At 33.1% G+C, this 72089-nt stretch overlaps 1 protein-coding gene and 2 long non-coding RNA genes across 3 annotated transcripts; all 3 read right to left on the bottom strand.

Annotated features, from left to right (window-relative positions):
- Window positions 1–7146: 7146 nt before the first annotated feature.
- On the bottom strand, window positions 7147–10458 carry LOC105798490 (uncharacterized). Its single transcript, XR_001135148.2, has 3 exons — window positions 10294–10458; window positions 8374–10193; window positions 7147–7492 (listed from the first exon to the last, which is right to left on the bottom strand). It is a non-coding gene; the product is annotated as an uncharacterized LOC105798490 (long non-coding RNA).
- A 36051-nt stretch (window positions 10459–46509) lies between these two features.
- On the bottom strand, window positions 46510–47359 carry LOC105797486 (uncharacterized). Its single transcript, XR_008188986.1, has 3 exons — window positions 47192–47359; window positions 47003–47095; window positions 46510–46844 (listed from the first exon to the last, which is right to left on the bottom strand). It is a non-coding gene; the product is annotated as an uncharacterized LOC105797486 (long non-coding RNA).
- A 37-nt stretch (window positions 47360–47396) lies between these two features.
- On the bottom strand, window positions 47397–55238 carry LOC128031868 (60S ribosomal protein L38-like). The gene is made up of 2 exons (XM_052621171.1): window positions 55167–55238; window positions 47397–47665 (listed from the first exon to the last, which is right to left on the bottom strand). Exons 1-2 carry the CDS (start codon window positions 55236–55238, stop codon window positions 47468–47470), a joined length of 270 nt encoding a protein of 89 aa, XP_052477131.1. The 3' UTR covers window positions 47397–47467.
- Between the last annotated feature and the right edge of the window lie 16851 nt (window positions 55239–72089).

Genomic DNA, 72089 nt, shown 5'->3' with positions numbered 1-72089 from the left:
TTACCCAAGCTATATTTTTTTATGGGAGCTCCCATCTTTTGAATGTGATTGTCGGCTTGGGTTACGAATTACAAGTCCTTTTTGTGTCGAATATTGTGATTGGATTGCCGCTTCATATTCATCCTCCGTCTCAGGATACTCCTGGGCAGCACATTCCTCCTTAAAATCAGCTCCCACGCCTTCTCCCATACGTTGAGTCAGTTTTGGCCCAAACATATCTGGAGGATAATTAGGTTCTGAAAGCCCATTTATTATCACAAATTCCTGAAGCACAGGTCCCGTTTCTTGCATCCATATGATCATACCATCAAGTTTCACTTTCGTGCTTCCACGGGCTCCTTTTCTTGTTCTCAACTGTTCTTTCTTTTTTAACGAAGCCGGAACATCCGCCTTTTCTTTCCTTCGTTGGTTCCATTCAGTAATCTGCTTGTGGTAAAGCTCAACGTACTGTGTATATAATGTATCTCTGATTATGCTCCGTGTTGGCTTCATGAATTGTTTGTTTTCATTTATGGGCACTTTTGCCCTTCGGCATAACACTGTCACTAAATGAGGAAAGAAAAGTCCAACTTTCTAGCTTTGCACACATCGTTTCATTTCGCGAACAATCCAACACCTTGCACAAATTTGTTTTCACTACAAAAGGTCATATAACAAAATAGCTCGAAAAATATTAATATTACAAATGTTTAATGCAGATGCAATCCTGGTGCCAATGAATTGCATTCACATTTTGGCAACCTGAAACATAGTTGCCTGATTAAAATTCGTTGGCATCTCCATATTTGGTATAGTTCCAAACTCTCCTACCTTGAGTCAAATACTTTATGACCTCTTCCATATTAATATTATTCAATCTATCATAGTTAATTTCATTAATAAATTTTTTTTCATAAAACGAGACTTCATAAAATTCACAAATATCAATAGGGTACAATGGTACTTCTTTTCCTCAAACCGTGATAGAAGTCACATATACCCTTATCCCGTCTCTCACTATCCGATGCTTAAGTGAAGCATAAAATTCATGGACTATATGGACCACCGCATTTTCATTAGGGGTGACACAGAATCGCTCCCAATGATGATATCAACCAACATCCAGATTTCCTTGCAAAGATCCATAGAGGATTCGAACCCTTGTTCCTAAATCAACAGTCGTCCTTGTGACTTAAGAAAATATTTATCAACATTCAAATGGTGGACCTGTACAAGGCTGGAAACACCGGGTGTTTCTAGAACATGAGTTCTCTTGTTCTTTCTAAGAGGCATATGATAGGCAATATTTCAACAATTATATGAATAGTAATCAATAAAATAGTAGGAAACGTTGAGAATACTTGAACCTCAACTTTTGTTGAACTTCTTTGCACCTCCTCTTTATTTTTTTGATGACAACTCCTTCCAATATACCTTTTTTTGGAATTTGGAATGAATGATTGGGATTTAGGGTTTAAAGAGAAAAGAGGTTTTAAGATTTAAGGGTTTTAAAGGGGTTTTAGAAGAGGTTTGGTGTTAGAATGAGGTTAGATTATATTAAACGAATGTTTTTATGTTTTAAAAGAGTGTTTTTAGAGTTAAAAGCTAGGTATAATAAGGGTTATTTTGTCGGGTTGCGTGAATGGGTTGGGTCGACCCTGCAAAAATTGGCAGCGATGTCGCGACACTGGAGTTCGGTGTCGCGACACACCCTGTAATTTTGAAATTCTAAGAAATTGTCTTCTATGTTGCGGCACAGGTTAGTGATGTCGTGACATTAGGCTGATTTTTGAATATGCTGATTTTTGAACTTCATCGTTATTGCCCATAATTTTACGACATAGAATTTTTTGTGTCATGACGTTGACTTTGTTTCCTCGATTTTTGTTTTCAGAATGCTTCAAATGCTTGTTAGACCTATCTTTGACCTACTTGTAATGTGTTAATGAATTGGTTAGTGAAATATACAATATGTACAATTAGTAAGAGTCTTATATAAGGATGTTAGGTCTTGCTATCAGACTCGTCCATCAGCTTAGTCAATATACACCGATGGGTTTCCTGTAATTTGTTTCTATTTGTATTATTCCAACATCGATCATGCCATTCTCTTCATTTGTAGTTGTCTCTCTCTTAATCTACCTTTTCGGCCTACTTTAATAACCGATAACTCTTTCCACGTGTCATAACTATTAACTATTTACAAAGCCACATAACGATGCAACCACTTTATACTTTGCTTATCATGCTTGCTTCGTAAGAAAGTCGAAAAGTATGGTTCATACTTGTCTCTTATTATGTCTCTACTCATTTCATCACTCCATAATAGTTTTTCAGGTGTACTTGAGGTGGTGATTGGCACAAAGGGGGCAAAGGATTTAGTAAGGGATTTTGCACTGAGTCTCTTAGATTCAAGCTCTGTAGACTTTTAAATTCATCCATTTGAGATCTTTTAATTTCCTCAATTTGTCTCTACAGAAATATTTCTTTCATGGCTTTTGCAATGACTAAACTTTCCAAAATGCCTACAGCTCAAGGCCTATGCTCATTAGTTTTCTAGCTTGACCAAATCTTGCTATATTATCATAGGTCCTATCTATGTATATTTTTTTCAATTCTATTCAGCATCCAGAAAATTCCTAGGCCGTCAAATCACTGAAGTGCTTGGTTTAGGACTAAGGTTAAGTAAAGGTTAGACAATTCAGGTTCAATAGCTAAAACTACTAAAACCTCTTTATTTTGCTCTAGGGATTCCAGAATTGACAGGCACTCCTCCACTAGATCAACCATTACCATTATTTCTGTTGATTGGTTTGTCTTATACTAATCTCGTATTTCGGCCTTATGGCCAAAACCCAAAATTTATGGGACAGAGTTCCATCTTAATCTGATTCTGCGGTTCGTTGACCATTTCCCCTACTAGTTCTATGTTTCCTCTTTCGGCAGTTGCGTTCAATTTGTCTGAATGTTCTTTTGCCTACTGAGATAGATAATAGCTTGGGATTTCTCTTTTTTCACAAGCGTAAAAAACGACATTCTTTTCTTTGCTCAATTCTGGACTTTGCACCTCTTAGTACCTTTCTGATGGCATATTATTGTGGTCATTATCATCTTGGGGAAGAACTAGGCTTTTTCCTCAGAGTTGACTTAATTCAAGCATTAGTAATCATTGATTCTTCTAGATCTCTCAATCTTCACAGATTTCTTTTTCGTAAATATCTTCGTCATAATCGAAGTCTTCGTCAGACCACATATAAAAAAGTCATCCATGACTTTGTGCTAATTGATTATTCGATTGACGATGTCTAGCATTCCAAGAAACAAATGTTAGAAGTGTTAATTGACAAAATAAATTTAAAGTCGTAACTATAACCTACAAATTCCCTAATTATTCTTTTAAAATGAAAAAATTAAAATCAATATAAATATGTTGCCTCCCTAGCATCGGAGCCAACAACTTGACTACCTTCGTACATACTAGCTTCCATAGTGTGAATACTGCAAAAAAATATAAAATGACAAGGCTGTATCCGTAAGCATACGGGTCAAGTTGTAATATAGTTTTACAATAAAGTAGGTGAGTACTTTGAGGATCATACTCAAGGGAGGCGAGCGCTAGATCAATTTTAACCTGAACACTAAATGATCTAATTAGTACTTTAAATAAATTATAGTACGAGAGCATAAAAGAAAGCATTTAGAATAAGAAAATAAATTAACATAAAGTAAATAAAATTCAGGAGATAGAAGAGTAAAGTAAATCAAATCTTGATTATGGGTGATTAAATTCAAGAGATAGAAGGGTAGAGTAAATCAAATCTTTTTATGGGTGATTAGATTGCTTCGGTAATCCCCATCAACTATTGGCTCGAGTTCTTCGTCAATCAACTAGTCACTACCCTAGCAGGATCTTCTGATCTTTCACTAACATAACGAGTCAGCAAGAACTACTTATCTTTCGACCTCACAGTCTAGACTAGTTTGGGGTGAATGTTTCACAAATGGGCAATACCAATTTTGGGTTAATTTCCACCTTGATGTATTTTTTGGGGTTGTCACGCGTAGGGTTTGTTTCACGTTCTTCTTTTCCTAAATAGCTGGCTCATTGAGTGACCCTATAAAATAATTAATAGATCATACCTCCACTCACTAATCCCCCACAAAGGGATTAGTTCCTCATGACTTTCATAGACAATATGAAATTGAAATAAAAAGAAGCCATGCTAATTAAATCAACAAGATAAAGTAAATAAAAGAGCCTGGTTGTATTGAAATTAAGCGCAAATCCACAGAGTTTAAATGCTTCCACAATTTAGATCTCTTGAAATCAACAAGAACAGATAAAAATATATCTAAAACCTAAGAATGAAAGAAAATTTAATTTAATTTTACAAAGAGAATCTAAGCTAAAGGAATGATGTCTATAACATATGTCAAAGGAGCCTGTTACTACATTTTAGCTGGTCATTGTCCTTAACCCTAGGTTAGTTGATGTCCTCGAGCTTTAGGTTTGATTGTGCAGACCAAAACGCCATTGCTTCATGTTTAATTTTTGTCCCAAAATCGATGTCGCGACACAACAGAACATGTTTCGCGACAGAGGTGGCAATATACCCTCATTGAGAAGTCTTCAGGGGTATGTTGCGACACCCTCAGGCTGTGTCGCAACATTGAAGACAGTTTCATACTTTCTCCATTCTACTCTCTGTATTGCGACATCGGGCCTCTCGTGTTACAACATAGCATCCAGTATTGGTCTAAAATGCCTTCTAATGGTCTTCTACACACTCACAAGGTACGTTAGCTCTCCCTTAGGCCTCATTTGTCCCTTACGATCAATAAAAGACTCAATTTACACATTTTATTGAATGTAAGAAAAACTAAAGAAACTTAACTAAAATATAGCAAAAATGCTTGTATTCAGGCTCCTTAAGTGCGAAAACTAGTTTAATCTGCTACACCAAATTATGCCAGATCAGTTACACAGCCTGGTGACATGGCCATGTGACCTAACTTTGAATGCACACAGTCTAGCACACGGGCTAGGGCACGACCGTGTGTCCCATACTTTGAATTGTACACGATTGACCACATGGCCATGTCTTCAAACCACACGACCTAGGCTATGTCAGTCGGCCATGTGACCTTTGGTTCTAAAATTTATTAATTTTTTTTAAAAAAATTATTTCAAAATGGTCCTTGAACGTTCTCAAACTATTTTTAAGGCCCCGTAGGCTCGGTTTAAATCCCATAAGTGCTTTTTTACTTTAAATAAAATGTTTATATGAATGTTAGTATTTAATTTGAATAATTTTTTCTCTTTGAAGTTAAATGTTTCAAATTATATAGTAATACTCCGTAACCCAAATTTGACAAAAGAGATGGGTTAGGGATGTTACACTAAGGGCTAGTTTAGCATTGCTTTTGAAAAGTGCTTTTAAAAAGTGCAGTGGAAAAGTGCTTTTGAGAAATACTTTTGAAAAGTTTGATTTAAGATTTGAGTGTTTAGCATTGTTGTCAAAAAGTACTTTTGAGAAATAAAATGTCCATTTTAGACATGGTATTATAAAGTAACAAATATGCATTTAAATAATGTTCAAATTAGTTAATATTATGATATTTTAGCAAAAGTATAAACAAATAATTTATTATAACTAATTGTTAATGTTTTAATATATGAAATATTAATTTTAAATATTTCTAAGTAATGAATATTAATTAATGAATATTAATTATTTATAAAATTTAATTAGAATATATAAACTATATTTTAAATATTTAAATATAATCATTAAATATTTGTATTTAGATATTAACACGTTGTATTATTTTTAAAAATATTTTATTTAATTTTTAATTAATGATTTTAGCACATTTGTATTATTTTATTTTAAAATGTAATTTGAATATATAACCCATAGTAGATATTAACATAACATAGAAAACATAAACCTAACAAATTAAAATATTGTATGCATTTGGATTAAAGTTTCAAAAGGAGTAATATTTATATACCAAATACATCATCAAAATTTTACATTAGCATTTACAATTTAAAGTGAATTCATTAAACTAGAAGCTATAGCATCTCTTGTTAATTCTATTTCAAAACCACTTCAATTGTTTGATTCACCACCACCACCATCATCATCATCATCACTTTATCCATCATGCACATCTTTTGGATCAATAATATTCTCATATGTCCTGTTAATGTTTTTGTATTCCATAAAACTTGCATCATTTTAACCGATAAATTTTTAGATAAAATTGTGTATCGCCATTATAGCAACAACGATCATCGTTTGCTTTTTAAAACTATAACTTAGCATATCCCTTAAAATGGCCCATTTTTTTTCAAAACACCAAAATTTTATTCAATCACACTACGTAATGATGACTGCGAATAGTTTAATATCTCTTCTTTACCAGATATCATTCTACCTCTACGAAAGTCAAGTAAATGATATCGTTGACCTCTATGTGGTCCAAGATAACCTTTCATTTGAGGATATCTAGAATCAACAAGATAATATTTTTCTACATGTCATAATATAACAAACAATTAATTCAAGAATTGTTTGTTTTTTAAAATTATCAATTAAAGAGCTTATACTTTATTATTTAAAAAAGAGAAATAAATGAAATATCTTACCATTTGGTGGGTGCGGAAATTTGTATTTTGAATCTCGAATTGCATCAAGAAATATTCTAGTGTCATTGGTCGTTCCTTCCCATCCAGCCATAACAAAGGTGAAACACATATTAAAATCACTCTCATAACATTCTGAGTCGGGACACATTTTCTTCCAATATAGGGAATTTGTTCATTTGATGGAAGAATAGTGGTAATATAAGTACCATCAATTGTACCTATGCAATCCTGAACAAATAATCATATTAGTCTTATACATATTTTTAATCGACCAAAAATATTAAAATATAATAATATAATATTCAGTTTTAACCTTAAAATGCGGCATATATCTAGAATCATTACATATTTGTTCGGGTATTGAGCTAAAAAAATGATTTTTGGGTGCAATTAGATCAATCGCCATCTTTGAAACTTTCTCAAGTACAATTGCAATGTATCGACTTATTGTTGCTCCAAATCTTTGAAATTTTTCTCGATATTGGAAAACTTTTACACCAGTGCCCAAGATGTACAAAAAAATTCCCAACATTTCATGAGAAGATATGCGTCTTAAAGTTTACAAGTTTATATTGTCTTCGAAACTACCAACAAACTTGTGAATACAATTTTAGACATCCTAAAATTAATCATACAATGTGATTCATGACCATTAAAGATCTCTTGGATCCATCCTTTACCTGACTGTTTTGAATCCATGCATGGTTGCTTCAATATATACTTCTCATAATATAATTGCACAGAAGAAGATGTAACAACTAATAATCGGTTAAAACATTTCATGCGTTGTAATATCTCTTTATTTTCCCTTTCATCATCACTTTTATCACCGCTGAAATTGTCAACCACACTCATCACCTGTGAACAAGTTTTATATCCAAAATCAAATATAAACAACTATTGATAAAACTAGATTATACATAAATAAGTAGAATATAAATTCAATATCCAGAAACCAAACAAAATAACTATTGATAAAACTAGTTTAACATTGTTGTTTAGTCACATAGTAGATATTTCTAGACCCTAGAAGACTAAAAAATTTTCAACTATCCTCCATTTCTATCTTAAGCCACAAAACTCTCATCTTGCGATTAATTGATAAAAATATAATTCGCTTGTCCTTTTTGAGTAATAATCTCAATGAGAAAAAATATAGCGGACTAGCTTCTGGAACTTCCTCTGACATGCTATCAAGCACTTTGACTGCTTGTGGATTACCATACAGATCCATAACAGGAATCAAACTAGATGTGGCTTGACTCATATTGTCAGCTGCATTGCATAATTTTTCTATTTGACTAGACAATCTTGCAGGCTCTCCAATTTGCTTTGCGGATTTCTTCCTTCCAGTTTTAAAACATGAAGTTGATATCTCAGGTGTTTTCCTTTTTTGACTGTTTCCATCAATGTGAACATCATTTGAAATGTGAACATCATTTAAAATATGAACATCATTTCTCACATTTTCTTCCTTATTCTCTTCAGATATGTCATTGTCAACATCCTCAAAAAATTACGGAGTGTACCAGAAGAAAGTGCTCATGCTTTATCACCTATTACAACTACTCCTATGAACATTTGGTCCAACTTCCCTTTGAATTCAAGATCAATGCCCAATGTTCTAAATTTTTTAGCTTCAGGCACAACCGACAAATGAAATAGTAGTTTAATAAAAGAAATTATCAATAACCTCATAAATAAGAAAAAAACAAAAATATCTAGAATTAGTAATGTACCTTTAGCCTACTCTCCTACCAATCATCTGATGCATCAACAGTTCTTTTTATAGGATCCCATCCTAGACCAGTATCTCCATCTTTAAGTTTCTTCCAAGCCTTCCATTCTTTCTTCAAGACATCCCATCTATTTTTAAGTTGTCTTTGTGAATAAGCCTTGCATGTTTCTTTCTCGAAATTGGTCATTATATACAACCATCTATCTTTTGTGAAATGAGTACCAGGCCTATTGCCTTTCAATATCTCTTTAATATAAATATCATAAAATATTTCTGTCAATCTCTTATCCCACTATGCTTTGACTTTTTCACCACTAACTTCAACCGCCGAATTATTCATCTATTGTGTATATGAACATGTTCGTTTCAGCCAGTAAAGTAATCAAGAAAATCAAATGTCACATAAGTATATTTTATCTGACATGGATTAAAGGCAAAAAAAAAATTCATCATTGCATTAAACTTTAAATGAATTTCTGATCTGCAATTAGTTGCAACTACTAAAAAAATGAGAAAAAAAAAGAATTAAAATAATAGTTGGCTACCTCACCATTATAGATCCATCTCAACTTGGGGAAGGAACAAATCAAAATCCATTGCACATTCGTATGTCAAATACTTTATTCTATGAAACTTTCAGAGATAACTTTGGATCCTTATTTCTTTACTAAAAAAACTACAATGGTAATTAACCTTTTCTAAGTTAAATTTATAGCTTCATCCTGCAAATCAACCCTTAATTATATAAGTTAAGCATTTTGTTTTTATAATTGACACCAAAGAATGTTCCATCTAGAATTAATATTGTTATATTTAGATGTATCCATCAGTCTATGCTTATGAATATTTTCATTTAATAGAAGAAAAGGAAAAACAAAGTAAAATAGCCTTAATCAAATTAATCTTAGATGCATATAATAATTGAACTGGTAATTATTTTTTTAAACATATTATTATAATTTAAATTTGAATAACAAGGAATATAAACCTTTTTTATAATAATGTTTTTAATTTGGAGAGAATTATTCAAGTTGTTGATGTTTGACTCTTTTTCTGTTTCTGTTTCTCTTACTTTCTCCATTCTAATCTCCTCTTCTGCTTTCTTTATCTACTCTTCAGATTTTCTTAACATAAATAAGACTAAGAATAGCCTTAAACAAAGTAAATTCTTTCATGAATTGAAGTTTTAGTTTCTATTTTGGAGAGACAGTTATAAAGACCCTTTGTTTTAAATTGCAATTAGTTTTCAAGTTTCCTAGCTAGTAATTGTCTTTTTCTTCTTGACGTTTAATCATTGCAGTCAATGGTCTTTGCATGGTAAATATACAACAACTGATATAGTCTACAGATTATTCGTTAATTTCTGAAATTTACTAACATTTTCACATTGATTGTTCTTATGTAACTGACTTGTCAAAGAAGGATATGAGCTAAGAATAGCTGAAATACATAAAACCCAGCAAATCCTACTATCCACATCATCTCTTTGACCCTTGCTACTGTATTTTGAAGAATCAAACATTTTGATTTGTATAAAATACCTACATCTAATCTAACCAAATATAATAGCAAAGTCAAGAAGATGTCAGAAAAATAGAGAACAAGTTTAATATGTTAAAAAAATAGGATACAAGGTTGGCCTTCCCAGGTTTCTACTTAAGGGCTCAGAGGATTTAACACAACAACAGAGTCAAATGCTAGAATATATTCCAAGCATAACAACCAAGAGTTAAATGAAATCCTATTGGCATAATTTAACACAAGTTAAATGGGGGAAAAATGAAATTTTTATACCGTAGAGGCTCATCGGAGGAAGCTCACCTGAAATGGGGAAAAAATGAAAAAAATTAAATGGGGAGTTAAAATGAGAAGATGATATTAGGGAGATTAGAAAGAAAGAGAGAGAGTGAGAGAACCTTACCTTGAAGATCTTAAAGAAAATGGAAGGAAAATAAAAAAAAGAACCGGAGAGAAGAAGAAATAAAGAAGAAACGTGAAAAATGATAAGGATAAAAAAGTAATTAATTAGCCAAAAGCACTTTTGGCCTTGAAAAAGTTAAAAAAATTCAACTTTTTCAACGGGAGAAAAAAGACTTCTTAAATGAGTTTTTTTAAGTTAACTGAAGTTTGTTCGATATATAAGTTAAGGGAAAAGCACTTTTTCAATAAAAAATGCTTTTCGGAAGTACAGGAGAACAAGACTAAAGGCCAATTTTTCATTACTTAAAAAAAGTACTTCTGATTCTAAAAGCACTTTTAAAATAAAAGCGTGAAGAACAAGTTGCTTTTAGCTGAAATTTTTAGCTTTTCAAAAAGTACTTCTGAAAAGAAACTGAAAAGGAGAAGCTAAAAATTTTAGCTTTTCCTCTCCCAAAAGCACTTTTGGTGCTTAATTTTTCTTTCACCCCTCTAATAACATAGTATTTTTCTTTTTTTTCATGGTGCTTAATTACAATTGTATTAAAATCATTAATTAAAAATAAAAAAATATTTTTAAAATACTAATTACAAATATTTAATGGTTATATTTAAATATTTAAAATATAGTTTATATATTATAATTAAATTTTATAAATAATCAATATTTATTGCTTAAAAATATTTACAATTTATATTTCATATATTAAAATATTAACAAGTTATAATAATTTTTTTATATTATTACTAAAATATAATAATATTAACTAATTTAAATATTATTTAAATGCATATTTGTTACTCGATAATAACATGTCTAAAATGGACATTTTATTTCTGTCGAAACCGTTTTTTTGAAAACAAAAATCTAGTTGTCGACTTTAAAAATAAAAACTAGAGTCGCCACCGATCCGTGATTTAGATGTGATTGGCTCACCTTAAAAACAAATTTGGTCTACGAAACTTGAGAAAACAAGTTCGGGAGTCAGTTACGCACGAGGAAGGGTTAGCACCCTCGTGACGCCCAAAATCGGTACCAAATTGATTATTTAATGTCTTAGTGTCGATGGCTAAATTTTTTTTTTTAAAAACAACTCAAATGATGAAATTTGAAAAGGATAATCAATTGTTCAAGTCATGTAAAGAAGTCAAGTCCCAATACGTTAGGGTATAATCTCTCAAAATCCCTGAACTTTGAATATCACTTTCTTTTTATGAGAAAATCTTCATTTTGAGAAAGTAATATATCACATCCAATAAGTTAGGATACAACAAATTAAGTCCCAAAAAATGATTTTTTTTGCTCATGTATTTAAAATAAAGAATATTCTCGGTTATTTGAAATCAACAAAGAAAATCGGAACCCAATATGTTAGGACTCAATTTTCCTCAAAAATCCCAAAACATTGAATACTGCTTTTATTCACAAAAAACTTATGAATCGAGAAAAATTGATTCTAAGGCTTTGATGAAACCAAAAATATATTTTCTAAAAGGTATGTTAAAACGTTAATGTACAACAATGAAACGAATACTCTAATTTAAAGCATATATGAATAAATATTTACAAATATATATATACAAGTACAATATACAAGTAAATTTACAAATATGTGTACGCATATATCTAACACACATATACAAGTATACATGGAAAAGAAGGAATGGAATATATCAAATAAACAAATAAAAATACATGTATTTAAAATAAAATAAAAGTATAAAATGTGCATATGTATATATTTACGAATAAAAATGTATAGAAAATATATAATAATAACTATAATGCATAATATAATAATAATGTTTTTTAAGAAAATAATTAAATAAAATAATAGTTTTTTTCTTAAAAAAATGGACTAAATTGAGCTTAAAGACAAAAAAGTGGGGCAGATTTGAAATAAATTTGGAAGGTAGGACCAACTTAAATGCGCTCATAACAATGGAGGACCAAAAGGGGAATTATCCCCTCCTTCCAAAACGCTGCGCGGCGAGGGACCAAATCGAAACAAAAATAAAATATGCAGTCCAAATTAAAAAAATAAAATGGACTTAATTAAAACACGTTGCAAAAAAGAGGGACTAATAGCGCAAATAGACCATTGAAAGGAAGGCGCGGATCCTGGGCCCAAGTCGGGTCGACGCGCGGATCCCTTCCCTAAACGGCGCCATTTTGTCTTTCAATTGAAAACAAATTTTTCTCTAAAAAATCACTTACATCAGATTGAAAAGGAAAAAAAAAGTAAAAGGGGCCTCTTTTGCTCTGCTAGGGTTTCGACCCTAGCTTCCTTGCGCCGCCGATCGTTAGCCTCTTCACCACGGCTCCGAACGCGACGGAGATGGCGATGGCTTGATGACTTCGACGAATGGTAAGTTTTACTTTTTGTTTTTTATTCGTTTAAAAGAAATAAAAGAAAAGAATAAAAGAATATATATATATGTGAAAAAAACGATGGACGCTTCAATGAAATCCGAAAAATCACCTTAAGAAAAACTGATATTGGTTTTGTTCACTGTTTCTGATTTTTTTTGTATATCTCTGTGTATTTTTGGGTATCTCCCCCCATTGTTTTCAAAAAAATGGCCTTTATATATAGCCTGAAAATAGAAAAAGAAAATAAATAAATCTGCTATTTATAGCTATTTTTTCTCCTTGGACTCTTTGAGTCCGTTTTTACAGATAATCGTGGAGAAACGGCGTGCGTGGAGAGGTCGGCCCCGAGACGTGCGGTGACTGGGCACTTGCTGGAGGCGGGGAGGCTGCGGCGCTACTTGCTGCTGCTAGGGTTTCTGTTTTGGGGGTTTTGGGCTAATTGTTTGGGTAATTAGGCTTAAGTGGGTTTTGGGCTGTTAATTGGGCTTGTTTTAAGTGGGCTGGGCAATTTGGGCTTGTACAGCTGCCCCTCTTTGCTCATTGTCGTGTAACGGGACAGAGCAAAGACTACAAGGCCCAATTGTGCCCGGTCTTACTGAGTCTCAACTTCTTCAATGCTTCTCTTCTTCAGGTAGCCTCGTTCCTTCCTACTGCATCTTCAGAGGTACAGGAATTAGTGCTTCTATCTACTCCACTGGAATGTTGGGGAGATAGGATTCACACGTTTTAGCTTCTCAAAAGAACAAAATTTGCTATCTTTAACCTGCTCCACTTCAACTCCAGGGAGATAAGACTTATAGCTTCAACTTGTTCTGCTACAACAAAAGCTAAATCTTGACACGATCTGCTCTACTGCAACTTCAGAGAGATGAGATCTGCGGTTTTAATCCACTCCATTGCAAATTCAAGGAGATAGGATTGGTTGCTTCTGTCTTCTCCATTGCTACTTCAGGGAGATAAGACTTGTATCTTTGATCTACTTCACTGCTGATACAGGAAGACAAGATCTGCTATCTCTGATCTACTTCATGTCAATACATGAAGACAAGATCCATTATCTTCGATCTTCTTCACCACCAGTATGGAAAGACAAGATCTGCTATCTTCGATCTACTTCATGTCAATACATGAAGACAAGATCTGCTATCTCTGATCTACTTCATGTCAATACATGAAGACAAGATCCATTATCTTCGATCTACTTCACCACCAATATGGGAAGACAAGATTTGCTATCTTCGATCTACTTCGTGTCAATACATGAAGACAAGATCTGCCATTCTTCGATCTACACCAAGCCAATACATGAAGACATGATCTGCTATCTTCGATCTATTTCATGTCAATACATGAAGACAAGATCTGTTATATTTGATCTACTTCGCTGCCAGTAGAGGAAGACAAGATCTGTTTTCTTCGATCTACTTCACGCCAATACATAAAGACAAGATTTGCTTTCTTCGATCTACTTCACGCTAGTACATGAAGACAAGATCTATTTTCTTCGATCTACTTCACGCTAGTACATGAAGACAAGATCTGCTATCTCTGATTTACTTCATGTCAATACATGAAGACAAGATCCATCATATTCGATCTACTTCATGTCAATACATGAAGATAAGATCTACTATCTCTGATCTAGTTCATGTCAATACATGAAGACAAGATCTGCTATCTCTGATCTACTCCATGTCAATACATGAAGATAGGATCCATGTTCTTCGATCTACTTCACCACCATTATGGGAAGACAATATCTGCTATCTCTGATCTACTTCATGTCAATACATGAAGACAAAATTTGTTATCTCTGATCTACTTTATGTCAATACATGAAGACAAGACCCATTACCTTCGATCTACTTCATGTCAATACATGAAGATAAGATCTGCTATCTCTGATCTACTTCATGTCAATACATGAAGACAAGATCCATTATCTTCGATCTACTTCACCACCAATATGGGAAGACAAGATCTGCTATCTTTGATATACTTCACACCAATACATGAAGACAAGATCTGCTGCTTTTTAGCCAGCTCCACTGTTGCTCAGGGAGATAAGGCTTTATGATTTCACAGATCTGTTTTCTGTGAAACATGACCTGTATGATGAACCTAATTATGCCTAGAGATTAGGATGTCATGATTAGAATGAATCAAATGCTCCTAACTAGACGTGTATGAATGACATTTAAATGAATGCAAAATGTCATGAAAACGATATTTTAATGCTTGAGTTATTATTACTCAAAGTTTATTAAGGTTTCCTCACTAATGTGTTATAACACCTTCTTGCTCAGCTAGCATCTTCGAAAAACACTTAATCAAATTGCCCCCCACTGTGAACTTCAAAGTTCAATCCACTGGAACGCAAAATCTGTATCATCTTTCTCTCGTGGTAACTCAAGAGTAAAAAAAATCTGGCCTTTTCTCAATCCTCCACTATCACAATTCAAGGATGCAGAATGTGAAGCTCTTTGGTCTTTTACACCATTCCCAGGGTGTCCTACCAAATGCTCATGCAAAAATGAAGAATTTTCTTCTCCAAGAACAAATTCTTCTTATTATTCGGTGATCATTGCTTGTTTGTTTATTTAAGCTTTGTCACCAACACGACATCTTGCCATTTTGTTCAATCAATGTTTTTGACAACAAAATTCAAATGGATAGTCTTAATTTAGACTTTTCCTTATTAGATTTCCAGCCTTTAACCTGGTGCGTTCTAAACAATAGTCCTGTTTGAGGTTCCTATATTATTTAGAAACTTTTAGAGTAATATGAAAAACTTCCCTTGTGGAAGTTTTATTAGTCTATTAATCATTATTCTAATGCAACACGCTTGCAAGATATCATAACAAGAATAGAGTTGGTTCTGAGCATAGCTCGAAATGAATAAATTATCAAAGAAAATAAAGATGGATAACAAAGAAATTGATTTAGGAACGCGTATCTTGGAAATGAATGAAGTGTTCCAAGAATAACAAAAATGGTATAAGGATTAGGTGACCCAAATACCGCAGCTTGAACTTCTCTGTACAAACTTTCTAAAGATCATTCTGAGTTTAACATGTGTTTAAGAGATCTATAGTACTTTGTCAATGCCTCAAGATGTCACCTACCCTTTCCTGTTGATTTAGGTATAGCAAGACCACTGCATATCCCATTCTGATCAGTATTTGAGCTGCTCTGATTACCTCATGCCCCATTCTGATCAATATTTGAGCTGCCATTTTTAGGTTTTCAACTCAAATCCCCTTTGTTCTAAGGCGCCCTTTGCGAGTTTTCACCTTAGCCTCTCTATTTTTACTTTTTCATTTTTCATTTTTCATTTTCATCTTTTCATTTTCTCACATCACTTCTTTTTTCTTTTTTTTGGGGGGGACTTAAACTGCCCTTTGCGGGTTTTTACCTTGGTCCTCTCCTTCTTTAAGCGAAGTATTTCTTTACTGAATCTGAGTTTACAGGACTTTGCAGGTTTATCATCCATCTCGCTCAAAATCAAAGCTCCTTTGGAAAAAAACCTTCTCTATAATCATAAGGTTCCTCCCAATTTGGCATCTGTTTCCCTCCAAAATATTTTTTGTAGAGGGAGGATCTTCAACATTTGGTCACCCTCGTGGAATTCTCTAGGATGAACATTTTGTTATAGGCTCGCATTATTCATTTCTGGTACATCTGACCGTGATGAATAGCTTTTAGTCTTCTTCCTTCTATCAAGTTCAATTGATCACATTGCGATTGGATCCGTTCTGCTTCATCCAACTTGCTCAGCCAATACCTGGAGAGAAAGAATTTCAACTTCAATAGAAAAACCGTGATGAACTAAAGAGAGAAACACTGCTCTAGTAGAGTTTTCATTGCATCATTCATGATATTAATCTTGAACATACTGTAAATTTCTGATATCATGCTGTTATTCAAATTGTAATGACAGTGCTTAACCCAGGCATATCTTGGTATGACCATGCGTAGTCATCTTTGAATTCTTGAAGTAACTCAACAATATCTATCTTTGTTTCTTCGGCCATGCCTATTCCCTCAAGGTCACAATCTCCATTGTCTTCTCATGAGGTAAATTTGTTTCACCTTACTCTACCATCCTCAACAAGTCAGGAGATAGGCTACAATCCATGTCAACTTCAAAGTCGAGAAATCTCTCTAACATATGTCTTGCTTAAAAGGAGATTTAGAGCCTGTAGCAGTGTCAATCATGTCATTGATATCCAGGGACCTATTGTAGGTGCTAAAGAATTTACAAAGAATGTATGAATGAATGAAAGAATGGTTTGGCAGAAAAAATCCAAAAGAATGAAAGATCATTTGCTCAAAGATGATTGCAATGATGTATTTTATTAAAATAATAATGTTCAGACATGAGTCTATTTCACAAAGAAATTCTTATTGCTTCTAGCCTAAAAGGAATAAGTGTTTTCTGAACATTACTCTAACAAACTCTAAATACTATAGGGATTCTTCTGCAGTCTAATTATTTAGAACACCTCAAAGGCGAATATCTAACAAGGACCCTTTTAATCGCGTCTTCTTATATGGAATTGATGTGAAAATCTCGCTACTTCTTCATACATTGCATTCCCCCCACTATCAATCATGATTGGATAACGGATTTTCTGCAATTGATGAGTCATCAAACTTGACAACACCCATGTCGATGAATCTTTCAACTAGTTTCTTAAAGGCAATGCAATTCTCAATCGAGTGTCCCATAATTCCCGCATGGTAGTCACATTGTGCGTTCGCATCATACCATTTGGGATACGGAGGTTGTAGAGGCTTCACAGGAAAAGGAGAAACAACACGTGCATCAAAAAAATTTTGATACAGTTCCCTATACAGTATTGGGATTGGTGTAAACTAGGGCCTCTCAGTGTTTTGTCTTGTACCATATTCCTATCTTGACGAACCTTGTTAGTTAACAGCAACCTTTCCTGGCTGATTTACCGTAACTGATTTAGAGTAACCTATGTTGCTCACCTCATTTTCTCTTTTCCTTGAGACTGACCTCTTGTTACTCTCATTCGTGTCGATTTTCTCGCTCCTTATAGCATTTTCGATCATTTCAACATTCATAATTATGTCAGAAAAGCTTTTTGTAGCACTTCCTAACATATGCGTAATAAATGGGGCTTTTAGCATACTGACAAAGAGCATTGTTGTTTCTCTTTCTAATAGTGGCGGTTGAACTTGAACGACCACCTCCCTCCACCTTTGTGCATATTGCCTAAAGCTCTCGTTTGGCTTCTTTTCCATATTCTAAAGGGTGATTCTGTCAGGAACCATGTCTGTTACATGATTGTACTGCTTCATGAACGCTTCTGCTAAATCCCTTCATGAACCAATAACGCCATGGCTCAGTTGATTGTACCATTTAGATGCTGCCCCAGTGAGGCTATCTTGGAAACAATGTATCAATAGCTGGTCATTGTTAACATATCCAGCCATTCGCCTGCAGAACATGGTGATGTGAGCTTCTGGGCAACTGGTCCCATTGTACTTTTCAAATTCTGGCATTTTAAACTTGTGAGGGAGTACCAAATCTGGGACTAAACTCAAATCTTTAGCGTCAATCCCACGATAACTTTCAATGACTTTCATCGCCTTGAATTTCTCCTCAAGCCACTTGCACCTTTCTTCTAATTGCTTTGGTAGCTCCTCATTTATTTTTTCCTTTTCAGCCACCTCATCAAAGTCCGGAATGGAAAAGTTAGCAGGATGATTTTCGGGGTTAATGCCCGATCCAACCTGAAAGTTTGAAGCACTGGCCTGGACTGCTGAGGCCTGATTGTGGCGGTAGATTTGTGCGGGTATACTTCAGCTTGGGTCCGCACATGTGGAGGAGTAAAGCCTGGAGGATAGAGTAGTTCATCCTCCTTACCCTCTTCGACATCGGTCATGGGACCCTTTCCTTTATCACCTCCTCCATTCAATAGTTGGGTTAACTTTGCCATCATATTATTTTGGGATTCCTGCATCTTCTCTGACATATCTCGTTGCATCTTGTCTAACCGCTCCTGTACTTGTAACTGGAGTTGGTTTTGCATTTCTTTCTGGTGTTGTTCGAGCTTTTCCAATCTCTGATCCATGTCTTTAATCTTTGCTCGAGTGTCGTAACGGTGTTTGGTTGGTTGGTTAGTTTCCAGGTTAACTGAGCAGTGATTTTAATTAATTAGGATCATTTAACGGTGTCTAATGCATATGATGTAATGAGATGCAAATGCATGAAATGAATGTAAAAAGAGACGTTGATTCTTGTTCAATTCTTTACTAGAAAAACTTCACTAGAAAACAAATCTTTTTACATAAAGCAGATATATATATACGACTTCGCCATCTACTCCAAGCGAAGACATCGACCGTTCGGATACTAAGATGCATCTCGCGAATTTTAGCTCCTTTTTGTTTGATGTAGGTCGTAATTCCTTGCTCACTCATGCTCATGAGCTTCTTTAAAAAGTTTGGGGTGTTTGAGGACTCTTGAATAATTTTTGCTAACTTGAGTCTTTAGCCAACGCAACAAGGTCGTATACTTCTCTTATTACACTTCTCGCATCACGTTTTCTTGGACTATATTTGGACAACCGTATTGACTTCCACTTTATCAAGAAATCTATTTTCCATGACAAGCTCTCTATTAACAACCAAACGTGAATCAACACATCTTTTCTATAATGAAATGCCATGCAGTCAAAAATGTCATTCAGCCAAAACAAAACACACAAGTTAGTATCATGCATAAAATCATAATTCAACGTACACAAGAAATAATAAAAGCACCTATTCAGGACTCCTCTAGGGTTCGGTATAGCTCTACCTAGGGCAAGTTCCTAAAGCTCACTATATGAGGTTTGGCTTCTAAGGTAAAGGTACCTGAATCGGCAGATTCCTCGATCTTTACCCATTATAGGCTCATGTGGATCGAGTTCAGTTCAGGGGGATACATTTCCCTGTGGCTGCACGGAGATGAGAATCTCACGAAGACATAGGTACGGATGTATCCCAGAAGCGATCCACTACCCTGCACGGAGGTGAAAACCTCACGAAGGACTAGTTTCTTGCTCCCACTTAAAGGGTAAAACTGACCATGTAATGTAAAATGCAAATACAAAGTAACCGACTTGGTTCAATCATGCAAATATATCACAAATCAATGAATGCGAAGGGAAATCATGATTTAAAAAACTTTTAACTTTCGACAAAAAGACAAAACATAACCAATTCATGGCTCGATTCTCTAAGTCCCCAGCGGAGTCACCAAGCTATCAAAATCGTTTTTTTAAAACAAAAATCTAGTTGTCGACTTTAAAAATAAAAACTGGAGTCGCCACTGATCCGTGATTTAGGTGTGATCGGCTCACCTCAAAAACAAATTTGGTCTATGAAAATTGAGAAAACAAGTTCAGGAGTCAGTTACGCACGAGGAAGGGTTAGCACCCTCGTGACACCCAAAATCGGTAACAAATTGATTATTTAATGTCTTACTGTCGAGGGCTAAATTTTTTTTTTTAAAAAACAAGTCAAATGATGAAATTTGAAAAGGATAATCAATTGTTCATGTCATGTAAAGAAGTCGAGTCCCAATACGTTAGGGTATAATCTCTCAAAATCCCTGAACTTTGAATATCACTTTCTTTTTATGAGAAAATCTTCATTTTGAGAAAGTAATATATCACATCCAATACGTTAGGACACAACAAATTAAGTCCCCAAAAATGATTTTTTTGTGCTCATGTATTTAAAATAAAGAATATTCTCGATTATTTGAAATCAACAAAGAAAATCGAAACCCAATGCGTTAGGGCTCAATTTTCCTCGAAAATCCCAAAACCTTGAATACTGCTTTTATTCACAAAAAACTTATGAATCGAGAAAAATTGATTCTAAGGCTTTGATGAAACCAAAAAATATATTTTCTAAAAGGTATGTTAAAAACGTTAATGTACAGCAATGAAACGAATACTCTAATTTAAAGCATATATGAATAAATATTTACAAATATATATATACAAGTACAATATACAAGTAAATTTACAAATATGTGTACGATATATCTAACACACATATACAAGTATACATGTAAAAAGAAGGAATGGAATATATCAAATAAACAAATAAAATACATGTATTGAAAATAAAATAAAAGTATAAAAATATGCATATGTATATATTTACAGAATAAAAATGTATAGAAAATATATAATAATAACTATAATGCATAATATAATAATGTTTTTTTTAAGAAAAATAATTAAATAAAATAATAGTTTTTTTCTTAAAAAAATGGACTAAACTGAGCTTAAAGACAAAAAAGTGGGGCAGATTTGAAATAAATTTGGAAGGTAGGACCAACTTAAATGCGCGCATAATAGTGGAGGACCAAAAGGGGAATTATCCCCTCCTTCCAAAACGCTGCGCAATGAGGGACCAAATCAAAACAAAAATAAAATACGCGGTCCAAATTAAAAAAAATAAAATGGACTTAATTAAAACGCGTTGCAAAAAAGGAGGGACTAATAGCGCAAATAGACCATTGAAAGGAAGGCGCGGATCCTGGGCCGAAGTCGGGTCGACGCGCGGATCCCTTCCTCAAACGGCGTCGTTTTTTCTTTAAATTGAAAACAAATTTTTCTCTAAAAAATCACTTACATCAGATTGAAAAGGAAAAAAAAAGTAAAAGGGGCCTCTTTTGCTCTGCTAGGGTTTCGACCCTAGCTTCCTTGCGCCGCCAATCGTTAGCCTCTTCACCACGGCTCCGAACGCGACGGAGATGGCGATGGCTTGGTGACTTCGACGAATGGTAAGTTTTACTTTTTGTTTTGTATTCGTTTAAAAGAAATAAAAGAAAATAATAAAAGAATATATATATATATGTGAAAAAAACGATGGACGCTTCAATGAAAACCGAAAAATCACCTTAAGAAAACTGATATTGGTTCTGTTCACTGTTTCCGATTTTTTTTGTATATCTCTGTGTATTTTTTGGTATCTCTCCCCATTGTTTACAAAAAAAAATGGCCTTTATATATAGCCTGAAAATAGAAAAAGAAAATAAATAAATTTGCTATTTATAGCTATTTTTTCTCCTTGGACTCTTTGAGTCCGTTTTTACAGGTAATCGTGGAGAAACGGCGTGCGTGGAGAGGTCGGCCCGAGACGTCGGTGGATCGGGCACTTGTTGGAGGCGGGGAGGTCATGGCGCTACTTGCTGCTGCTAGGGTTTCTGTTTTGGGGGTTTTGGGCTAATTGTTTGGGTAATTAGGCTTAAGTGGGTATTGGGCTGTTAATTGGGCCTATTTTAAGTGGGCCGGGCAATTTGGGCTTGTACAATTTCTCAAAAGCACTTTTTGACAGCAATGCTAAACACTCAAATTTTAAACCAAAGTTTTCAAAAGCACTTCTCAAAAGTACTTTTCCACAGCACTTTTCAAAAGCAATGAAGAACTGGCCTAAGTCCTAAATCCCAAGCCACAGTTCAAAATAAAATATTATAGTCTATTAATAATAAAATAAGTCCAAAATATTAAGCCTTAATTAATAAAATAGGTTGTGCTAAGACCCTCCAAATATTGTGCCCGTGTCCTAATTTGGTGGGTTATCTATAAGGATGAAAATTTAAGAGGAGTGATTTTGACGCTCAATATGGGTTCATTTACAATCAAATCAATGCAAATAGTTGTTAAGACATATTAAATTTCATCGCATATAATAATCATATATAACAATTCAGTACAGAGTCTCGTTTTTCAATACGATCAACAATAAAATCTAAGAACTCACAATAACTGTATTTAGAACAACCAATTTCTCAAATTTTTCCACAATAATCATTTTCGTACACACATGTATATTTTCACACACATATATATGTGTCGAAACCATTTTTTATTTTGAAAAACGGGGTCGACTTAGATTTTGAAAAAAAAATGAAAATGGGAGTCGCCACCGATCCTTTTTATTTAGGTGTGATCGGGTCACCTCAAAAAGTGGTTATTTTTAATAAGCAATTTGACTTTATTAAAACAACGATTTTGGTCCATGAAATTCAGAAAAACGAGTTCGGGAGTTAGTTACGTACGAGGAAGGATTAGCGCCCTCGTAACGCCCAAAAATTGGTACCTAGTTAATTAATTAATGTCTTAATGTCGAAAATTGAAAACTTTGAAGAGATTTAAAATATGATCTTTTTTTTTAAAAAACCTTATATAAAACAAGTTACTCGATAAGACCCTCTCATTTCGAAAAGAGAAAATGTCACACCCAATGAGTTAGGGCATGATATTTCACTTCCTCAAAAACGAGCTTGTCCAAAAAAAAACTCGTGCAATAAAATTTAAAAGGATATTCAATTGTTTAAGTCAGATCAAGAAATCGTAGCCCAATACTTTAGGGCACAATTTCTCAAAATTCTAAACATTGAATATTATCTTTTTATTTAAAAAAAATCCTCATCTCGAGAAAACAACGTGTCATATCCAATGCGTTAGGACACAACGTATTGAATTCTCGATAATGAGCTTTTTATATATGTTTTGATTAAAGAGCATTCTCAATTATTCAGATTCAACGAAAGAGTTGGAACCCAATACGTTAGGGCTCAATCTTCTCGAAGATTCCAAATACCGAGTATTGCCTTTATTTTTCAAAATTTTCTCTTTATACGAATTTGGGTAACAATTATATAATGGAGTAACAATTGTGATAATATAAATATAAATAGCATGATCAAGAACAATAATAATAATAATAATAATAATAATAATAATAATAATAATAATAATAATGAAAAGATAAATAAAAAAACAAATCAATCATGTATACACAATATCAAGTAAATAAACAAATAAAACCAAACATTTAAAGAATATAATAATGGTCATGTGAATAAATAAATAAATAAACATCAAGTAAAGCAATAATAATAACAAAGAAAATAGATAAAATTATAAAATATAAAAATATATATATGTACATATAAGAAAATTATATATGTATGTGAATTATAAAAATAAAAATATATATATAAATATACATATTTTAATATGTAAAAAAAATATAAGTATGTATATAAAATTATGAAACATAGAAAATACATAAAAGTATGTGTATATATATATTTATAAAAATTAAAAATGTGTACGTATATGTATATATTATAAAACGTATGTATGTATACATGCATATATATAACAAAATTTGAAATTTAAAGGCATAAAAAGTAAATAATAATGATACAAGATTAATGATGCCACATAATAGTATTAATAATATTAAAATAATTAATTTAATAATAATAATAAATAAATAATAGAGGATTAAATAGCATCAATAATAAAAACCAATGAATTTAAAACAAAGAGTATAAAATAAAAAATATAAGGAAAAATAAAATATAAACAAATTTGAAAATAATGAATTTGAAAATGAATAAAACGGGAAAAGAGATTTGAAATCAACAATATACAAATCAATAAATAAATTATACACAAATCAACAAAATAAGAACAAGCCACAGAAAATAAGAACGCTAGAGAGAGAGAAATTTGAGTGAATACTCTTAAGAATTATTATTACTCCCCACTCCCCCCTTTACAATGAAGGGAGAGGCCTCTATTTATAGTTGAGCCTCCCCAAATCCAACGGTACCGATTAATTACATCAACGGCTAAGATTAAAGGATATCTACAAATTAAATCTCTAAGATTACAAAATCATATCTTCTAAGATTGCATATCATATCTAAGATTGCATATCCTTAAAGATTATGTTTCCATATGTGTCAAACTTGTAGATGGACCTTCAACCTTTTCAAGTAATAGGCTATTCTGATCAGGCCAAATGATATAATTTTGGACTGGACTTGGACTCTGTTTTATTATTTTGGGTTTATTATTTTTTTGTGAGCCCGGGCTAAATTGGCCTATTACAGCTGCCCCTCTTTGCTCAATGTCGAGTAACGGGAATAAAGAAAAGACCTTAAAAATGACCAATTTTGCCCGGTCGTGCTGGACCTTAATGCTCTTCTTCTTCAAGTAGCCTCACTCCATCCTACTGCATCTTCAGAGGTATAGGAATTGGTGCTTCGATCCACTCCACTGCAACGTCGGGGTGATAGGATTTGTAACTTATAACTTTTCAAGAGAACAAAATTTGCTATTTTTAGTCTGCTTCACTGCAACTTCAGGGAAATAATACTTGATGCGATCTGTTCTACTACAACATTAGAGAAATAAGATCTACCATATTTAGTCTGCCTCACTGCAACTTCAGGGGATAAGACTTGCTTTCTTCAATTTTAACGCCAGGGAGATGAGATTCGCTGCATTCAGCTTTAATCTGCTCCGCTACAACACCAGGGAAACCAGATTTGCTACCTTTAGCCTTAATCTGTTTCACTGTAACGCAAAAGAGATAGGATTCACTGCCCACAGCTTTAACCCGTTCCACTTTAGCTATTCCTAGTCTTAACGCTAGGGAGATAAGATTCACTGCCCTATGTTTTATTCTGTTTTGCTGCAATGCCAGGGAAACAAGATTCGCTACCTTTAGCTTTAATTTGTTCTACTGTAATGCCAAGGAGATAAGATTTGCCATTGTGGCTTTAATCTATTTAACTACAATGTCGGGGAAACCAGATTCGCCGTCGTAGCTTCAATCTGTTCCACTAGACCACCAGGGAAGTAAGATTCACAGTTGTGGCTTCAATCTATTTAACTGTAATGTTAGGGAAACAAAATTCACCGTCGTAGCTTCAATCTGTTCTACTACACCGATAGGGAAGTAAGATTCGCAGTTGTGGCTTCAATCTATTTAACTGCAATGTTGGAGAAACAAGATTCGCCGTCGTAGCTTCAATCTGTTCCACTACACCGCTAGGGAAGTAAGATTCATCGTTGTGGCTTCAATCTATTCCACTGTAATGCCAAAGAGATAGGATTTGCTGCCCACAGCTTTAATTTGCTCCACTTCAGCTAATCTAAGTCTTAACGCCAGGGAGATAAGATTCGCTGCCCTCAGCTTTAATCTGCTCCGCTATAACGTCAGGGAAGTAAGATTCACCGTTTTGGCTTCAATCTATTTGAATGCAATGCCAAAGAGATAGGATTCGCTGCCCACAGCTTCAATTCGCTCCACTTCTACTATTTCAAGTCCTAACGCCAAGGAAATAAGATTCGCTACCCTCAGCTTTAACCTGCTCCGCTATAACGTCAGGGAAGTAAGATTCACTATTTTGGCTTCAATCTATTTGACTGCAATGTTGGGGAACCAAGATTCACCGTCGTAGCTTCAATCTGTTCCACTACACCGCTAGAGAAGTAAGATTCACCGTTGTGGCTTCAATCTGCAATGTTGGAGAAACAAGATTCACCGTCGTAGCTTCAATCTGTTCCACTACACTGTTAGGGAAGTAAGATTCGCCGTTGTGGCTTCAATCTATTCCACTATAATGCCAAAGAGATAGGATTCGCTGCCCACAGTTTTAATCCACTCCACTTCAGCTAATCTAAGTCTTAACGCCAGTGAGATAAGATTCGATGCCCTCAGCTTTAATCTGCTCAGCTATAACGTCAGGAAAGTAAGATTTGCCGTTTTGGCTTCAATCTATTTGACTACTGTACAAGCCCAATAATGCCAAGACCCACTCAAAAGCAGCCCAATTAACATTAAACCCCCAAAAATGAAACCCTAAGCGATTAGTCGCAAATCCAACAAGAACTTCTCCATTACCGAAGATCCGAGTCGACCACCTCTGCAACCGAAATCTCCACTACCTACAAACACGGATTAAAGAGTCCAATGAAGAAAACATGTAAAATAGCAAACAATTTTCAGGCTATAAAAGCCCTATTTCATGTACTCAAAAGGGGGGATTTTTTTTAACAGAAAAAAAGATACAGAGAAAAAGATTGAAAAATCAGTAAAGAGATACGAAAGAGAGGAAAAAACTCTTTGTATCAAAAGATTGAAGAAAGCAAAAACAGAGAATAAAAAGTTTTGAAGGTATTGAGATTGGTTTCGTTTTTCCTTTCTCTTTACTGTTTTGTTCTTTTTCTATTTTCTTCCTTGTTTTTAAAAAACAGATAAACGAAATAACGAGGGAAAAGGAGAAGTTTCTTACCAGCAGAGGCGCGCCGTCGGCATTCTTGCTGACTTCGGCGTGAGGAGCAGGAGGGGGGTTGGACCTTGCGGCTGTTGTGGTTGCAAATTGAATAGGGTTTTCATTTAGGGTTTGAAAAAGGGGATTTTATCTGGTATGAAAAACAGCGCCATTTTAATGTAACCCAATAACCCGTGTGACCCGACCGAGAACCCGACCAAATCCATGTTTTCTACTGCAGCGGGGATATTTGTTTCTTTGGTCCTTCCCCTTTCGTGTTCAATTTGATTTAGCCTCTTTTTAGATTTTGACCCTAAAATTATTGTTTAAATTTGATTTAGCCCCCGTTTATTACTACTGTTATTTCATTTATTAGCATTATTATTATTATTATTATTATTATTATTATTATTATTGCCATATTTATACACATGCATCTTTCATATAGTACATACGCATATTTTCCATATATAATATGCATATTTTAATATATATATACAGATTTAAGTTTTTATAAATACGTGCATATGCTTTATTCATACGTTTTTCTAAAAAATTTTTCTAATTTATTATTATTATTTTTAAATTTTATAAATATATATATACGTATGTTTTATATCATTTTCATTTTCTTTACAAATATATTTACATATATATATGTATTTGAATATATACGTATGCTAATTTTCACGATTTACCTATGTATATATACTTATACATTTTATTTTTTTATTTTGTAGATATATATACATATGATTTAAATTAAAATAATGATTTCATGTTATGCATTAACATTTATCACACTTTGAAAAACATATATTTTGGTTTTTTCAAAATTTTTGTTTTAAATCATTATATTTTATAAACTTCCAAAATATTTGGCATTCATGATTCTCGAGAAAGATCGTGTCCTAACTTACTAGATTGAGATTATTTTTCGATGAATTTAGAAAGCCAAGTATTTGTTTTGCAATAAATTCAAAATTTTAAATAAAAGCTTATTCTGAATTCAAAATGTTGGGTCCTAACTTATCGGTCATGACATTTTCTTCTCGAAATAAGAATTTTCAAAAGCAAAAGGCAATATTTGGGTATTTTGAAGATTTAAAAACATTGTGCCCTAACTCACTGGGTGTGGTGTTTTATTTCTTTGAAATAAGAATGCCTTATTATTTTTCGTTCATGAAATAAAAAGTTTCCTTTTAAAATCTTTTCAATTTTTCGACACCAAGGCATTAAAAAAATCAAATTGGTACCAATTTTGGGCGATACGAGGGTGCTAATCCTTCCTCGTGCGTAACTGACTCCCGAACCTATTTTCTCAAATTTCGTAGACCAAAATTGTTTTTAAGGTGAGCCGATCACACCTCAATTAAGGATCGGTGGCGACTCCAATTTTTGTGTTTTAAAAAAGTCGACACTAAATTTTTGTTTTCAAAAAAGTGGTTTCGACAGCTTGGCGACTCCACTGGGGACATTAGAGAGTCGAGCCATGACTTGGTTATATTTTGTCTTTTTGTCGAAAATTAAAAGTTTTTTAAATCATGATTTCCTTTCTCATTTATTGGTTTTCATCGTGGTTCATTTCCATGGTTGAACCAAGTCGGTTGATCTATATTTGCATTTTGCATTACATGGTCAGTGTAACCCCTTTAAGTGGGAGCGAGAAACTAGTCCTTCGTGAGGTTTTCACCTCCGTGCAGGATAGTGGACCGCTTCCGGGATACATCCGTACCCATGTCTTCGTGAGATTTTCATCTCCGTGCAGCCATAGGGAAATGTGTCCCCCTGAACTGAACTCAATCCACATGAGCCTATAATGGGTGAGGATCGATGAATCTGCTGGTTCGGGTACCTTTACTCTAGAAACTAAGCCTCATATAGTGAGCTTTAGGAACTTGCCCTAGGTAGAGCTATACCAAACCCTAGTGGATTCCTGAATAAATGTTCTTGCTATTTCATATTTGTGTTGGATTATATATTTTTGGTGTGATACTGACTTGGGTTTATTTTGTTTTGATTGCATGACATCATGATTGCATTGCATTTGCATTTTAGAAAAGAGATGTTGATTTGAGTTCAATTACTAGATTAGAAAGCTTGTTATAGAATACGGGTTTCTTGATAAGGTGGAAGATAATACGGTGGTCCGAAGAAAACATGGCACGAAAAGCCTAACAAGAGGAGTATACGACTTTGCTGTATGACCTGAGGATCCAAATTGTCAAGGTTTATTCAAAATTCATCAAAGGTCCCAATCTCATAAAGAAGCTAATGAACGTGAATGAGCAATGATTTATGACCTAGATCAAACAAAAAAGAGATCAAATTCGTAAGATGTATCTTAATATCTGAAGGGCCGATGTCTTCACTTGGAGTATGAGAGTAAAGCCGTATATATATGTCCGCTTTATGTAAAGAGATTTGTTTTCTAGTAAAGTTTTCTAGTAAAAAAATTGAACATGAATCAACGTCTCTTTTCGCATTCATTTCATGCATTTGCATTACATTACATCATATGCATCAAAGATTATTAAAAGATCCTAATTAACTAAAATCATTGCTCAGTTAACTTGGAAACCAACCAACCAACCAAACACCGTTACGGCACTCGAGCAAGGATTAAGGACATGGATCAGAGATTGGAAAAACTCGAACAATGTCAGAAGGAGATGCAAGACCGACTTCAGCTACAGGTGCAGGAGCGGTTAGACAAGATGAAACAAGAGATGTCTGAGAAGATGTGAGAATCCCAAGAAGATATAATGGCAAAGTTAACCCAACTGATAACTAAGGGAAGTTATAAAGGAAAGGGCCCCATGGCAAATGCCGATGAGGGAAATGATGATGAACCTCTCTATCCTCCAGGTTTCACCCCTCCACATAGGCGAGCTCAAGCTGAATACCCGCGCAAATCTACTGTCACTATCATGCCTCAACAGTTTCGGGCTGGTATTTCGAACTTCCAAGCTAGGCTGGGTTCTAATCCTGAAAATAATCCTGTTAACTCTGCCATTCCTGACTTTGATGAAGTGGTTGAGAAGGAAAGAATGAAGGAGGAGTTACCAAAACAGTTAGAGGAAAGGTGTAGGTGGCTCGAGGAGAAGTTCAAGGTGATGGAGGTCACTGAGAGTTATCGAAGCATTGACGCAAAAGAGCTGAGTTTAATGCAAGATTTAGTACTCCCTCATAAGTTTAAGATGCCTGAATTTGAAAAGTACAATGGGACAAGCTGCCCAGAAGCTCACATCACCATGTTCTGCAGGCGAATGGCGGGATATGTTAACAACGACCAACTCTTGATACATTGTTTCCAAGACAGCCTTGCAGGGGTAGCATCCAAATGGTACAATCAATTAAGTCGTGCCACGATTGGTTCATGGAGGGACTTGGCGCAAGCATTCATGAAACAATATAGTCATGTGTCAGACATGGCTCCTGATAGAATCACCCTTCAGAATATGGAGAAGAAGCCGAGCGAAAGCTTTAGGCAGTATGCACAGAGATGGAGGGAGGTCGCAGTCCAAGTTCAGCCACCACTCCTGGAAAAGGAAATGACCATGCTATTCATTAACACCCTGAAAGCACCTTTCATCACACATATGTTAGGAAGTGCCACAAAAAGCTTTCCTGACATAGTCATGAATTGTGAAATGATTGAGAGCGCTATAAGGAGCGGGAAAATTGATGAAGAGGAGAGTAACAATAGGTTAGTCCCAAGGAGAAGAGAAAATGAGGTGAAAAACACGGGTTACTCTAAATCGCCATCTTGTGAGTCATCCAGAAAGGGGTTGCTAGTCAACAAAGTTCATTGAGACAGAATGCAGGTGAAACCAGTCTTCGAGAAGCTCCAGCTCATGCCAATTCCGATGTCGTATAAGGAGCTGTACCAAAGCTTATTCGATGCACACGTTGTTTCTCCTTCCTACATAAAACCCCCACAACCTCCGTATCCCAAGTGATATGATGTGAATGCACAATGTGACTACCATGCGGGAATTACAGGGCACTCAATCGAGAATTGCATTACCTTCAAAATGCTAGTTGAAAAACTTATCAACATGGGTGTTGTCAAGCTTGATGACTCATCAAGTGCAACAAATCCGCTTCCCAATCATGATTGACAATAGGGTGGATGCAATATATGAAGAGGTGCTGGGGGTGTTCACATCAGTGACATATACGAAGAAACAACTGAAGAAGGGACTTTGTTAGATATTCGCCCTTGTAAACCTGTGTGTGTTCTAAATAATTGGACTGCAGAAGAAACCCTGTAGTATTTAGAGTTTGTTAGAGTAATGTTCAGAACACACTTGTTGCTTTCAACCTAGAAGCAATAAGAATTTCTTTGTGAGATAGGCTCACGTCTAAATATTATTATTTTAATGAATACATTATTGCAATCATCTTTGAGCAAATGTTCTTTCAGTCTTTACGTTTTCGTTGTTCTTTTGGATTTTTTCTGCCAAACCATTCATTCATTCATTCATATTATTCATACATTCTTTTGTATATTCTTTGGTACCCACTATTGGTCCCCAAATATCAATGACATGAGTGACACTGTTACAGACCCAGAATCTCCTTTTGAGTGAGACATGTGTTTAGAGGGATCTCATAACTTTGAAGATGACATGGATTGTAGCTTATTTCTGGACTTATTAAGGATGGTAGAGCAGGAAGGAAATTTTACCTCATGAGGAGACAATAGAGACTGTGACCTTGAGGGAACATGCATGACCGAAAAAAACAAAGCAAGACGTTGTTGAGTTACTTCAAGCATTCAAAGGTGTCTTCGTGTGGTCATACTAGGATGTGCCCGGTTTAAGCGCTGTCATTACAATCTGAACGACAGCATGATGTTAGAAATTTACAGTATGTTCAAGGTGAATATCATGAATGGTGCAGTGAAAACTCTACTGGAGCAATGCCAGTCTTTTCAGTTTATTACGATTTTTTCATTGAAGTTGAAATTCTTTCTCTCCGGGTATTGGCTGAGCAAGTTGGATGAAGCAGAATAGATCCGATCACAATGTGATCAATTGAACTTGATAGAAGGAAGAAGATTAAAAGCTATTCATCAGGGTCAGATGTACCAAGAAATGAATGATGCGAGCCTATAACAAAAGGTTCATCCTAGAGAATTCCACGAGGGTGACCAAATGTTGAAGATCCTCCATATATAAAAAATATTATGGAGGGAAACGGATGCCAAATTGGGAGGAACCTTATGATTATAGAGAAGGTTTTTTTCCAAAGGAGCTTTGATTTTGAGCGAGATGGACGATAAACCTGTGAAGTCCTGTAAACTCAGATTCAGTCAGGAAATTCTCCGCTTAAAGAAGGAGAGGACCAAGGTAAAAACCCGCAAATGGAAGTTTGAGTCCAAAAAAAAAAGTGATGTGAGAAATGAAAAGATGAAAATGAAAAATGAAAAAGGAAAATGGAGAGGCTAAGGTGAAAACCCGCAAAGGGCGCCTTAGACCAAAGGGGATTTGAGTTGAAAACCCAAAAAGGGCGGCTCAAATGTTGACCAAAATGGCGTTTGAAATTTTCAGAGCAGCTCAAATACTGATCAGAATGGGGGCATGCAGTGGTCTTGCTATACCTGAATCAATAGGAAAGGGTAGGCAACATCTTGGGGCATCGACAAAGTACTCCTAAACACATGTTAAACTCAGAATGGTCTTTAAAAAAATCTTTACAGAGAAGTTCAAGCTGCGATATCTGGGGCACCTAATCCTTATACTATTTTTTTTGTTATTCTTGGAACACTTCATTCATTTCCAAGATATGCATTCCTAAATCAATTTCTTTGTTATCCAGCTTTATTATCCTTAGCAATTTATTCATTTCGAGCTGTGCTCAGAACCAACTCTATTCTTATCCATGATCTTTTTGGCGAGCATGTTGTATTAGAATAATGGTTAATAGACTAATAAAACTTTCACAAGGGAAGTTTTGCATATTACTCTAGAAGTTTCTAAATAATATAGGAACCTGAAACAGGACTATTGTTTAGAACGCACCAGGTTGGAAATCTGATAAGGAAGAGTCTAAACTAAGACTATCCTTTTGAATTTTCTTGTCTAAAGTACTGATTGAACAAAATGGCAAGATGTCGTGTTGGTGACAAAGCTTCAATGAACAAGCAAGCAATGTTCACCGAATAATAAGTAAAAGTTGTTCTTAGGGAAGAATTTTTCATTTGTGCATGAGCATTCGGTATGACACTCTGGGAATGGTATAGGAGACCAAAGAGTTTCACATCTTGTATCCTTGAATTGTGATAGTAGAGGATTAAGAAAAGATCAAATCTTTTACTCTTGGGTTACAACGGGAGAAAGATGGTACAAATTTTGCATCCCAGTGGATCAAACTTGAAGGTTTACAGTGAGGGGCAATTTGGTCAAATGTTTCTTTAGAGACACCAGCCGAGCAAGAAGGCGTTGTAGCACGTCAGTGATAAAGCCTTAATAAACTTTGAGCAATGATAACCTAAGAAGGATTATTCTTGAAAAAATATAAAATAAAATTCTACATTCATGGAAACACCATTCATACATGTCTAGTTAGGAGCATTTGATTCATTCTGATCATGACATCCTAATCACTAGGCATAATTAGGTTCACTATACAGGTCATGTTCCCTAGAGAACAGATCAGTGATGCTAGCAGATCTTACCTTCATGCATCGACATTGAAGCAGATCGAAGACACCAACCTCGCCTCCCTCGGAGACAGTGGAGCAGGTTCAAGACAGCAGATCTTGCCTTCCTGCATAGACAGTGAAACAGATCAAAGATGGCAGATTTTACCTCCCTGTGGTTACAGTGGAGTACATTGAAGCCAATAATTCTACTTCCCTGGGCAACAGTGGAGTAGATTGAAGATTTCAGATCTTATCTCCCTAAGCAGTAGTGGAGCGGATCAAAGATGGCAGATTTTACCTCCCTGTGGTTACAGTGGAGTACATTGAAGCCAGTAATTCTATCTCCCTGGGCAACAGTGGAATAGATTGAAGATTTCAGATATTGTCTCCCTAAGCAGTAGTGGAGTAGATCAAAGATGGCAGATTTTACCTCCTTGTGGTTACAGTGGAGTACATTGACGCCGGTAATTCTATCTCCCTGGGCAGCAGTGGAATAGATTGAAGATTTCATATCTTGTCTCCCTAAGCAGTAGTGGAGCAGATCAAAGATGGCAGATTTTACCTCCCTGTAGTTACAATGGAGTACATTGAAGCCAGTAATTCTACTGCCCTGGGCAGCAGTGAAATAGATTGAAGATTTCTTGTCTCCCTAAATAGTAGTGGAGCAGATCAAAGATGGCAGATTTTACCTCCCTGTGGTTACAGTGGAGTACATTGAAGCCAGTAATTCTACTTCCCTGAGCAATAGTGGAATAGATTGAAGATTACAGATCTTATCTCCCTAGGCAGTAGTGGAGTAGATCGAAGATGGTGGATTTTACCTCCCTGAGGTTACAGTGGAGTACATTGAAGCCAGTAATTTTATCTCCCTGAGTAATAGTGGAATAGATCGAAGATTACAGATCTTATCTCCCTAGGCAGTAGTGGAGTAGATCGAAGATGGCGGATTTTACCTCCCTGAGGTTACAGTGGAGTACATTGAAGCCAGTAATTCTATCTCCCTGAGCAACAGTGCAATAAATTGAAGATTACAGATCTTATCTCCCTAAGCAGTAGTGGAGCAGATCAAAGATGGTGGATTTTACCTCCCTGAGGTTACAGTGGAGTACATTGAAGCCAGTAATTCTATCTTCCTAGGCAGCAGTGGAATAGATTGAATATTACAGATCTTATCTCCCTAGACAGTAGTGGAGTAGATCGAAGATGGTAGATTTTACCTCTCTGAGGTTACAGTGGAGTATATTGAAGCCAGTAATTCTAATTCCCTGGTCGGCAGTGGAATCGATCGAAGAAAGCAGATTTTGTCTTCATGTATTGGCATGAAGTAGATCAAAAAGATCAGATCTTATCTTCCCATACTGGTGGCGAAGTAGATCGAAGATACAAGTCTTGTCTCCTTGAAGTTGTAGTGGAGCAGACAGAAATAACCGGTCCTATCTCCTTGGAGTTGCAATGGAGTGGATTAAAATCACAGATCTCATCTCTGTGAAATTACAGTAGAGCAGATCGCATCCGATTTATCTTTAAGTCGTAGCAGAACAAGTTGAAATTACAACATATGAATCCTATCTCCCCGAAATTTCAATGGAGTAGATCGAAGCACCAATTCCTATACCTCTGAAGATGCAGTAGGAGGGAATGTGGTTACTTGAAGAAGAAAAGCATTGAAGAAGGCGAGGCTCAGTAAAACTGGGCACAATTGGGCTTTTACTCTTTGCTCTATTCCCGTTACACGACAATGAGCAAAGAGGGGCAGCTGTACAATCCCAATAATGCCCAGACCCACTCAAAACAGGCCTAATTAACAGCCCAAACCCCCAAAACAGAAACCCTAATCAGTTAGCTGCAAATCCCAACAGCAACTTCTCCAGCCGCCGCAAGATCTGGAGTCGACCACCTCTGCGCGCGCTGAAATCTCCACTTTCGCCTGTAAACATGGATTAAAGAGTCCAATAGAAGAAAACATGTAAAATAGCAAACAATTTTCGGGCTATAAAAGCCCTATTTCATGTACTCAAAAGGGGGGATTTTTTGAACAAAAAAAAAGATACAGAGAAAAAGATTGAAAAATCAGTGTAAAGAGATACGAAAGAGAGGAAAAACTCTTTGTATCAAAAGATTGAAAAATCAAAAACAGAGAATAAAAATTTTTGAAGGTATTGAGATTGGTTCCGTTTTTCCTTTCTCTTTACTGTTTTGTTCCTTTTCTATTTTCTTCCTTGTTTTTAAAAAACAGATGAACGAAATAACGAGGGAAAAGGAGAAGTTTCTTACCGACAGAGGCACGCCGTCGGCATTCTTGCTAACTTTGACGTGAGGAGCAGGAGGGGGGTTGGACCTTGCGGCTGTTGTGGTTGCAAATTGAATAGTGTTTTCATTTAGGGTTTGAAAAACGGGATTTTATCTGGTATGAAAAACGGCACCGTTTTAATGTAACCCAATAACACGTGTGACCCGACCCAGAACCCGACCAAATCCGCGTTTTCTACTGCAGCGGGGATATTTGTTTCTTTGGTCCTTCCCCTTTCGTGTTCAATTTGATTTAGCCTCTTTTTAGATTTTGACCCTAAAATTATTGTTTAAATTTGATTTAGCCCCCGTTTATTACTACTTTTATTTCATTTATTAGCATTATTATTATTATTATTGCCATATTTATACACATGCATCTTTCATATAGTACATACGCATATTTTCCATATATAATATGCATATTTTTAATATATATACTGATTTAAGTTTTTATAAATACGTGCATATGCTTTATTCATGCTTTTTCTAAATTTTTTTCTAATTTATTTTTTTTAACTTTTATAAATATATATATACGTATCTTTTTATATCATTTTCATTTTCTTTAGAAATATATTTACATATATATATATGTATTTGAATATATACGTATGCTAATTTTCACGATTTACCTATGTATATATAGTTATACATTTTATTTTTCTATTTTGTAGATATATATACATATGATTTAAATTAAAATAATGATTTCATGTTATGCATTAACATTTATCACACTTTGAAAAACATATATTTTGGTTTTTTTCAAAATTTTTGTTTTAAATCATCATATTTTATAAACTTCCAAAATATTTGGCATTCATGATTCTCGAGAAAGATCGTGTCCTAACTTACTGGATTGCGATTATTTTTCGATGAATTTAGAAAGCCAAGTATTTGTTTTGCAATAAATTCACAAATTTTAAATAAAAGCTTATTCTCGGGAATTCAAAATGTTGGGTCCTAACTTACTGGTCATGACATTTTCTTCTCGAAATAAGAATTTTCAAAAGCAAAAGGCAATATTTGGGTATTTTGAAGATTTAAAAACATTGTGCCCTAACTCACTGGGTGTGGTGTTTTATTTCTTTGAAATAAGAATGCCTTATTATTTTTCGTTCATGAAATAAAAAGTTTCCTTTTAAAATCTTTTCAATTTTTCGACACCAAGGCATTAAAAAAATCAAATTGGTACCAATTTTGGGCGTTACGAGGGTGCTAATCCTTCCTCGTGCGTAACTGACTCCCGAACCTATTTTCTCAAATTTCGTAGACCAAAATTGTTTTTAAGGTGAGCCGATCACACCTCAATTAAGGATAGGTGGCGACTCCAATTTTTGTGTTTTAAAAAAGTCGACACTAAATTTTTGTTTTCAAAAAAGCGGTTTCGACAGCTGCAATGCCAAAGAGATAGGATTCGCTGCCCACAGCTTCAATCCGCTCCACTTCAGCTATTTCAAGTCTTAACGCCAGGGAGATAAGATTCACTGCCCTCACCTTTAATCTGCTCCGCTATAACGTCAGGGAAGTAAGATTCACCGTTTTGGCTTCAATCTATTTGACTGCAATGTAGGGGAACCAAGATTCGCCGTCGTAGCTTCAATCTATTCCACTGCACCGCTAGAGAAGTAAGATTCGTCGTTGTGGCTTGAATCTGCAATGTTGGAGAAACAAGATTCGCTGTCGTAGCTTCAATCTGTTCCACTACACCGCCAGGGAAGTAAGATTCGCTGTTATGGCTTCAATCTATTCCACTATAATGCCAAAGAGATAGGATTCGCTGCCCACAGCTTTAATCCGCTCCACTTCAGCTAATCTAAGTCTTAACGCCAATGAGATAAGATTCACGCCTCGACTTTAATCTGCTCTGTTGCAACGCCGAGACACAAGATTCACTATTTTTAGCTTTAATTTGCAACGTCAAGGCGATAAGACTGGTGTCTTCGATCTCTCGCCAAGACAGAAGGCAAGATCTCGCTATTTTCGATCTGCTCCCTACTGACTCGGGGAGATAAGACTTGCTGTCTTCAATCCACTCCACTGGAACTTTAGAGAGATAAGTTTTATGGTTTCACCGATCTATTCTCTGGGGAACATGACCTGTATAATTCATTTTATTAACCTAATTATGCCTAGTGATTAGGATGTCATGATCAGAATGAATCAAGTGCTCCTAACTAGACATGTATGAATGATGTTTGTATGAATGCAGAATGTCATTTTTCGAGAATGATCTTTATTTATCGCTTAGGTTGTTGTTGCTCAAATTTTATTAAGGCTTTGTCATTGACGTACTGCAACACCTTCTTACTCGGCTGGCATTTCCAAAGAAACACTTGATCAAATTGCCCCCCACTGTGAATTTCAAAGTTTGATCAAATTGCTCGCCTTGAAAATCATTGCTTGTTTGTTCATTGAAGTTTTGTCACCAACAAGATATCTTGTCATCTCGTTCAATCAATATTTGGACAACAAAATCTGAAAGAACAGTCTTAATTTAGACTTTTCCTTCTTAGACATTTCAACCTTTAAACTTGGTGTGTTCTAAACAATAGTCCTGTTTCAGGTTACTATATTATTTAGAAACTTCCAGAGTAATATGCAAAACTTCTCTTGTGAAAGTTTTATTAGTCCATTAATCATTATTCCAATGCAACACGCTTCCAAAAGAACATACTGGATAAAATAGAATTGATTTGAGAGCATAGCTCGAAATGAATAAATTATCAAGAATATTGAGAATAAAAGAGGAATTGACTTGTATCTTGAAAAAGAATGAAGTATTCCAAGAATAAGCAAATATAAATAGTATAAAGACTAGGTGCCCCAGATATCGCAGCTTGAACTTCTCTGTACAAATTTCCTGAAGACCATTCTGAGTTTGACATATGTTTAGAAGATCTACAGTACTCTGTCGATGCCCCAATATTTCGCTTACCCTTTCCTATTGATTCATGCATAACAAGATCACCACATGCCTCAATTTGATCAAAATTTAAGCTGCTCTGATTACCTCATATCCCATTCTAATCAAAATTTGAGTCGCCCTTTTCGGGTTTTCAACTCAAATCCCCTTTGGTCTCAAGGCGTCCTTTGCGGATTTTCACCTTGACCTCTCATTTTTCTTTTCTTTTTCTTTTTTCTTTCTTTTGCTTTTTTTTAATATTTTTTTTATTGAATCTGAACTCATAGGATTAGGCATGTCCTTGTTATTCCTTCTGATCAAAATCGACGCTTTTCCAGATAAGGTCTTCCACATAAGGTCCTTCCCAGCTTGGGATGAAGTTCTTTTTGTATGGGAAGGATCTTCTTCAATACTAAGTCCCTCTCATGGAATTCTCTAGGGCGGACCTTTTTTGTGAGCTCGCATCATTTGCTTTTGGTGCATTTGACCATGATGGATAACTTTGAACATTCCTCTTTAATCGAGATTGGATCTAAAAACTCAGAGAGAATGAATCTTGTCTTCAATAGGAAAAACCGCGATAGGCCCAAGAGAAAGGCATTGCCCTGGCAGAGTTTTTTTTTTGCGTCATCTTTTTTTTGGGCGATATAGTATTAATCGTGAGCAGACTGCAAATTTTTGATCTTGTGCTATTGTTCAAATTTAGTACATTGTCAGATATGATCCTTTTGATGTTCCATACTGGCTTATGATTCTTCAAGAATTTGCTAACTGTCGACTTTGTGACATTGGCATATGAAGCAGCTCCACCCATTTAGTAAAGTAGTTGACGACCACAAAGATGAATCGATGACCATCAGACTCTTTTGGCAAGATCGACCAAATGACCTTTATGCCCCACATAAGGAGAAGTCATGTATCCCAATGATTCTTTGTAGGGTAAGATCCGTTTCTCGACTACCATCCTTAATAGGTCCGAAAATAGGCTACAATCTATGTCATCTTCAAAGTCATGAGATCCCTCTAAACACATGTCTCGCTCAAAAGGAGATTCTGAGTCTGTAGCAGCGTCACTCATGTTGTTAATATCCAGGGACCTATTGTAGGTACAAAAGAATATACAAAGAATGTACGAATTTAAGAATAATTATCTATACAGTATGATTATGAATGAAAGATTGATTTGGAAGAAAATCCAAAAGAATGAAAGAATAAAAAAATAATTATTAGTAAAGAATGAAAGAATATTGGCTCAAAAAATGATCGCAAAAATGTATTTCATTAAAATAATGACGTTCAGACATGAGCATATTTCACAAATGAGTTCTCATTGCCTCTAGGCTGAAAGCAACAAGTGTGTTTTGAATATTACTCTAAGTAAGCTCTAAATACTACAGGGTTTTCTTCTGCAGTCTGATTATTCAGAACACTCCCAAGTTTATAAGGGTAAATGTCTAACAAGGTCCCTTTTCAGTTGTCTTCATGTATGACATTGATGTGAACGTTTCTTTTAACTCATTCATGGAACTTCATTTTTTATTGTCCATCATATTTTGTTGGACCTTAGCTAACGCTCTTGCAGCAGTAGCTGGTCCTACCTCTCCCTTTGGAGTTGTTCAGGTCTTTCCAATCTTTGGTCCATTACTTTATTTTTTCCTCGTGTACCGATATTTTAGAATAAATGCCAAAATTTTAGGGTCATTTTGTGAGATTTAATGTATATGGTGCAATGCAAAGCTAATGCATGAATGCAATGAATACCATGAATGCAAAAGAAGAGAGGCGTTGATTCTGATTCAATTCTATTAGAACAACTTTTCTAGAAAATAAATCTCTTTACATAAAATGGATATTTATACGGCCTTGTCCTCATACTCCAAGTGAAGACATCAATCCCTTTCTTCATATTCGGATGTTAAAATCTCGTAAACTTTCTAAAAAAGGTGTCTCTTCTATCTCCTTGTTGCTTGATTCGGGCCGCGAATTGCTACTCATTCATCCTCGTGATGCTCATTGGCTTCTCTTTAAAAGGTCGGGAGGTTGACGACTCTCGAATGATCTTTATCAACTTGAATCCTCGGGCAACGAAGCAAAGTTGCATAGTCCTCCCTTAGACCATCATCTTTCTCTCCTTACGTTTTCTCGGACTATATTTGGACGACCGTATTATCTCCCACTTTATCAAGAAATCCGTTTTCTTATGACAAGCTCTCTATTTAGATACTGAAAGTGAATCAACACCTCTTTTCTATGATGAAAATGCTATGCAATCATAACCATAACAAAATGAAAAAGGTTAGTGCAAAATAAAAGCAAGTAAGAAAGAAACAAATTGAGCATCTACTCGGGAAACCACTAGGGTTTGGTGTAATTATTCCTAATGTGGGAAACTAGGGTTCACTATATGTAGTTTGGCTCTTAGGTAAGGGTACCTGAACCATTAGATTCCTCGATCCTCACCCATTATAGGCTCATACGGATAAAATTCAGTTCAGGGGAATACATTTCCCTATGACCATGCGGAGATGAAAATCTCACGAAGACATAGGTACGGATGTATCCCAAAAGTGATCCACTATCCCATGCGGAGGTGAAAACCTCACGAATGCGTAGTTTCTCACTCCCACTTAAAAGGGTATGACCGAGTGGTCATGCAATGCAATGCGCAGAAATATATCCAAACTTCAACTAACACAGCGATTATAAATCACAATGATGAAAATCGTAATAAAGACAAATGAAAGTGCAACGAAAGGATCGTATATTTAAACCAAGTTTTTGATTTTTGACAAAAAGACAAAAAGTAATCAACTTGTGGCTTGACTCTCGTGTTTATCCCCAGTGGAGTCGCAAGTTGTCGAAACCATTTTTTATTTTGAAAAACGGGGTCGACTTGGATTTTCAAAAAAAAAAATGGGAGTCGCCACCGATCCTTTTTATTTAGGTGTGATCGGGTCACCTCAAAAAGTGGTTATTTTTAATAAGCAATTTGACTTTATTAAAACAACGATTTTGGTCCACAAAATTCAGAAAAACGAGTTCGGGAGTCGGTTATGTACAAGGAAGGATTAGCACCCTCGTAACACCCAAAAATTGGTACCTAGTTAATTAATTAATGTCTTAATGTCGAAAATTAAAAACTTTGAAGATATTTAAAATACGATCTTTTGTTTTTAAAAAAAAAAGCTTATATAAAACAAGTTACTCGATAAGACCCTCTCATTTCGAAAAGAGAAAATGTCACACCCAATGAGTTAGGGCATGATATTTCACTTCCTCAAAAACGAGCTTGTCCAAAAAAAACTCGTGCAATAAAATTTAAAAGGATATTCAATTGTTTAAGTCAGATCAAGAAATCGCAGCCCAATACGTTAGGGCACAATTTCTCAAAATTCTAAACATTGAATATTATCTTTATTATTTAAAAAAATCCTCATCTCGAGAAAACAACGTGTCATATCCAATGCGTTAGGACACAACGTATTGAATTCTCGATAATGAGCTTTTTATATATGTTTTGATTAAAGAGCATTCTCAATTATTCAGATTCAACGAAAGAGTTGGAACCCAATACGTTAGGGCTCAATCTTCTCGAAGATTCCAAATACCGAGTATTGCCATTATTTTTCAAAATTTTCTCTTTATACGAATTTGGGTAACAATTATATAATGGAGTAACAATTGTGATAATATAAATATAAATAGCATGGTCAAGAACAATAATAATAATAATAATAATAATAATAATAATAATAATAATAATAATAATGAAAAGATAAGTAAAAAACAAATCAATCATGTATACACAATATCAAGTAAAAATAAAACCAAAACATTTAAAGAATATAATAATGGTCATGTGAATAAATAAATAAATAAACATCAAGTAAAGCAATAATAATAACAAAGAAAATAGATAAAATTATAAAATATAAATATATATATGTACATATAAGAAAATTATATATGTATGTGAATTATAAAAATAAAAATATATATATAAATATACATATTTTAATATGTAAAAAAATATAAGTATGTATATAAAATTATGAAACATAGAAAATATATAAAAGTATGTGTATATATATATTTATAAAAATTAAAAATGTGTACGTATATGTATATATTATAAAACGTATGTATGTATACATGCATATATATAACAAAATTTGAAATTTAAAGGCATAAAAAGTAAATAATAATGATACAAGATTAATGATGCCACATAATAGTATTAATAATATTAAAATAATTAATTTAATAATAATAATAAATAAAAATAGAGGATTAAATAACATCAATAATAAAAAACCAATGAATTTAAAATAAAGAGTATAAAATAAAAAATATATATAAGGCAAAATAAAATGTAAACAAATTTGAAAATAATGAATTTGAAAATGAATAAAAAGGGAAAAAGAGATTTGAAATCAGCAATATACAAATCAATAAATAAATTATACACAAATCAACAAAATAAGAACAAGCCACAGAAAATAAGAACGCAAGAGAGAGAGAAATTTGAGTGAATACTCTTAAGAATTATTATTACTCCCCACTCCCCCCCTTTACAATGAATGGAGAGGCCTCTATTTATAGTTAAGCCTCCCCAAATCCAACGGTACCAATTAATTACATCAATGGCTAAGATTAAAGGATATCTACAAATTAAATCTGTAAGATTACAAAATCATATCTTCTAAGATTGCATATCATATTTAAGATTGCATATCCTTGAAGATTATGTTTCCATACGTGTCAAACTTGTAGATGGACTTTCAACCTTTTCAAGTAATGGGCCATTCCGATCGGGCCAAATGATATAATTTTGGACTGGACTTGGACTCTGTTTTATTATTTTGGGTTTATTATTATTTTGTGAGCCCGGGCTAAATTGGCCTATTACAATATGTATATTCCCCATAACATAATTTCTAGACTTGTATGCACATGATTTATAAGATGTCATATGATTTTGGGAACTCCCTTCTCCAACACACTAGGATGTGAATATACCACTACTGGTTCACAGATAATAACTGTCATTTGGCTGTGAATGCACAATAAGTTCTTGCAGTTGGAATATGCTTTTCTCTATGGGTTCACAGTAATAAGTCTTGCAGATGAAACCTGTTTTTGGCTATAAATTCTATAGCATAAACCTGTATTAGGAATCTGTTTCGACTGTAGATACACAATAATACTTGTAGCTGGAATATGCCTTCTTCTGTGGCTGCATAGCTAAACTGATTAATGCAGATAAACTGCCAAACTTCCTCTGATCATATCGTCCCAACCCATGCAATGCAATATGACATGTTGAATATAGATAAAATATGATAGTATTTAATGTACTAATCACATGGCAAACCAATAGCAAGGTCATGTTTTTTCATGTATTCGAATTCAGAATTATCATACGGCTTGTCATACATACATTCGCATGTATAGATACAGTAGTAACATAAATTATTCATGATTCATGCAAATGTTCATAAATATAAATAAATACCGCAATAATTTGATCAATCATAAATTCTAGCATGTTTCATATCAACAAGAACCAAATTGCATATTTTAATTCACTAAAAATAGTTCGTAACCTATTCAGGCACTAATCTGATCAAAATATAAAATTTTGGGTGAAAACTATAAATTCTAAGTTACAGGGGACACACAACCGTGTGGAGGTGGCACACGACCATGTGAGAAGCAAAAACCTAGGGGTTTAGGGGGGACATGGTCGTGTATGGTGGTCGTGTGGTCAACACGGGCGACCTACATTCCCGTGTGGTCTAAACTAGGCTCAATTTTTGCCTCAATTTTCACATAAAAGAACACACACCTGACTTTTGAGATCTTGAACGTTGTTCCTTGTGCCTAGATCCCATCTGAGGTACTTGGAATGGGTCCTTCAAACAAAATTTACACGCGAATCAATAATAATTTTTAAGATTTATCAAAATTATCAAGATTTTGGGGAAAAACTCATAAAATATTTGTAATATAGTTGAAAGATTAACAAGAACGATGAAATCTCAAAATTTATAGGTTCTACAAATTGGAACGAGAGTACTTACTGAGATTTTGATGAGAGTTTGAGGATTATCGATGCTAGATTCAACAATTCAGTGAAAGAACGGTTTAATTGGGACTTGATTTTGATTTGAGATTCAGGAGGTTAAATTCTAGAAAAGAATGCAAAAATTTTTTATGGAAAGAAAAGGGAGAATTAAGGAGAAAAAAGAATTTAAAGAGATGAGAGAAAATTTCTTTTTAAGGTTTGAAGAGGAAATAAAATCCTTGTATGATTAGGAATAGGGATTAAATACTTAGGGTTCAGAAATTTTGAGGGGTTGAAGGTTTAAATACCCTTTTTTCGAAAAATGAAAGAAAATGGAAATAGAGTTTACATGACTTGAACCTATGGAGTAAAGGAAGAAATGATAAAGCCTTACCATTTCGGTTGCTACCTATTCTTAATTTATTTCTAACACATTTAATATATATACAAATTTGATTTTATTCCTTAGTTGCTGAAAAAAAATAAAACAAAATAGGAAGAAAAGGATTTAAACCTTAGTTCTCTAGGCAATGTACTAACGACACGTTTGGTTCGCTGTATTGGATTAAAGGTGTATTGGATTAGAGGTGTAATGGAATAGAGGTGTAATGGAATAGAGGTGTAATAGCAAATCAACTGTTTGGTTGAATGTAATGGAATATAGGCGTAATAGTAATCTTGTGTTTGGTTGAATGGAATAGAGGTGTAATAGCATAATGGAAAAAATTAAAATGACTAGAATACCCTTAGCATAAATTTATTTTGGTAAATGATTATTGTTATTGTTATTTAAATTTTAATAAGATTATTATTATCAATAATAAATAATTTAATCATATTTAAACATAATTATTATTAAATATATTTTAATTAAAATATATAATTTAATAAAATTCTTAATAATCAATATTTTTATCTGAATTTACTAAAATAATAATATATGATACTATAAAATATATTTTAACATAATTATTATTAAATATAATTTAATAAAATATATAATTTAATAAAATTCTTAATATTAAATATTCTTATATGAATTTTCTAAAATCATAATATATAATACTATAAAATATAATTTAACATAATTATTATTAAATATAATTTAATAAAATAGATAATTTAATAAAATTCTTAATATTAAATATTCTTATATGAATTTAATAAAATCATAATATATAATACTATATAATATAATTTAAAATAATTATTATTAAATATAATTTAATAAAAATATATGATTTAATAAAATTCTTAATATTAAATATTCTTATATGAATTTAATAAAATCATAATATATAATACTATAAAATATAATTTAAAATAATTATTATTAAATATAATTTAATAAAAATATATAATTTAATCTAAAGTTTGAATGTGTATTTACCTAGCAAAAATCAATGAACTCTCGTGTAACTATAACCTTAATAATATATGATGTATAATTAATATTTCGTGACTAATTAATAGCATAGAGATAAATATAGTAATGACGAATTTATAGTATACGATTAAAATGCTAATAATTTATAGTATACAATTAAAATATTATAAATAAAATAATAGTAAATAATATATAAGATAAATTAACATATATATAATTCATATATTTAGAAGGAATAAAGATAAATTTAGTGTGATAAAATACAACATTACTTTGAAATCAAGGTTGCGAATTAGTTTTCGTGCAAGCTTTTCCAAATGCTATATTAATGATATTGAACAAGTAGTAATGTAAAGCTCTTTTCTTATATCCTTCAAATACTTCAACTGATTTCTCCATTTATCAGCAAGATAAAAGCCATCCTGAGCAGCAAAACAACTTCCAAATATAGCATTTGATCCAGTCATCCTCATAAACAAACAAGTCAACCCCCTATTACAAGCCTCAGTTCCCAATAGGCAATAGGAGAAAAACAAGATTCTAGTGGCAACATAATTCCAAAATATATAAACATGCATTTAAAAACTTTTAGATCAAACATCAAATTTACTGGCAATGTTGCAACAAAGCGAAGTGCCATCCTCTTTATCGGTATGAACAGAGAAATAGGTGTCTGGGCATAGCCCCAACAATCTCAATGCTTCCTCTACAACTTCGTCTAGATTCTCGCAGTAAACACCAACATGATCACCTGTTTCATATCTGAAAAGGAAGACAAGTATGAGCTGGTGAAGTTCTCTATTATGTAGCATCTAGTTTTAAGATGAGGATAAGAGAGGAGAGGAGGTCATCATAATTGGAAAAAGAGAAAAAAAAACTTAGCAATACAGAACAGAATATTTTGGAAAGTAGTAACTTACGATAGTCCAGTGCCAGTAATATCAAATTCAAGATGGATGCAAGAACGATCAGATGCAGGAGTATGAAGCTCCTTCCTCACAGCTACATTAGACCTTCAAGTTAGAAACAAAAAACCAAGTTAGATTTCATCAAAGAAGAATACTAAAAAAATGGCCACCAGGATATCTGAAAAAACTATTCCTGTATACCTGCATGGATGTTGAGCATCATAAACAGTGTGGCCATTTGCATTGTTCCAGTTCTTATCCTTGACAGGTGCATTTGCAGGATCATAAAATACAACACGGTATTCCAAAACAGCAGCAGTGTATGGGGTAGAAACAGTTGTTGCATCATCATCATCACGCAGCAACGAGAACAATGGTTTGTTCCTGTTATGGACCTACAATTCTATATAATATATTTGTTGATTTGAAATAAGGATGCTAGTTGAACCGAAACAAGAAAAATGATTACTGTATCATTTATATAGATGTACCTCGAGGAAGGGACTGCTTCAACTTGTCAGCCTTCTCAGCATCCGACACGTAAAGTGTGTACAAGTACTTGGAGCAGCGGACCTTGAACTTGACAAAATCTTTGCTCTTCTTGATCTTTACAGAGCATGCATCTTTCCTTCTGGCAGTCAGAAGGAAGTCCTTGATGTCATGAATCTGCTTAGGCTGTAAATCATAACCCAGAAAACATTCATTTAACCCAGGAAGTCAAATCACAGTTAAGGCATAAATCAATTATAGTACAGAGGCCGGTGAGAGCCAAAATCGCAAAATAAGGATCATAATAAGTAAATAAGAAACTCAATGAACAAGGAAAATACAGATTGAAACTAAAAGAATATACACATTCTTAACAAATGATATCATAATCAGATATTCTAGAATTAAAATGTTGTAACATGTAGTAAAAATATGTGCAATTCCTTCAAACATAAGCCAAATCCAAAAGAAAAGACATAACATTGCATTAGGACGACTATTTGCAAATAAGCAAATCAGCAACACACAGAGCAAGTAAAACACAAATTACAACTCAAGATCTGAGAACAGCGCACACATTCTTAAACATATTCAGATGTTTTAGACTGAAAATATCATTAAATGATGCAGCAAAAACACGGGCAAAATTATCAACTTTTTCCCATCTTCAAACACAGTTAATTTCCCATTTCCAACTTGTAAGGTGCTCTCGTACTCTTCATTTTTCCAAAAATAACCGTATCGGAAACTTGTATTTCAAGCAATGTTCAACAGATTCTTGGGCATGGATATGACATTAATATATTCCAAAGATTCCCAAATACATAAAAGAACACACTTATGAAGCATACATACACATATCTTACAAAAACACCTGAGTCCAATTAACATTACCTCCAAATTTATGTAAAACTTAATTGAGAAAACTCGAACCCATATCCAACATTCATCAGCAGCAACATAGCCGACAAAACAAAAATAATTATTTATAGAGCTACTATCCAATGAGCTAAAACAGACAAACAGAGGTATATTTTAACAATGAAAATAATCGATTGCCTTAAACACCATATAGTGTTCCAATCAATCAAATTACAGCAGGCATTAAAACCTTTCCCTTTCGTTAATTCACAACTATTAGCTTCATTAATCAAATCCTATGTACAGTTGATCGATTGAAAGTGTAACATTTCAAAGACGAAATTTAAACACAAAACTGGTTAACATTGAAATTACATGTAAATATAACCTAAAAAACCAAAAAATTAATCATATTTTCAGATTTCAGGCCGAAATGGAATGAAATGAAAGGCAAATCCATTTTTTCCCCAAAAAAACAAAAATAAAGAAACAATATTTCAAGAAAAGATCATTAAATTCATGGTATATATAAAGAAATTTAATTGAAATCAAAGGAATAGAAGAAGGGAAAAGCGTACTTAGGAACCATTGCTGCTACTCTCTGTTACTCTGTTACCTCATACGATTCGTAATTGAAGGCCTTGCTGAAGGTTGTTAGGGTTTGTTAAAGGGTTGGTCAGGATAGAAGCATGAAAAGGAGGGAGAAGGTTGGAAGGAAAATGGGAAGAAAAATGAAAAAAAGAAGAAGATGCTGCAACGGGTTGGAGGGTAAAAGAGGACCGATTAGGTAATCCTTTCTTTTGGAAGGGATTACAAATCGGCGCTGCATAAGGGAAAATGGGGAATCGGTGCGCTGCGTAATAGGCCCGTATTAGGGCAATACAATCAATCAAACAGGGTAATTAGTGGGGCCACAGATTAAGGGTGTATTGGCTAATCCAATACACCCAACCAAACATGCTCTAAGTTTTTAACCATCAAGATTAAGACTCATTTCTTGATAATTTTATTAATATTTATCCTATGTAATTTGGGGTGTTACATGCAATATTAATTTGCTTAGTATATATATGATTTAATTTGGAAAAGTTTATTAACATATTTAATTATATAATTAAGTTATTATAACATTGATTACCAATTTTGTAAATTGAATTAGATCCATTTCTATTTTAGCTTAAAATACACTGCAACAATAATATTTATTTAAATAGATAAGAATTAATATGATAAACTTAAGTTTATCAATTGGATTTTAATATTTATTATTAGTGATTATATCGTACATTATTTTTATATTAATATTAAAAATTATACATGAATATATTTTATAAAATTTAAAAATATTTAATAATAATTTAAATTAATTTAAATTGTAAATTAATAAAATAACAATGCATGATATAATTAATTTCATATAAATTAATAATGAATTTTATTATATTATATATTTGAGAATTACTTACAAAACTTAAGTTAATCAATAGGATGATTTTTTCCTTTAATAGAAATTGTTTACATAATTAAAAGGAATTTATGTCAACCAATAAAATGTTGCCAATTATCGCTCAATAAACTTATCCATATAACTGAAGTTGCCATATTTCCGTAAAAACTTGTTATATATTAGATAACTTTAACCTATAAATTCTCTCATGATTTTTTCAAATGAAAAAATTTAAAGATCTATTTAAATAGTGAAGAAATTTACACTTATTTATAGTGGAAGTATTTCTTCATATAATATATATTATTATATATAAATAATATATAGTAGATGTAATCTCCCCAACTCGGCCTAGACATTAGGCCCCAATTCGAAAGATTACATTGGTCACTGAAATAGTCCGGTAAGCTATTGGAGTTTATAAAATAGTAATATAAAAACATTTGTCTAGTTTAGAAGAACACTTAGCCTATTTCCAGAAAAAACTTACGTGTTAACAAAACCCGACTAAGTAAAACATTTTATTGTAATGGTGACTACTTTTGAAAACTTAGTTAATTTTCACTTTATTTAATAATGTAACACCCCAAACCCAGCTTAGATGTTATGGCCAAATCTAAAGTTGTTACCAAAAATATTTGAAAACCATGTTTCGTATAGCTTGAAAACACCAAAAACTCTTATTACACAAAAACCTGGTTTATTTGAAAGCATATCTTACTTAGTTGTTTTATTGTTAACGTTGTTTGCTTACATTTTCTAGAAACATATAGCTCTGCAGCGGAAATTCTTAAAAGTTAAATTTTGGAAAAAAAATACAATTTGTTGTTTTGAAACCCATTGTTTTGCAGAAAAGTGAAAATTTTTCGATAAAACATTTAAACAGAATCATGCGGAAAACAGAAATAATGTTCAAAACCAAAACAATCCAAATAGTCCAAAATTGACAAAACTCTCAAACTCAAATTTAAATAAATTAAATTTACGATAATATTGTTATGACCGAGCTCCCATCAACCCTACCCGCCTAAGTCTGAGGATTACTTGAAAGTGATAGACATTTTTGAAACTTAGTGTGTAACGCATATATTTATATCATCAGAAATTGATCAGACAAACATATCAAATACAGAACTCATTAGAATAGTGCAGATGTAGAAACATAATCCTACCCCCATCCGCTACATACCAACTCCGACCATCCCATCATATTATATGGGTATGAAACACCCATCCAACCCTACACATCACTTAGTATCGGTATGACACTTTTCAAAATGTTTGCAGCAAAGCTGCCAGTGTATTAGGCGATTTATCACCGTTTACAGAATCATATATATATGTGGCTGAGCCACCAAATACGACAGTTTATTATACTGCCCACACTTCCTCCATATATCAAATCCCATCACAGATGCAAATAGGTACTAACAGATATCAAATATATTTACGACATACATGCTTACAATAATAGATACAGAACATATATTTAACATTTTCCAGACCAAACATGGCATATTACAGGTTTTACCCATCTCATATCACATCAAACATATGTTTTTATATCCAATTTAACACTAATAGATTACCAGAATTCATATTTTATAGCTTATTTAATAGTATACCGACCCTACGGAAGACATATGTTCGATCCAAATGATGTTTACGATCCTAGGAAAAAATCTAGAATTTTAGGTTCACACGCCCGTATGGTCCACACGGCCCAAATAACCCTGACTATGTCTCACACATGGCCTAGCACACGGCCGTGCGGTGTCGATTGTGCAATTTTTCAACTTTCTCCGTTAGCTTTATTTCGTGTTTTTTTGTTACACACCTGGTTCAATTTTGATGTCATTTCACACATGAGTAATCCAAAACCTAAATTAATAGAAAACACGAATCAAATTACACATTCCTTACTCGAATCTAATCGTGAAATCGACAACAAAATGGCCAAACTATGCCAATCAAAATTCCCAATGCAAAGTTAAACGACTTACCCCCGATTTAGGGCCTAGTCGGAACAGTGGTTTCGGGACCACAAATCCGATGAGGAAAAATTTATTTTTACTATATTTTTATGGCCTAAAATTTCACGGAAAGATTTCGTGAAAATTTCGTTCCAAAATTTTGATGTTTGGGCACTCAATTTAGTCAAAAGGACTAAATTGTAAAAAGTGCAAAAGTTGAGTTTTATATGTTAAAGGTATTTAATTGTTATGGAACTATAAATTAGGGGTACTTATATGGTAATTATATCATTAGTTAGTGATAGACAAAAATGGACATGAGATAAGTGAAATAGGATTTTTTTAAGTAAGGGCATTTTAGTCATTTAGTAAATAAATAGAATTAAAAGGGAAAAAGATGTAAAAATTGTGTTCATCATCCTTGCTTGCTGCCAAAACTTTAAGGAAGCCATATCTAGGGTTTCTTCACTTTCTCAAGCTCATAGTAAGTGATTCCAAGCCCCGTTTTTAATGTTCTTTACATTTTTGGAATCCCGATAGCTTAATTTAGCTTATTTTAGCAATAATTTAACCTAGGGTTCATATTTAGAAAAATATCCATAGGTGAAATATGTTTATTTTGATATTTTATGGTAGAATATGAAGCTAGGAATTATGTTAAACAACTTTTGCTAGTCAACTTTAAGTGAAAACGAGTATATTGACATAATAGGCAAAAATATCTAATGTTCATAAGTGTTAGAGTAAGAATTTGATGTTGTCATAGAAGGGAAAAATGTTCAACAAGTTATAAAACATAAGAATAAGAGATGAAGTTTAATTTCCGAGCTTTGGGGCAAAAGTGTAAATATGCAAAAGTTTAGGGGCAAAACTGTAATTTTTCCAAAATTGAGTCAAGGACTGTTTTGATGAATGTGATTATTAAGTAAGCTAAATTTGCTATTATAGATCAAGAAGAACGAAATCCAGAGCTAGACCGGGGAAAGAAAAAGATTGAGGACTAAAGTGTTAGATTTGATCACATTTTTGTACTGAGGTAAGTTTACAGTAAATAAATGCAATATTTTAATAATTATTATTAATGTTGTTATTTTCCAGAAATTATATATTTATTTTATGAATTTATTTAATGTTGACTCAAGTATGAGATGACAGAGAATCAGTGTTAAAAAGTCCCGTTGAAATATAAGGAATGTATCGGATACAAATGTCATGACATTTGGGTAAAGAGGTCCCATGTAAGACCATGTCTGGGACATGGCATTGGCACCGAGATAAGAGGTCTCATGTAAGAACATGTCTGGGACATGGCGTTGGCACCGAGATGAGAGGTCCCCCGTAAGACAATGTCTGGGACATGACATGGGCACCGATATGAGAACTCCCATGTAAGACCATATCTGGGATATGGCATTGGCAGTACAGAAAACATCCCATGTAAGACCATGTCTGGGACATGGCTTTGGCATGTTATTATCAGAAAAGAGACCCAAGTATCCTTATTATTCCAATGTGGCTCAACGGGCTAGAAAACAGATTATGTTCTATGGAAATTCAAGTAAAAGTATAATTAGCAACTTCAGGTGAGTTATAAGAGTTAAGAATATGTTATGATATCAGTGAGAACCAATATTTCAGCAAGAGAAGAGTAAGTTGTAATCTTAAGCTATCTAAATAGGTAAGTAAATAAACAAGTAAATAAGAGTAAGTAAAGAGGAAACTTAAGAACATGATACTTGCATATCATTATTTGTGTTAGATGTTGTTATTTATTTTCTTGTAAAGTTACTAAGCTTTATGCTTACTTCTTTTATTTCTTTTTCTTTCATATAGTATTATCAAGCATAGTCGGGATCTTGAAGATTTCGGAGAGCGTTCACACTATCAACCACCACAACTTGGTATTTTAAGACGATAAATGTTTCGAGCTATGGCATGTATAGGGACTTAGTCATTTCGATTGTATATTCTTAAATTATGACCAAAAGATGATATGTAAATATTTTATGATGAATAATTATTAAAATGGCTAAGTATGAAGGTATTTGTTGTCATAAATGTCTAGGTGATAAATTGTGTAGCAGTTACTAAATTAATTATAAATCAAGCTACGAAACTCAAAATTTAGATCCGCAAATTTTTCCTGAAACTAGACTCATATATATTTTTACCATAAATTTTTCAGAATTTTGGTTTATCCAATTAGTACAGTTTATTACTTAAATTCTCCTCTGTTTCACTGATCGACTTTCCTAACCTCTCATCACTAAAATTTAATTATCTCATTGTACAGACTTCATATGGTGTTCTCACTTGTTTATAAAGAAAATAGACTCAATAAGGAATCTATAAATATAAATTAAAACTCATAAATATTTTTGTACAATTTTAATGATTTTTCAAAGTCAGAACAAGGGATTCCAAAAACCACTTTGACCTTGTCTAACTAAAATGCAAATATCTCATAATGCATAATTCCTTTGTCTACACTGTTATTTTTCTATGAAAATAGACTCAATAATATTTAAATCTATATCTCATCCACCCTCTAATTAATTTTCTACTATCATTGGTGATTTTTCAAAATCATGTCACTACTGCTGTCTCAAAACTGATTCACTACCGATTTTTATGTCCCGAACTTTTAAGTTAAGTCAAGTAACGCCTCATGCTCGACTCCGACAATGGTCTTGGGTAAGGGGTGTTACATCAAACGATTAGCATGAAATAACTCATTACACACACTCCATCTTGAATAAAAGATAAAGAAATGAACACCCTATACCGAAAGAAGTAAGAAATACCAAACAATACAAGAACATGCTACTTATACGAAACGAAATAGAAAACAAATCAATCACCAAATTTGAAGAATCCAATGAACCAAAAACAAGAAAGTACAGGAATTTTGGAGTGGAAAAATAAGAAAGAAAGAAAAAACAAATTTTGCAATTCTTTTTATTGGAAGAATGAAAACAATTCAATGGGGAAAAGAGGGAAACATGAGATTGGGGAATATTTTGGCAAAAATAAAATAAAATAAAATAAAATCAATAACAAGATAATAACAAATTTTAAATTATTAAACCCACCCCTATTTCTCTTAACAACCCACGAAATCCCACCACATCTAGAATACTAACCCCATCTAACTTATTTAGAAAACCAATTTGACTTAAACCAATTTGACTTAATCACCACCAAATAGGTAGCACAAGCAAACACTAACAAAAATAATACCCACTCACACGCACAAGAGCTCAAACTCATGACCTCTACACATGACCAAGACCCTTAACCACTAAAACAGACCCTTAATCATGACAGAGTTAGCAAACAGAAATTCATGTATTTTTGGGGTGTTACAACTCTACCCTCTAAAAGAAATTTCGGCCTCGAAATTTACCTGATTCAAATAGATGTAGATATTGTTGACGAATCGAATCCTCAGGTTCCCAAGTGGCTTCCTTAGTGCCATGATTCCGCTACAAAACCTTAACTAACGAAATAGACTTCCTCCTCAAGACCTTGACATCTCGATCCAAAATCTAAACCGACTCCTCCTCAAAAGTCAAATCCAATCTAACCTCAATCTCCTCAACAAAAACAATATGAGATGAGTCAGACCAATACCGTCTCAACATAGAAACGTGAAACACATCATGGGTCCGGTCCAACTCCAGAGGTAGCTCTAATTGATAGGCAACCGGTCCCACACCTTTCAAAATTCGATATGGCCAAATGTACCTAGGGTTCAACTTGCCCTTACGTCCAAACCGAAATACCTTCTTCCACGGAGATACCTTAAGCAAGACTTGATCACCTATAGAATACTCGACATCCCTCTTTTTCAGATCCGAATATGACTTCTGTCTATCAGAAGTTTCCATAAGACAATCCCGACCCAGTTTAACCTTATCTTCGGTCTTAAAAACTAACTCAGTACCCAAGACCCATCACTCACCCAACTCAGTCTAACACAACGGAGTACGACACTTATGACCATACAGAGCCTCGTAAGCTACCATCTGAATACTGGACTGAAGCTATTATTATATGCAAACTTGGCTAATGGAAGAAAATCCTCCCAACTACCATGGAAGTCGATCACACAACTCTGTAACATATCCTCCAGTATCTGAATCACCCTCTCAGATTGTCCATCTGTCTGAGGATGGAAAGTAGTACTGAAGTCTAATCTAGAACCTAGAGCCTCATGAAGCTACCTCCAAAATTGAGAAGTGAAACGAGGATCTCTATAAGAAATAATCAAGAATGGAACTCCATGAAGTCTAATAATTTCGGAAGCATACAACTTAGTCAGTTCTGAAGGTAGTAACATGTCCTGAAAGGAATAAAATGGGCAGATTTGGTCAATCGATCCACAATGACCCAAACATAATCCTTCTTAGTGGGTGTTAAGGGCAACCAACTAACGAAGTCCATAGTCACTCGTTCTTATTTTCATAGGGGAATCTTAACGGGTTGAAGCAAACCCGAAGGCAGTTGGTGTTCAGCCTTAACTTGTTGGCACATCAGACAACGAGAGACAAAATCTGTTACCTCCCGTTTCAAACCAGGCCACCAATACAAAGCTTGGAGATCCCAATACATCTTATTCCCATCAGGATGCATAGAACAAGGGTTACTATGTGCTTCCCGCAAAATAGGCTACCTCAACTCAGAATTATTAGGCACACAAACCCGTCCCCAAAAGCACAAACCCCATCACTGTTCAGCCCAAAATCAGAAGTACTACCATCCTCAATTTGATGAAATCGCAGAACTAAGGAGTCATCCCCCAACTGTTTAACCCGAATCTGATCAATCCAAGTCGGGTTAATTTGTAACTCGACTAACAAACTCCCATCATTGAATAGACTTAGACGAGCAAACATCACCTTTAAATCAGACATTATTCTATAACTAAGAGCATCGGCCATGAAAATTTAAAATTAGGTGAGCTTTGGGTTTTCATTTAGGCCCATTAATTGGGTCAGGCTTAGGCCTGCCTAATTCTTGTTAATTTTTATGCAAGCCCCAGCCTGAGCCTACCCATGAGCAGGGGAATGATTTTCCATTTCTTCTTTCCCGCCACTTTTTTATTTTTGGTCCAAATTAAAAATTGATTGCATTTAACAAATTAAGAAGTCATACACAACAACATTCTAAGAGCAAGGGGATGATTTTCCACCCAATCGACTGCATAGTTTCCTATCGTAGTATTTATAGCAACCCAATCTGCAATTTCATTATAATATCTAAGAACAAAAGAAAAACAACAAGATCTAAAGGACCTAGTCATAATAGAAATATCATGTTCAACCACACATGAAGCCTAACATCTATATTTGGAGTTCTGACACAAACTTTTCATCAAGCTTTCACGCTTTCCAACACCACGTCTTGCCAAAACCAGAAGTTTATAATAGTAACTTCCTCAACCTCCAAAATTACTGCATTCTTTGACTTCTAAAATTCACCTTAAAGTTCCCACATAATTTAAGTCTAGCAATTATACACTAATCAAGCATAACAAAACAAATGAAAGACCATTCAAGCTATAAACAAAGTTTTCTACAGGCCAACTACACTAGTGATTCATCATGAAAAACAAAAGTTCATACCAGGGGCATTTTCAGGGAATTTTTATGATAATAGCATAATACAAGCAAAACAAAATAATATTTTAATACTTTAGCAATTCAGCACTGTACTTAGAAGAGAAAAATCAAAGCAAATGTTTACCATTCATAGCACAAATATAAACAAGAACATCCTTATTCTTCCTCCCCTTTGTGTCATCCCAAAAATGGATGACGTTTGACATATTCTTGAACATTCTCTTCTCTAGCCAAATTTTCCAAATAGACCCGAATGATACCATCTTTTTCTGTGATCAATCACAAGTACAATAATTAGGAAATAAGCTTTGAGGAAATATACTCGTGTGTATTTAAAGAAGGAATTTCATGACTATGAAAGTTTTACCTAATGCATTATCATGGATCGTTGTAGCTCGAAAAAGTTTAGAACATATAAAGGTTTGCTCCTAAAACGTGAACATAATTGAAAACATAATAATGATAAAAGAAGTTAGATCCAACTCAATTGTATTTAAAAGTAATAACAGATATCATGAGTTATTTACTGACTGAATTATAAATAATTTTATCTATTAAATCATCCATCAACAACGTATTTTCTTTGTTATATTCCTTTTTAGCCCTCCACACATAATGTAGATCTTTAACATGTACATGATTGAATTTTAGATGTTCTTTGCAGTTCTCCTGATCTTGTATAATTGAAATTTTCTTCAATATCAGACAATTCTAAAGATGCTTGAAACAAAACCAAACAGATAAAAAAAGATAAACCCATTGCATAATAATATAAAAGTTACCCAAATGTAGAAAACAGGTGTCTTGATATCCCTGAGTTGACTAAGTGCTCGATGATGCTATGTCTGCATTGTTCTTAAAGTTTACTTGTAAAAACTAAAAAAAGTGACTATATATAAAAATAAAAAAATAGAAAATAATATATATTTTTAATTTTATAAAATCGAACTTGTAAAATTAGAAAAATAAAGTGTGAGTATATCCCAATTATTTGAATATTTTAAGCTAAACATGTAAGAAAATAATTGATACACTTTTTAGGGTACATATGTAAGAAAAATACTTGATACATATTTTTTAATTAAAATATATTCGCACTTTTTAAACTTTACAAGTATGATTAATAAAATCAAAACAAAAGTTATATATATATATTTTCTATTTTTAATTTTTTATATAGCCTAAAAGGTACCATTAGAATTAAAACATGACTTAATGCACACTTTAGTCCTTGAAGTATATCATTTTCTCACTTTAGTCCTTAAAAAAATTTCGCCCACTTTAATCCCTAACATTATCAGACATTCTCAGTTTAGTCCTTTGGACATTAAAAAAACTAACTGGATATCCAATCAATAATATGCTACCACGTGGCATATAATGGTGCCACTGTGATGTCATCATTGAAAAAGACACATAAAACATCTTTAAAAATTACAAAATTATTAAAATTGTAGAAAAATGATAAAATTACAATAAATATATAGAAATATAAAAAATACTATTTCTAAAAATAATATTTAAATAATAAATAACATTATTTAAATAATTTGTAAAAATTTATCCAAATTTATCACCTAAAAGAGCTACTAATTATAAATTCTAATTGATTGAATTATAAAACAAATTATTGTAGGTGATATCCTTTCAAAAGACAACAATCTCATGTTCAAGCTCTAGTAATTGAGATTTATAAAATTTTAAAAATATTATATTTTTATTTTTTATTTTTATTTTTAGTAAATTTTAAATTTTTGTAATTTTATATTTTTATTTCCTTAATTATTTTTGTAATTTTAAATATTTTGTACTTTTTTTCATTTTAAAGATTTTATGTAATTTTTATAATGATGCCACTATAACATCACTATGACATCATTGTATGACATGTAGAAGCATATGATTAGTTGGATATTCCAACCGATTTTTTTAACATCCAAAGCACTAAATCGAGAATATTTGATAATGTTAGAGACTAAAATGAGAACATCTGTTGACATTAGGACTAAAGTGGCCAAAAAACCTTTAAGAACCAAAGTGAGAAAAATGGTATAGTTTAGGGACTAAAGTGTGCATTAAGCCTTACAACATTGATACAAATATCAAAAATAATTTTTAATAATTTTTAACTTTATTTTTTTATATCATTCTGGTTTGGGGAAGAATTATGAGTAGTTTTAGGTATTGTATCAAAAAATATTTAAATTTTCATAAAAAATATTTTTTATAATTTTAAATTTTAAAACTTTTTAATGAACTTGGACAAATGGTTGTCTAGATTCATTCCATACATATTAAATTTCAAATTATTTTTTATTTTTGATTTTTTTATTATTTTATTTTTACTAACATGGTAGTGCCACATCAGCAACTGCCACTGATGTGGACCACCATGTTAGCAACATTAATGGCTACGTCACGGCGTAATGGTCAAAAACGAAAAATGTAGGTCAAAAAACTTAATTGATATAATTTGAGAGTTTGAAGACTTAATTGGATACATTTTTCGTGGAAGGGCCTAATTAATTTTTTTATCAAAGTTCAGAGACTTATATATCCCTTTAACCTTTTATTCTCTTGTAGAGAAATCGATTTTAAATCTTATATATAAAATATATAAGATTTAGTTTTTATACCAACTTTTTACCAAGTATATTTAGTACGTAACGTTTCACTTACATCGTTGTTATAATCTAGTTTTATGCAGCCTGTATGTGCGGGGTTTAGTTTAATTTGAATCTTACCAAATCCCAAGATATTGAATAAGCATCATGATCCAAAATCACACGGCAAAGTTTAAGAGTGATGGCTTTTGAAAAGTCGAGAAATTTGGTGAGGACTTGGTCACCGCTCCGGTTGGATGGTCAGTTTTGGCCGTTCCTGGCACGCGAAGACGCCAACAAAACTCTAAGTTTGAAGTCTGCTTTGCTCCCTCCGTTTAATTTGGGATTTAGGGATAGGTTAGTTGGTCAATTTGGGCTTTTGATTGTTACAGATACATTTGTCAAAGGTTGGCGAGGTGGGGACGTCACATTTGCTTCACGCACCACAATCTCTCCAAATTACTTGAGTTGCATCACAAGTAAATATTAGAAAATTATTTTTCATATTTATATTTAAGTATTTAAATTTCGCTTCAATATTTAATTTGATATCCAAAATAATAAATAAGATTACATATGTCCTAATGAATATTTGACACGTGTGCTCTAGTAAAAAGAATATAATAATTAAGAAAAAATTTAAGTACTAAATGGAACAATATTGAAACCAAATTTAGGTACTTAAATGAGACAAATAAAAACATAAGTATCAAATTGAAAAAACTAAGGTACCAAACTGAACATTGAAGCTGAACATTGAAGCCAAACTTAAGTGTCAAATTGGAACAAAAAAAACTTAGATACCAAATTAAACATTAAAGCCAAACTGAAGTGTTGAATAGTATTATATTTAATTTTGAAGTATTTAAAATTTTAATTGTAGTAGCCCGCCTGGCTCGACATGGAATGGGTTTCGACAAGGATTTTTGCACCTTGGATCAGCCCGAATTTAATTTAAATAGTAAAAAATACTTTTAAATTTAATTATAAAAATATATAAAATATCAACTAAAAATATTTTTAATATTTTATTATTTTTAATAGTAAAATAAATTTTTGGACGGAATGAGTTTGGGCTTGAATTTTTTTTTTAGAATTAAGCTTCGATTTGACTTGGCTCATGGACACCTAAAATGGAATATTAATAAATGTTGAGTGGTATTTTAAAATAAAAAAATTAGCAATTTAGTTTATATCATGTTTTAAAAGGGTGATAAAAATTTTTTTAAAAGGTATAATTCCATTTTTGGTATTTATACTTTCATAAAATGTTCAATATAGTGCATGTACTTTCATAAAATGCCCAATGTGATATCTATACTTTGAAAATATCGAATGTAGTACCTAAAGTATCAATATGTGTTTTATTATGGTATTTGACGTTAGCACTGTTAGTAAATTAATAAATCGAGCAATGAAAATTTTGACACGTAGATTTTTTTTCTTTCAAATCTTCAAGTTTACATGGATCATATAATATTATGTGAAAAGCTAAAAAATTTAAAAATTTTAAAAACAAATAACTAAACATATGGTTAATAAAAAAAGTAAATACTAAACTTACATGAAATATAATAAAAGTCATAGTCCAATCATTATCTTCGTTGATGCTTTTGTCAAAAATTTCAATTTAACATATTTATTTTTTGTCAATTATATACCATATTATATAAGAATAGCCTATTCAGATTTTAAGTTGACAATTTTTACGAAAATACTTACGACTTTGATGATTTGATTAAGATTTTTAAATAAAAGAAGTAAGATGACTTTATTTTTACTTTTTAAATATAAGGATTAGATCTCAAATTTTGTCAAAATACAAGGACTAACGACACATTTTAACCTATATAATATATGCATATTGCTTGTTGACTAGGATAGGTTTTAATTATGATGATTGGGATTTGGAATGATAATTATACATTAACTAACATTCGTAGAGAAACCCTTCAATAATTTGTAAATATATATTAAGGGAAATTATTATTATTATTTAGACTTCTTTTTCCTTTGAATAGTTAGTTAGATTGTATTCGTTATAGCAAAGGATATAGTTTTTAAAGAAAAGTCATCTCATCACCAACTTTTAACCAAAAAAAAAATTGCTACAGAAATTTTATTAGGTTAAAATATACCTAATCTATATTTTCCGAAATTTAAGAATTTAGTTCATGTAATTATATTTTAAAGAATTTAGTCTTTGTATTTGTATTTTTAAAATTTAATCTCTTTATTTTCCAGATTTGAAAATTCAAATTGAACCATTAATACGGTCTTTTGGTTAAATTCAAGTTAATTACAACTTCTTTTTTAATTACATATCTACCAAATGAGTAGTTTATTATTTAAAATGTTACAAAAATAAATCTAACTAAAAAAATTAACAGTATTAACAATTAGACTTAAATTTTGAAATTTAAAAATAAAAGATTAAATTCTAAAAATTTAAGTATAGTGACTAAATTCAAAATTTTCAAAAGAACAATACTATAGACATATTTTAACAATTTTCTTAACTAAATAAGAAGTTTATGCATGAATTGTCTATTCACCATAAATGCCAGACCGTAGTTATCGGTTTTTTTTAGGTGTAAATATATCATATTTTTTAAACCATATAAATAGTCACTCAAATTATATAAAAAATTCATTTTAAACACTCAAAATAAAAAGTTTGCAATTTAAACATTCATGTTACATAATTCGGTCATTCCCATTAAAATCACAAATGACAATTTGATGTGACAGTTAAAAATAATTAGTCTTCAAATTTTACATATTATATAAATTTAGTCATAATTTTAAAAATTAACCCTTAAAATTTACAAATATTCTCAATTTGATCTTAATTCTAAAAAATTGAAAGAAATATATAAATATTTTTAAAATATATAATAATAAATTTAAATTTTATATTAATATTAATATTAAATAAAATAAAAATGTAACGCCCCTAACCTATATTTGTTGCCAGAACAGGGTTACGAAGCATTACCGTAAAAACGTAACCTAAAAAAATTCATTTCCAAACATTACAATAAACATGGCATAATTCATTCATATACATGCATATCGTCCATTAATCAAGCCCTCGAAGCCTTAGAAACACTTTAGAAATGATTCGGGACTAAATCGGGAACATTTGAAATAATGAGGAAAAAGTTAGAAAATTCAAAATTGTAGAGGTTACACAGCCGTGTGGCCAGGCCATGTGGCTCACACAGCTGAGACACACGCCCATATCTCAGGCTGTGTAACAATCAAAATAGGGATACATGATCGTGTCCTAGCTCGTGTCCGTGCCCATATAACTCTTTGACTTGGGTCAAATGGCCAAGTCACACGCCCGTGTGCCAGGCCATGTGCTTGGCCATGTAACTGTCTGACTTGAAACCTTTAAAACCTACAGAGGACACACAACCATGTTGCATAGCCGTGTGTCACATACAGCTAAGACACACGCCCGTGTCTTAGGTTGTGTGGACAAGAAATTTGCCAAAATCAAGTCATTTCTTTCACCCATTCAAGCATGTACCTACAAGCAATATGCACATATAATCAAGGAACCAAAACATACCAAAACATGCATAATAAGACCAATTCAATAGGCCATTTATCCATCCAACCAATATGCCATATAGGCACCTCAATTACAACCAAGCAACTATACCTAAACTTATGTCTAATTGGTCATATTTCATCCAAACACATTTAGTTCAATTCCATATCAAAGCATACCATAATTGATCAGACTGCAAACGTACCAACACTTACCACTTGGGTCATAAAATCATGCATCAACTTGACCATATTAACATCCAATCCACAAGGTACCAAAAGTACCAAAAGTACTTGAAATTTAAAGCAACATTTACATGCCATAAACATCAACTAGCCATTAAACATAAATTCGCCTATACATGCCATTATAACATTGACCAAACAATCAAAATCTACCGATATAATCACTGGATAGTGCGATAGGTCTCCGACAAGCTTCCAAACCGATTGAGCTTCTGATAATCTTGATTACAAATACGCAAGAAGGGGATCACTAATCCGAGACTTTAGCTTTTCCTCAATTTAGATTCGTACGAGATTTATCTTGATATGCAATAGAAGTATCTAGCCAAATGTTCAAGCTCCTTCAATGGAGTCTTTTTAACCTAATGTCGGTGGGGATGAACCAAAATGATGATAAATTTTGTTTTTTTATTTTATTTTACTATACTTATTTACTAAATTACTTATTTAACTTTTATTATTAACCTTAAAATCACCTATTTAGTGTCCATAAAAGTCCACTAACAATAAATTTGGTCTAATTACCATTTAAATCCATTCACATTTAAGTTTCATAACAATTAGACTCCTTTAACTACTAGAACTCCACTTTTACACATTTTACGATTTAGTCTTTTTTACTAAATTAAGCTTGCAAACGTCAAAATTTTTAACAAAAATTTTATATGACCTTACTAATATTGCGTAGACACTAAAATAATAATAAAATAAATATTTACTCGTCAAATTTGTAGTCCCAAAACCATTGCTCCGATTTCACTAAAAACGGGTTGTTAAAAAAAACCCCATCCCATTCCTCTCCCTCTCTCATTTCCCCCACCTCGTCACTGTCCCTTCCCTCTCCCCCACCGTCCCCTCTCCCTTCCCTCATCGTCTATCTTCCTCTCCCTCTTTGCTAGTTTTCTACTGCAGTAGCAACAGCCTAAAAGAAATGATACCAAACATAGAGATGGCCATCATTCTTCTCATCTCATATCTGTCCACGAAAGCCATACTAACAAAGTGTTAGAAAAAAATAGATTTTTTAGAAGCTTTGAGGCATATTCTGGATTAGTAAAGGTGGAGATTTGAATCATAAAAATATAGTTTTATATTCTACCCCATGAGACCTTTACAACAATATATCATATGCTCAAAATGGTTGAGTGGTGAATGAGAAATTGATGCTCAAAATAAACCACTTATAATTATGTTGAGGAAAATGGAAAGCTTAGTCTCACATTGGTTAGATATCAAATGTGGAATATGTTTATATATATGAACCAACTTGGTGTTATTGAATGACTAAACTAATACTCTCCCTTGCGCGCAGGGGGTACAAATCCAAACCCGTCGAGGTTGGGGGCACAAGTGGGCGACACAAAATGTCCAGACCGATCGGGCCTTTCTAGGCCTGCGGATATTGTAGCCCAATAGATAATCTTATTTTTTCTCAACAGAGCTTATATGTTTGGAATTTAAAGGAGTTAATAGCTCCTTTAATTAAAATGTTAATTTGGCTTTAATGGCTACTTAATTCACGGACGTTATTGGCTCCATTAGTCAAAATTTCCAAAATTTCTTCATTTGAATTTTATTTAAAACCAAATAATCTGTAGGAAAAGATACACACTGAATTTTTCAAAATTTTGAAAGATCTTTTCCATGCATATTTTTCGAACCGCTTTTGGTGATAAACGAAGGCAAGGCTACAGTTCGTTGATCACTATAGACATGCTACTGTCGTGCTTATCTCGTTGTTGTATCCTAGGAGATAGTCAACTAATGTTTCTCCAACACCAAAGGAACGACTGAATCTGTCTTAAGGAAACTGTGAAAATAGGCTTCAACTACCAGTCCGTTTTTCCTACCTACCTACGAGTATAATATTTCGATCCAACCTTTATTTCTATTTTTCAGATTTTATATATATATATATATATATGTATATCTATATTGTTCTTGTTCGATCTTCTGATTTAAATAAATATTTTACATTACTGTTTATTTCACTAACGTGTGTGCAACACAAAGTAGTCGACAACATTGAGACAATACATGATGAGAGAAATCACCAATGTTGTCTTGTTCGAAGCAAATCCGACAAACTGAACTATTTTGGGCTGTAATACATAACAATATTGATACCCAAAAACTGTTGCGCAACCTGAACCATCACCCCAGCATAGAGTCCCCTTCACACAACAACATTGCTTAAAGCCCCTTTCAATTTTTCTATCAAATTATCCCCAATGGCATGTTCATCAACTTTCTCTACTTCAATGAAGTTTCTGAGAGCAATAAATTCATATTCGACTTCATTAGCAGGATAAATCTTCTTTAGGACAAATCTTTATTAGCAATCAATGATGACTAAATTAATATAATATGTAAAAGTTGATGATTAAATTTGTTATTATACCGACTTTTAACTACCACAAGAACATGTCATTTGTGATTTTAACGGGAGTGATAAAAATGACCGAACTATGTAACTTGGGTGTTTAAATTGTAAACTTTTTTTTGGGTGCCTAAAATGAAATTTTTTAATAATTGAGTGACTATCGGTGTAATTTACCCTATTTTTTTCAATTTTTAATTTAATTCTTGCCCTTTAATTTCTCTATTTTTATTTAATAATCATTAGTCCCTTTGTATTCTTACTCTTTGTTAAATTATACAAAATATTCTAGAAAGAAAATTTTTTTCATGCTTTTAATTAAAAATTTTAAAATTATATTTAATAATATAATTTTTATATTGTTAACATGATTATATATATAATAAAACGAACTTCCCTATCAGCAAAAGAGTAAACAGAGTTTTAGAGAATTGCAAGCCAGCGTGAGGGATGATCTCAAAAGGTTGATAAAATAATATGAAATAATTGAGAACTCTCCTACTCCCTAATTTCACCTAAATCATAAGAAGAGATTTGTTGGAAATTGAAAAGTAGATGGATATATTATGAAGGTTTCCTTACAAATTGCATCATATTTTTGTTGGCCCGTCTTGCATTGACGCTGACCAATTTGTCCTCAAACTTCTTGCCTTATTTACATCAATGATTTTACTTCCCGACAAGTACTAGGCAACGCTTTGGGTTGTAAATTAAACTCTTATTGCACAATTAAATGTCACACTCGTTAACATCAACCAGTGGTCATGAAATATTTGAATGGTTTATAAAATAAAAATTTAAAAATTGTGGTTATTTGAAATTAAATTAATTTTTTTTATTTAATATATAATTAATTTTAATATTTTATGATATAAAAATAAATATTTTATATTTAAAATAATAAAATATTTTAAAGTTCTTGAAAATTTATTATATTTTAAAAATATTTATGAAAAAGACCTTAAAATTTTATTAAATAATATTTAAAAACTACAAAACATAACTCATTTTATCAAAGTAAATTTAAAAACCAAAAATCAAACCGAACAAAGCTGATTTTTGATGGACGATTCAAAAAATATAAAAAATTTAATCGAATCGAACCGATATCACCCCTAACATTAACGCTGCTTTTGATAATTCACTGTCTAAAAGAAAGGAGGCGATTCATCCCATAAAATATTACTCACCAATTTATGAATGTATCTTGTATTTCACTTTTTATTTATTTCTAAACCATATAAATATAAATAATAAAAATATTAATCATGAAGATGAAATATGTATAAAATTTTCAGATTAATTGTATTTAAACATGTCATATGTTGCTTATAGTAGATTTATTTATTTATTAAATGATTCATATTTAAATACAATTATCCATCAAATGTGTTATACCACGGGCTACTAAATTTAGTTAATTATATATATTATATAGAAGAAGGTATGTAAAAATTTTAAATTTTGGTAAAAAATTTTGAATTCTAAAATATTTTTCTCTAGGTCCCATTTTTAAATTAAATTTTAAATATTATTTTCTTGTCATTAATAATAATAAAATTCTAAATAATAAACAATTTTAAATATCATACATTAAATTAAAATTAAAATTAAAATCTGGCAAATAATATAATTACATGCATGTAACAATGAATTCTTATAAAACATCTTTTAAATATCATCAATTTTGAAAGTCTAATATATTCAAAATATATTATAAATTTTAAAACTAATTGTATCTATCTATCTATCTATATTAAAGAGTTTTTAGAGAGCTGTCAGCTAATGCTTCACTTAGCGTATACATCATATTTAATTAATTGTGTGTAAGTTTAAACATAGTCAGAACATTATAAAATATTGTTAAAATAAAATGTCTAATAATTATATTTTTATATGTTTTAATATAATTCCATGGTCATATATACAAAATTATTAAGTATCGTGATAATTCTTATACTAAAAGTTGGATTATATTTTTTCCTACACTCAAAAATGGGCAAATTAATCTTTTAAGTTAGATCAAAATAAAGTAGTCATTCTATTAAAAATTTCATTCATTTTACTATTACAAACTAATCCCTATATGTTGGTATAAAAAACGTTTTGACGACACATGTCACTATTTGATTATTCATTAGTTACACTAGCTTTTAATAATACAAATAGATGAAATTTTAAATAGAAAGAACCAATTTACTTTTTAATCTTAGATATAAAGACTAATTTATCCACTTTTAATAGAGAGGACAAAATACTATCTAAATTTTAATACAAAAATCTCCATACTACTTTTACCGGGTAAAATACTAATAAAAGCCTTTTTTTTTTTAAAATTACTGAAATGGGCCAGGTTAAAAATTAATTACCAGAATGAGCCTTTTTCCTCGAAAACGCATCTACGTCAGCGCGTTGTTAGGTGACAAAGCAGGAAAACGCTTCCTTAAGGAAGCGCTTTGTCCACGTGGACAGAAAACGCGCCATTGCGCTTTGTGTCCACGTGGACAAAACGCTTCCTTGAGGAAGTGTTTTCCCCGTTTCTTTGCGTTAGGGTTAAGGTTAGGGTTTAGGGTTAGGGTTTTTGAGTTTTTACGTTTAGGGTTTTAAAGAAAAAATTAAATAAATAAGGGATTAGGGTTTAGTGTTTCTTAATTAAATTAATTATAAATTTTTAAAATTAGATTAGGGATTCGTGTTTATGGTTTTAAGGAAAAATCAATTAAATTAGGGTTTAGGGTTACTTGAGTAAATTAATTATAAATTTTTAAAAATCGATTAGGGTTTAGGGTTAAGGGTTTTTAAGGAAAAATCAAATAAATTAGGGTTTAGGGTTACTTGAGTAAATTAATTATAAATTTTAAAAAAATTAGATTAGGGTTTAGTGTTTAAGGTTTTTAAGGACAAACTAAAATAAATTAGGGTTTGGAGTTTATGGTTACTTAATTAAATTATTTTTTAATTTAAAAAAGCTCCCACGTGGACGCTCTTTTGCTACAGTAGTTACTAAAAAAATAATTTCGAGAAGACGTTTCTGAGTAAATAGTGTCAAAAACGCTTTAAGTAGGATGCATTGTCAGCAAAAGTACTAAAAGAAGCTCCCACGTGGAAGCTCTTTTGCTACAGTAGTTCCTGAAAAAATAATTTCGAGAAGACGTTTCTGAGCAAATAGTGTTAAAAACGCTTTAAGTAGGAAGCTCTGTCAGCAAAAGTACTGAAAGAAGCTCTCACGTGGACGTTCTTTTGCTACAGTAGTTCTTGAAAAAATAATTTCGAGAAGACGTTTCTGAGCAAATAGTGTCAAAAACGCTTTAAGTAGGATGCTTTGTCAACAAAAGTACTGAAAGAAGCTCCCACGTGAACGCTATTTTGCTACAGTAGTTCTTATTTGGCCTGAGGCTATAAATGAGCCAAAATTTTTTCTCAGATTGCATAAGTTACAGCAAAAAAAATTAGAGAGGCTAAGAAGGATAGAAATTGAAGAAGAGTGAACGTATTAGTGTTGTTATTTACTATGATGGTGAGGTTCGTCACACCGAGAACGGCGTTGTTTTTTATTGAAGAATACAGTGCGACTAGTTTTTAACCAGAACATAGATTTGACAGAACTTCGTAAAAGAATTAGGCGTAAAATATTCGAAACGAAGCCAATGAAAGTTCTGTCTATTGCGTATTGATTTTTTTCATCTGTTGATCCGGTGACATATGACTCGTTCGACATAAAAGGTGCTCGTAGCTTGGAGGAAATGGTGCAAACTCATCTTGCTAGTGGAGCACCCTATATTGAGTTATATGTACAATTTACATCGCCAAATGATGCACTTGCGATTGCTGTTTGAGAGGTATACACGACCCCTGCCCGACACTCGGTTAGTGGGTTACAAAACACGGAACCGCCCATATTTGGTAGTAGTATGGAATACATAACCCCTGCACGACACTCCGTTAGTGGATGGGATATGCACCTCGGTGGGTTGATGTTTGATGCTAGAAATACGTACTGGGGAACGACATCAACTTCTAGTGGTTGGCAATCTACATCCAGTTAGGGACGTTATGAAACGCCTAGAAGAAGGGATGATGTATTCCCTACGACGTCTACCGGTGAGGGGACCTCGTACGTTGCAGATAATGGTAGGTTAGAAGATGACTTTGATGTGGATCCACCTCGAGAGCCCGGGCTCGATGGTGCAGAAGTTGGATTATTTTCTGAACCGGAGCCTATTCCAACCAAACCTGAATATATTGAAGGGGTTCAGATGAAGAAGAAGATCCATGATTCAAGGCATACTCGCCTCCAGCCCACATGCATAATGTGGATTTATCTGCAGATGATGCATTGGAGTTTCCAGATCTACCACACAGAATGCATGATCGTACAAATTTGTTATTGGATTCCGGTGAATTTGAAGTTGGTAATGAGTTTTCCAATAATGATAGTTTTATTGGTGCATTGAAACAACATAGCATCAATAACGGCGTTAACTACCATGTGGTTAAATCCAAAGCTGATAAGTTTGAGGCGAAGTGTGCAGTGCAAGACGGTACATGTTCATAGAAAATCTACGCCTCGTTGAGAAAAAGGACAGGGTTGTGGAAGATAAAAAAGTACAAAGGTCTACATACATGTGCTGCAGGTACAGTATTTAAGGTTTTTGAATAATACTGTTATTATGTAATGTTGTATTATTTAACGTACTTCGTTGACAGGTATTTCACAAGATCATCCCAAGATTGATTCAGCTATGTTAGCTAGCTTAATACTACCCACAGTGAAGGCAGATCCCAGGACTTTAGTGTCGGTCTTAATTGCCAATATCTGTAGCCAAATGGGGTACACGCCCTCTTACCGCAAGGCTTGGATAGCTAAGCAGAATGCGTTGGATAATATGCATAGTGGGTGGGACACTTCATATAATGAAATATGGCAGTGGTGTCAAGTGCTAGAGAGATACGTCCCAGGTTGCATAACAGACCTTGAAACAGAACATGCGTACTACAACGGTCGATTGCTACGTGGATGCCAAGTGTTCAAATGCCTGTTTTGGACCTTTAAGCAATGCCGAGATGCATTTCTATACTACAAGCCATTGGTACAAATTGACAGTAGCTTTATGTTTGGTAGATATACCTATCGGCTATTGCTAATAGTGGCACAGGATGACAGTGGGAGAATTCTTCCAATTGCATTTCCAATAACACCGGGGGAGTCAGCTGATGACTGTGATTTCTTTCTATCTAGGTTAAGGAGGCATGTGTGCCCCCAACCTGATATCTACGTTATTTCAGATTGAGGCACCGAAATACTAGCTACAATTGAGCGATAGGGAAGCTTATGGCAGCGCATACACCATCGGTATTGCCTAAGGCACGTTGCTTCCAACTACTATAGGCAATATCCATCTAAAAGTGAACGACGACAAGTGACCAACATGGGTATTTAGTCTCTATTAATATAATTTCGTTTGTCATTTTAAATTTATTCTAAATGAAAGAATGGTATGTAATATTCGCTATGAACTTATATAGGCAGGGTATGAAATAAGTAAAGACCGTTTTCATGAGATGTTGGCAGTTTTGTATTCAATTAATAAGGAAGGCGCGGACTACCTTGGCAGTGTTGGGTCGGGTGACTGTGTCAGTGCTGTTGCTAGGCCCGCTGATTGTGTGGGCGCTGTTGATGGGCCTGTGTTGTCGTCCTTTCTTCTTGGATTTAAAGGGCCACTCGTTCCCTTTGAACACGCAATTACCGTTGCCTCTCCTCTTTCGATAGTAATACGGCTTGCCATGGATCCTAAACCATGGCATGTATTTCGGCACGCACGCTAACTTTGAAACAATGATCGGTTCCCTAGTAGGTATATAATCATATCGATTTTCCCACATTTAGATATAGTGTAACTAGAATCTCAGCCAAT

Source organism: Gossypium raimondii, chromosome 9 (assembly GCF_025698545.1).
Source record: "Gossypium raimondii isolate GPD5lz chromosome 9, ASM2569854v1, whole genome shotgun sequence".
Classification (NCBI taxonomy): domain Eukaryota; kingdom Viridiplantae; phylum Streptophyta; class Magnoliopsida; order Malvales; family Malvaceae; genus Gossypium; species Gossypium raimondii.
Note: the sequence above shows the minus strand (reverse complement) of the source record. Positions and strands in the feature narration are given on the sequence as shown.

Excerpts from the sequence above, each read along its gene's own strand:
- LOC128031868 (XM_052621171.1), bottom strand. The coding sequence starts at position 55,238 with ATGGCACTAAGGAAGCCACTTGGGAACCTGAGGATTCGATTCGTCAAC. Across the intron at positions 47,666-55,166 it reads TCTACATCTATTTGAATCAG|CCTAAGCAGATTCATGACAT; the intron begins GTAAATTTCGAG and ends TATGATTTACAG.